Below are 56,415 nucleotides of genomic sequence, written 5' to 3'. Positions count from 1 at the left end.
CACAGCTTTAACTGTTTCTTTTTTAGTATAGTTTGTAGTCTTACCATAGGAGAACATTTTTTGCCTTCTCAGGATAGAAAAGATACTTCTTATGTTAGATTCCTGATTTTATTTTTGTATGTCATTTCATACTATGCTTAGGATTTATATTCTTAGTGGCCTTAATGAAAAAATTGTTTTGCTTTCATTTATGATTTCTATTTAGAAAATACTACATTTATTTTTAAAGCATATTTGTGTTATATTTTTCATCAATTTATTTTAAGCTCTAATTGAAACTTCTGATTTTTTCTGTGACCACTAAGACAAATATACTTGTGTATATTTAGAGTATACAACAGGATGAGTTGATAAGCCAGACAAAGAATGAGAAATACATATATCATATATATATAATATCTTAAAAAAATGATGACCAATTCATAGAAACAGAGAAAGGTGTCTTCAAGATATTGGGAAGGGAGATAAAGAGCTGGAATGATGTATGTCAAAGAGAACATATTTTCAGTTATAATAAGGTCTGAGGCTCTAAGTACAGATGAAGACAAAAATGGTATTGGGTACAAAAAGTAGCTGAGAGCAAGTTTAAGACTCCTCACTAGACACACAAAAGAAGGGTCACTACATGATGCAATAGATGTGTTAACTTGATCTTTGGGTTCATTTCACAATATATATTTACATCAAATGATCACACTGTACACCTTTGTAATTTCTTAGCCAGTGTGAGGTCAAATCCTTAGACTTCAATATCCAAATCATTTCAATATTTTTCAAACTTAATATTTTTATCCACTTTCCTAGACCTTTTTATTGAAACTTTCAAAAATATTGAAACAGCAAATAGGTATATTTAACATATACATAGTATACTGTGTGTATATATGTGTTTATATATAAATTACATGTGTATGTGTATGACATGATCACACTTTAAATATGAAAAGAAATACTTAACAGTCTCTGGGATTTACTAGTAGAAAATTAGCAAGATTATTATGCCTCTTATGTCTCTCCCTCGATTGTATCTTATTCTCTCAAAATTACCCAGTGTTTTTAATATTTTCAACTTCTTTTTTCTTTGAAGTTTTAACACATACATCAAGCCTTCAATTTCACCTATTCCAGACTACATATAAATTAATAATACTATACTGTTTCTTTTATATTTTACCTTTGCTATCAAATAGTGTGCTTATAAGGAATTATGTGGAGGAATTACGTGAACTATAGGTGCTCTGGTGGTGCGAGAACTACAGTGACCACACCCACTGGGAAAGATCCTATATTGTCCAAAAATTAACAGCAAATTAGGGAAAAAAAGCACTAAAAAAATGAGAGCCATCCTATCCAATGGAGAATAATTTTGCACACCACAGGTCTGACAAGGGGCTGATATTCTTTAAAAATAAATAATGAGCTTGAGAAGCTCATTTGTCAACTGAGAAATAATCCATAACATAACCAGTAAAGGTTTTATTTGAGAATAGGGATGAAGATCAGGTCGACAACCAAGGGCACTCCCAGGGTGTGTGTCACCAGCGGCAGGGAGTGGGAATTTTTGAAGTGTCAAATGGGGAAATGGTCTCAGCTTTGGCCACTGGTTTCGAAATCTTTTGATTAATTATTAAGTTCATTTGTCTTTATGATTGGTTGACTTTAGACAGAAGGCTGCAGTGTGGAGTCATTTGTAACAATCAGCAGGTGGCCTAATTTTTTTCATAGTTGCTGATCCAGAGAAAAGGGGGAATTGCTGTGGCAGGCTAATTCAGCAACCCACCCAGAAGTCTCTAGAGGGCAGTCAGAGACTTCATGGAGTCTGTCTGATTCACGGTAGGACCCACACATCCATATTGCAAAAAATTCCATCATGAGATATAACACACTTATCTGTTCTGTTTTTAATGATATTTTGTTTGCTTTTAGCATTTTACTATTATAGACAATGTTGTTACAATATTCCTATACATAATCTAGTAGAAGATATTCCATATATTACACCTCAGAAGAATTACTGGATGGTAGGTATGAGTGTGTTCAACTTTACTATCACTGCTAAACTTTCTCTCAAATAACTGTATCAGGAAGTCAGTATGAAAAGACTATTATTGGAAGATTCCAACTATATGACATTCTGGAAAAGGCAAACTATAGAGACAATAAAATTACCAGTGGTTACCAGGGGCTCAGGGATGACAGGGGAAGGTTTTTGTAGGGCATTGAGAATTTTCAGTATGAATCTGTAACCATGGTTATGTGTCATTACCCACTGCACAACAGCCGTAAAAACTGTTCAACACGAAGACTGAACTCTAATGCAAACTGTGGCCTTTGCTTAATGCCATTCAGTATGGGTTCAATTGTAACAACTGAACACAACACATTAAGATGTCAATAATAGAAGAAACTGGGGTTCCACTTCAAGATGGCAATATAGAAATCCTAAAACGTATTTCCTCCCATGGTTACAGAGAATCTACAGTAAAAAGAATCTATAATATAAAACAATTTCCTCTGAAAAGAAACCTCTAAATCTAGCTGAGCAACTACTATAAACTGGGGAAACAACAAAACCCCCACAAACCCATACTTAAGCAGGTATGAGTCTGAGACACACTTCCCCCATAAACCCCAACACTGGCAGTGTGACTCACAACCACCAGAATTCCAAGGTGTGGCTCAACACCCTGAGGTTCTCCCTGAGGAGCAAAGAGTTTGAGCCCCTTATTATACACCTCAACTTTTAAGACATGTACCTGAGAGGTGAGCCCCCTAAACACCTAGCTTGGACAGTCAACACTGTTTGCACTAACAAGACTCACAGGGCTACTAGTCAAAGAGAAACAATTCTCAGGAGAATCACATATGGATTTGCCCAACCCAGAGCCCAGCACAGAGGTAGCTAAAAGGGCTCCAGTCATTGTGGGACAAATTTACTTATATGAAAGAATCTGCCTAAGGGGCAGTCATCTAATTTGAAGAAAGCTAGCAACCTACTGACATACTACTCAGGAGTCGAGTCCTATGAGCCCCATCTTTGTGCTCTCCCTTTGCCCCAATCCAGTTCACTGATATCTTCTAGAAGGAGATGGACACTCCTCAGACACCTGGCTTTGGTGGCTGTCACCTAGAGGATCCTCAAGTTGTCTGGACTTGGTGGTCCATGGGTCTACCCTCCTGGGCCCCACCTGACTGGGGAGAAGTTCTCAACTGACTACACCCTACAGGGCACCACACAAAGAAACAGCTGGAGGTGCCCAGACCTGTCTGCAAAGAAGGACTGTTAGCTTCACTTCACAGCTGTGGCCTGAGGGTCAGGCTTCTAATTAAACACTCATTTAAGGGCCTACTGTAGCATTCCCATCTTAGTGCTCTCCAGTGACCATGTTCCAGACCACCAGCATCTCCTGAGTGAACTTTTTACATGCTTCTGGTGCCCTGGTTTTCATAACTGCTACCCAGGGACACTCTTTGATTATCTGGCTCTGGTGGCCAGCAGGGCCATGTTACTAGGTCACAAGGGATGGCAACATCAGAGACAGAATTCTTGGCTGCTGTTACCCCCCAGGGCATTGTACAGACAGTTTACTGAAAAACACTCCTAGTTTTTCTGAGAAAAAGGTCAATTTGCTTTTTGTAGTGCTGTAGCTCAGGGGAAGACTTCTGGTTGGGCACACATCCAGAGGCCTACAGAGGTTTTCTCATAGAAATCAGGCTGTGGACACCATATTTGCAGTCTACCTGAAGCTGCGGTGGTGCTGGTGGTGGTGGTGATCCTATTTTATTTCTGCTTATCTTGCAAGAACAGCAGGACAGGCCTATGGGAGTGAAACAGTGGAACAAAATTGCCCACTCTCATTTTAAACAAGGAGGAAACAAATTAAGTTGACAAGTAGTCCAGAAGAGTATTTGCTATCTCAAGGTAACTCTCACTACCCAGACCAAGAGGTAGCTATGGGAAATGAGACAAAAACGGCTGGCTCTTGGTTAAACATTTTACAGAACACTCATAGGAGGTGACCTGGTTATGAGTTGTCACCTCTCCCTAATGTTTTTCCTTTTTCTATGTCATCCCTTGTCTTATAAGTTCTTAACACTTTATGCAGTAACAGCTTTTATTAGATTTTTAAATAATCTATAGATTCTTTGTGGAAAAGCGTATTTTCCTTCTCATGTAAATAAAAATTTTTTTGATAGATAACAATTTTATTTTCAGGTTCAATTTCATTACCTTCAGAGTTTATATTTTAGTGACCTTAATTAGAAACCTAATTTATTTTTGCTTGTAATTTATCTTTTAAGAAAATGTTATAATTTTCCTTTTAAAGCCATTCTGTGTTACTTTTTTTCAATTTATTTCATTGTTCATTGAAATGACTCTTATTTGATTTCTTTGATTTCTCTTTTGGGGGGAATATTTAAATTATGTATTTTTAAAGTATACAACATGATAATTTTATAACCCAGAGAAAGAAAAATACTGTGTAGTATCACTTATGAGGTTATCTTTAGAAAATGTAATTTCATACAAACAAGGGCTGGGGAGTAAGCTATGGGGTGATATAGGTCAAAGGGTACAAATTTTCATCTATGAGAACAAGTTCCGAGACTAATAAACAGCATGGAGACAATGGTTAATATTCTGGTGCTATATACTTGAAAGGTGCTTAGAATTGATCTTAAGTGTTCTCACCAAACACACAAAATAAGAAGTGACTAAGTGAGATCACAGACACATTATTCATTTTAATAATTATCCCAAAATGCATATGCCTATCACATGGTCATGTGGTAAACTTTTGTTTGTAATTTCTTACCCTTCTATGAGGGCAAATCCATAGTCCTTTAAATCACTTGAATATCTTCAGAATTGAGCAATATTTTTACCAGAAATTTGTATTTTTTAATATTAAAATAGCATGCACAGAAGCACATATAACATATATACAACTGAAATATATACATAGAACATGCTGTGAATATATTATATGCATGTACTTATGTAAGTAAATGTGACAGAAGTACATATTAAAGCATAAAATTAAAAGAAATGCTCATTTAACAAGTTCTAAATACATAATATTTTTACTACCTCTTCTATTTCCTCAATTGCACCTTCCTTTCCCTCTTGAAAATATCTGGTATCTTTATTATTTTTAATATTCCTTTACGCTTTCTGGAAGTTACAACTCTTCTAAATTGATCCTTCCCTTTTGCCTGGTCTAGAACAGCAGATAGATGGGCTCACGCTGTACTTATTCTCGCAGGTTTTGTTCTTGTGCCTAATGTCCTTGTTATATTATATTCCACTGTGAGATTAAAACACCTCACTTGTTCGACTTCCTATGACTATTTAGATTCAACATTTTGTGGTTATGATGCTGTGTACTATACTGCATGCCCAGGAGAATAACTATTTGGTTGCAGACACGTGTTCATCTCTATAACCCTACTAATTCTTCTCTAAAATAGTTGTGCCAGGAGACAATCCAAAGACTACCTGTGGTATATTTCCAACTACATCACAATCTGAAAAAAAAAAGCAAGCTATGAAAACAGTGAGACCAGTGGCTACCAGGAGTGCAGGGATGGAGGGATGAAGGATTAAAGTTAGAAAAGGGAAATTTTAGGGCAGCCAACTATTCAGTTTGGTGCTGTCATAATGGATATTTGCCTCCAAATAAAAACATAAAACAGAGTAAACCCTAAAACAATCTCTGTACCTTACTTAAAAATAGATAGATACTGAACATTTTTTCATATGCCTGTTGGCCATTTGCTTTTCCTCTTTGGAGAAGTTTCTTTTTAGCTCTTCTGCCCATTTTTTGACTGGATTATTTACTTTGTTTTTGCTGAGTCTCATCAGCTCTTTGTAGATTTTTGTGATCAGTCCTTTATCATTAGTGTTGAGTGCAAAAATTTTCTCCCAGTCAGTGGGGTTTCTCTTTGTTTTGGTTACTGTCTCTTTTGCTGTGCAGAAGCTCTTTAATTTGATGTAGTCCGAGCTGTTTATCTTTGCCTTCGCTATCACTGCTTTGGCTGATGTGCCTTTAAAAATGTCATTGAGGTGTATGTCATGTAGTGTTTCAACTGTATTTCCTTATACATATATTATGGTTTCAGGTCTCATGTCTAGTTCTTTAATCCATTTTGAGTTGGTTTTTGTGCATGGTGTGAGGGAGTAGTCAAACTTCATTCTTTTGCATGTAGCAACCCAGATTTCCCAGCACTATTTATTGAACAAACTTTCTTTGCTCCATTGCATATTCTTTGCTCCTTTGTCAAAGATTAGTTGACCGTAAATCTCTGGGTTTATTTAGCAGCACTATTTACAACAGTTAAGCTATGGAAACAAACCAAATGCCCAAAAACAGATGACTGGATCAAGAAGAAGTGGTGTATATATACATAAGGGAATATTACTCAGCAATCAAAAAAGATAAACTCATGCCATTTGCAGCAACATGGATGGAGCTGGAAGGGATCATGCTCAGTGAAATAAACCAGAAAGAAAAAATACCGGATGGTCTCACTCATAGCAGGAATTTAGAAAACCTAAATAAGGGACCAGGAAAAAGACTAATTATAATAAAGAAAAAATCAAAATCAACAAGCAACTATAAACCAGAGACACACTATGGGGGGTGGGGGGTGGAGAAGCGAGTAGTATCAAAATAAGGGGGGGTGGGAATTGTATGGGAACTATAACCAAGATGAAAATGCATACATTGTGCAAAAATGAAAAATGATGTAAAAAAGATATAAAATAAAAATAAACACACACACAAAAAAAAACTATCAGCATGTTTCTGGTATTCTTGGAATAATGTGGAGTTCAAAACCCAGAGACTTTGGTAAACACAGTCAGTCCTCAAAATGATTTGTTATGGGCTTAGAATTACATTTTCCCCAGTGTAAACAGAGAAGGCAAGAAGTTTTGTGAACTGCCAAGTTCCTGTTAGCTGCCTTGGGGTTATTACCATTCCTCCAAGGGTGAACTCTCTGTTGCTCTCTATCAACAATGGTTCTTCCCTCCAGGGAACCAAAGGCAAAGAAGCAATTATTTCCTGTTTGTCTCCAATTTGAAACTGGTGGTATATTGTCCCCCAGGGTCTTCTCTGTGATTTGACAGGTCATCACCTACACCATGGCTTAGGAATCATAAACAGTGTATTTCCATATATCTCTTATTTGGTTTTGAACTATTAATCCTTCTCCCTGTTGCAATGCATCTTGCACATCCTTAGAGACCCCACCTCTTCATCATGTTCTGCATTTTCTAGAGAGAAATGGAGGGAGCTGCTCGGGTCTTGTTGCCAAAGGTATGTGATCATCACCTAAGAGGCACTGTCAGAGCAGAAGTAGAATTCATATTCTTTAGTGTGATGGATGTTGTGAGAGAGAGAGAGAGAGAGAGAGAGAGAGAGAGAGAGAGAAATGTGTGTGTGTGTGTGTGTGTGTGTTCTTGATGCCTGCATGACCCTCCTTATACCAGGGTACATAACTCCATGAGGCATACTTTATCTCAAACTGTTCCTCAATCTTTTCTGATAAGATTGCTTAGCTCTTATTCACCACCAAGGCTTGATGGGTTTTCCTCCATATTTTCTCTCAAATCTTATCTGTAATTATCTTTATCTCTGCCCACAAGATCCAGGGGTAAGAGGCTTTATTTTCTATTTGAATGACCGCAACAGCCTCCTATTAAGATTCTTACAGAACTTTTGCCTTGCTGTAATCTGTTCTATACCCAGCAGTCAGCATAGCATTTAAATTTTTCAATCTTGTCATGGTGTTTTATTTACAATAGAATGAAAACTTTCCATTATATAAGAAATGGCATTACATATTCCAACTTCTAGGTAATTTTCTATCTCCATAACTTTCCCATGCTGAACATGCTCCTGAATTTTCTCAGTCCTCAAACACCATAGCCCAGTCTTTTCCAAATAATTAACTAAAATGTTCATTTTTTTTTTCAGTCAACAGGCTCTTACTCAGGACTTAAAGAACTCTTAAGAACAGATTTCCTTTACCACCTGGGGTTCTCATAATTTAACAATGTCTTCCAAAATTGTGAATATTAATGTCCTCAATGACATGTCTAGGAATTTATCCTACATTTATACACATATATGTACATATGAATGTATGTACACAGATATATATATATATTTTTTATAAAATACTGCTAGATGTGAACAAATGCAAGAAAAGACCTAAATGTCTATCAGACAACCTTTTATTATATACTAAACTATTAACATTGTACATAATGCGTCTCAGGTAAAAACAGTAAATTAGCAATTTTTTTTTACTGTAATAGACTATCGGAATAGAATGTAGGAATTGTAGAAATAATTTCAATCAAATAAGGTTATTTGGGTCATAATGTAATCTTAAATTACCCCACAAGATGAATGAGTCCTATAGTGAGATACTATCTCAGCTGTCAAAGAGAGAGACACTTATAAAAACAATAATCTTTATGTAGTATTGGGATTCTACTTTTAGTAGGCTGACCGTTTTGTTTCTTTCCCTATTATTTTATGAATGTTCAATTGGCAAGTCTAGACTAACTGCCCTGAAGAAGGAAGAGTAAGAAATGATAGTACTCACAGTGTTAATGTTAAAATACAAAGAAAAATATCAGTTATGAATTACTGGCATAAAACCTAAGTTGAAACTGAAGTAAGAGATGCTATTTAGTCATTTTTGCTGGGAGATACTTCCAAAGAGTATATTCTTTGGTTGATGCAGAATATGTGCAGAAAAGCAAAGTATGTGTGGTATTCTAAGTACCTGAATAAGAGATCAGTTAGAATTTAGGGAGTAAGGTGGGAAATCAGAAGGAAAAAACAGAATCTTTTCTCTACTTACATGAAAATTCCTTTAGAAAGACTGATGACAGACTGAATTGTTGAAAAATGTGGAGGCATTTTCTAGAAGAGACAGCTGATGGATAGATTACGTGGTATGACACTTGACCTTTCATTTCATTGATGTAGATTCTTGTCCTTCATGCCCTTGCATTGACTATTTACATATGACAGTCCCACCAACCCTGTTATCTAGGAGATCCAGCAGCCCACTGGGTTGAGGTATTTAAGCTCTCAGTCGGTTTTCTTTTTTTTTTTTAAGATTTATTTATTTATGCATACAAGAGCTGGGTCCCTGACTTAAGCTTTGATTGCAGAGGTATCTACTTTGATGACGACTATCTAAAGCAAATACATAGGGCTAGATAAGGAACCAGTCCCCTAATCTCTTTCCTTGATGCTCCCTTGTTAAAGATCTTGAGCGATTTGTAAGACTGACCATTTGCATTGCTTGTTTTTTTCTTCCCACGCCTTATGTTCAAGTTCCAAACCCTTAATTTCAACAATAAAGTGAGTCCAAGAAGCCCCAGATCCCCACCATCAACTCAATAACAGCAGAACCCCAGATCCAAGTGCCCTTCTCTATATCATGATCTTACTATGTGGCCCCAGGGTGATTTTAATTATTGACAGTACTGTAAGTAATAAACATTGAATCTTTTCATGTTTGCTGATGGTTATTGCTGAGGGCATCATGCAATCATAACAAGAACCATAGGACTTGCCCAACTACAACACCGCTTGATAGGCTGAGACCAAAACTAAACAACTGTCTCATCTTAATCCAATACATGAAAATGTAACACTGGCCAAAGTGTATGAGAGAAATGGGGGGAACGAAGATGGGTCAATAGGCCAATTTGAGGACTTATATCAGTGTTTCTAATGACTGGCTACTGACTTAGTCTTACACTCTAATTTTCAAATCTCAGATTTCTGTCATGAACTCTTAGACAGAACTAGACTCCTTACATTTGAGTGTGATATATCACTTGATCATCATTCTGGTGTCTGTGGTTTCTCAAAAACAGACTGTACTGGTTTCTAGATGTACACACAATGTTCTGATATCAGACCATAAGTTGCCCATTCGTGTCCAAAAAGCATGAGCTCTTTAAGTTAAAATTCATGCACTGACTACTTTAAAATTGCATTCCACTACGTGGTAATCATAATTACTCTTATTCTTTCACTGTCCTCCCTTTTTCCACCTCCAGCAAAAGAGAAGATCATGAAGAGGGATAATCAGAGCAGCGCCACTGAGTTCCTTCTCCTGGGGCTCCCCATCAGGCCAGAGAAACAAGGCTTATTCTACACACTGTTCCTGGGCATGTACCTGACTACGGTGCTGGGGAATCTGCTCATCATCCTGCTCATCAGGCTGGACTCGCGCCTCCACACCCCCATGTACTTCTTCCTCAGCCACTTGGCCTTCACTGACATCTCTTTAACATCAGTCACAGCCCCAAAGATGCTTTTTAATATGCAGACACACCGTCAATCCATCTCATATGCTGGGTGTGTTTCCCAGGTATATTTCTTCTTAATGCTTGCGTGTCTGGACAGCCTTCTTCTGACCTCCATGGCCTATGACAGGTACGTGGCCATCTGCCACCCCCTCCACTACATCACCATCATGAGTCGGAGCCTGTGCTTCCTGCTAGTCATGGTGTCCTGGGTCCTCTCCTCTGCGGGTGCCCTTTCCCACACCCTCCTCCTGGCCCGTGTCTCCTTCTATGGAGACAGCATTGTCCCCCACTTCTTCTGTGACCTCGCTGCCTTACTCAAGCTGTCCAGTTCTGATATTACATTAAATGAACTGGTCATCTTCACAGAGGGAGTGGCAAGCATCGCCCTGCCATTCATGTGCATCGTGGTCTCCTATGTCCGCATCGGGGCCACCATCCTGAGGGTCCCCTCCACCAAGGGGATCTGTAAAGCCTTGTCCACGTGTGGCTCCCACCTCTCAGTGGTGTCTCTGTACTATGGGACAATCATTGCACTCTACTTTTTCCCTTCATCCAGTAACTCCAATGAGAAGAATGTCATTGTCTCTGTGTTGTACTCTCTGGTCACCCCCATGCTAAACCCTTTCATCTACAGTCTGAGAAATCGGGATATGAAAGGAGCTCTGGTAAATATACTCAATAGAGGAACACTGTCACATTGATAAACACTGTTTTCTATTCATCGAACTTTCCTCTCCGGTTTCCTGTTTCTTAGTGTATTTAGTGTCTTCTCTCGGGTCTCTATTTCAGCTTGGCATAGACTTTGTCTCTGTTTAATTTTTAATTCATTATGGAGTCATGAGGGAAGATTTTTACAAACATACCTGCCCAAATATATTTTCCTAACATTTTTTTTTTCCTTTCTCTATGCTAAGTTGACACAGCTTTCATTTTTTTTAAATATACAGCTTTTATGAAGCAAAGTATTTTTCTTTCTCAAGATAACAAAAATGTTTTCTACTAGCTTCACAATTAGTTTTTGTTTTTGAAAATGTAATATATTTACAATTTCTTTTTAAGTGACCTTAATTAGTAATTTAGCTTTACTTTTGATTATAATTTCTTTTTTCCCTGAATAGTGCTATACTTTTATTTTTAAAGCACCTTCATGTTACATTTTTCTTTACTTCATTTACCTTATTTGAAACTAGTATCTTTCTGAGATTACATATTTTTGAAAAACATAAATCTGTTTATTTAAAATGTACAACATGATGTTTGGAGTAGCCAGAGAGAGTAAAACAAATGCTAAGTGGTATCACATATGTGTAATCCTTTAAAAAAAAAAAAAAAGTCGATTTTTGTACAAACAGTAAAATGGTGGTTGCCAAGGTCTGGGGGAGGAAGAAATGGGATAATGTAGGTCAAAGGATACACACAGAGTTATAGGAGAAAGAAAGTTGTGCAAATCTAATCTCCGGCATGGAAACTACACTTAGGGAAATGGTATTGCAGGCTGAAAATTGCTGAGAGCAGGATGAAGTATTCTCACTAGACTCATAAAAGAAGGTCCCCTAAGGGAGGTGATGGGTGTGTTAATTATCTTGATCTTGGTAACCATTCCACACATCAACACATATCAACTCATAATTTTGTACACATTTGTTTGTAATTCCTTATCCACTTAGTTCACTATTTAATTCACTATTAAGTACTATTTCAAACTTGGGAATATTTTTAATCATTTTACTTAAAAAATTATTAAACTTGAAAAAATCAAAGTAGCATACAAACAAAAATGTAGTAACTATAAAGACATATGTGTTAACATAGATGTTAATTGCCTATGTGTATGTTCATATACATGTGTGATATTAATAATACTTTAAAGAATAATATTCAAAGACATTCATGTGAACAAGCTCTAAGTTAAAGGGCAAAATTAACAAAACTGTTAAATCACCGTGTTACCACATCAAGTGCATCTTCCTCTTCTCTTGAAAATACCCAGCATCTTCAATGTGTTCTGCACTCCCTTAGTTTTCTTTAAATTTTAGCATTTCTATGTTGATCCTTCCATTTTGCCTGCTCTAGAACTGCACATAAATAGAATAATACTGTATTTATTCTTCTAAGTTTTGTATTTGTTGCCTAATATTTTCCCTGAAAAAATCATCCATATTGTAGAAAATTTCATTGTGGGATTATAACAAATTTGTCTGTTCTATTTTTGAAGAGTACTATGTTTGTTTTCAGCATTTTCTATTATGAATAAAGCTACAGTCATTCTTGTACATGCATCTAGTGTGTAGATACACAAGATATTCTATAAACTACATGCCCAGAAGAATTACTGAACTGTAGGCATGTGTATGTTCAGCTTTATAATCACTGCTTCCCTCTTCTCTAAAATAGTTGTACCAAGCAGACAGTCTGAAAAGACTACATACTGTTTGATTCCAACTCTATGACTTTCCGAAAAAGTCAAACTATGGACACAGTAAAAAGTTCATTGGCTACCATTTTCTCTGTAAATAAAAACCAGCCATGTTAGTGGGGTCGGGCACACTTGGCTCGTGCTCTTGGCCAGGCAGATTTGGTCTCGGCGGGTCATTTGGGATTCCAGGTTGGCGGAACAGGCAGGACACATTTAAGAATTTATCTCCCTCTTTTCTCCCTGAGTTGTACATTTCCTCATTCCCTTTCCCTTGTAAATAAACCTTTTGTTAACCTTTAAAAAAATAAATAAAGGGCCTCCCCGGTGGCACAGCGGGTTGAGCACAGCGCTGTGAAGCTGTCTGCAGCCTCTGCAGCGCCAGTTCGATTCCCGGCTGACCAGGGAAAGTCCCACAAGGAGTGGCAGACCTCTCCTGTAGCACCCGATGCTCCCCTCAGCAGTGTATTTCAGTCATCTACCTGTTCTACTCCCCGCTCTGTCTCTGGTGAATCCTCTTACCCTCCCGCACCTCTGGCCTGTACCCCAGCTCTTGTATAAAAATAAATAAATCTTTAAAAAAAAGAATAATTAATTTTTTTTAAAAAAGAAAAAAAAGTTCAGTGGCTACCAAAGTCCAGGAATGGAGGACAGAAGGATAAAAGGTAGAGCAAAGGACATTTTAGGGCAGTGTACTGCACAGACTAAAACACACCTCAGTCTTTCTGTGTATAATATATATAAGTCTGTTTTAATTATTAAATTGTAAGCTATTGCAGGTGACACATTTTAATGAGGATTCAGAAAGGTGGTAGAGACTTGGACTAGTAAGTATAAAGATCTTCAAAGAAATGGAATCAAGTACCTGGGGATGTAGTAATGTCATTGGCTGTATCAAAGAGACACTTTTTTCTCTTACTATTTAATAAAATAAGAAATTTTGCAACAGGAATTGTATTTTTACCTTCATGCACATAGTGAAAGAGGGAGGTGTGTGAAGCTGCCCGCGGCCTCTGCAGCGCCGGTTTGATCCCCGGCTGCTCCCCGGCCACCAGAGGAGGGTCCCACATGGCGCGCAGACCTCTCCTGCCGCCCGCTGCTCCCCTCAGCAGTGTCCTTCAGTCCTTCTGCCTGCTCTGCTCCCTGCTCTGGCTCTGGTGAATTCTCTCACCCTCCCGCGTTTCTGACTGTACCCAGTGCTTGCATAAACAAAAAAAAAGAAACAAACAAATAAATAAAACATACCTCTATTAAAAAAAAACACAAAGCAGAACAAATTAATAACACTTATGATTATTTACATATGTTCACCTCAAATTATAAGTACACTATATTCATATTCTACCTTCTTGGAAGAAATGGAACTGGACATGATTGCAATAAATCTGAATTTGGTAAGGAATTGAGTGCATAGGTATAGATATCTTCAATGGCTATTCATGGCTTTTTTTTAAAAATAAATTTTATTTTTATATTCCCCATACAATTGCAACCCCCTTATTTTGACCCCAATCCCTCCCCTCCCCGCCCCCCACCCCCCCATAGAGTGTCTCTGGTTCATAGTTGCTTGTTGATTTTGATTTTCACTGTCTTATAGTTATTCATTTTCCTGGTCCCTTATTTAAGTTTTCTAGATTCCTGCTATGAGTGAGACCATCCGGTATTTTTCTTTTTCTTTCTGGCTTATTTCACCCAACATGATCCCTTCCAGCGCCATCCATGTTGCTGCAAATTGCACATTCATGGCTATTTTGATGAACTTGCACCAAGACAATGCTGACTCCATAGCTTCTGGGCAGAAGAACACAATTTAGAGAAACTATTCCTTTCTCCCAGGTCCAGGGATTGTGATGGAATACAAATTCTCTCACTCTCTTTGCTAACAGAATGTAAGTATTTGACTGTTTCTGCTTCTCTTTAAATGGCATGGGGAGGGCAGAAATAGCTTTTAGTTTATAAAATCAACCTCCACTTTGGCCTGTCATGGACTCTGAATCCCATCCTCCTCAATGACAATGGAAAAAGCAAAATGCTTTGTGAACCACCAACTTTTAGTACCAGCTATGTGATGAAAGCAGAATTCCTCCAGGGGTGAACTCTCCTCTTGCTGCTATCAACAAGCAGTTCCCCCCTCAAGGGAAGCAAGGGCAACAGAGCAATTATTTTCTGTTTGTGTCTAATTTGGAGCTGGGTGGGGATGCCCTCGAGGGTCCTCTCCAGGCATTGAAAAGCTAGAAACCACTGCTCAAGCGTGGTCACTGCTCAGGAGATATAAACAAGTATGTGTTGATTTATATCTCCTATTAGTTCTGAGCTGATAGCTCTTCTTGTGACAATGCATCTTTGAAACCCTTACAGACTTCACTTGCTTCACTGTATCTATGTCTTGTAGAGAGAAATAGAAGAACTGCCCATGTCTTAAGCTGAAGGTATGTGCTCATCACCCAAGAGGCACTATCAGAAAAAAAGAATTTACATTCGGTAGTGTGGCTGCACACGCATGCGTGTCCAGTCTATATTACTTGTATTCTAGCATGGCTGGACCATTCTCACACCAGAGTATACCAGACATTACCATGTGGAGTAATTCATCACAGTTGAACCATAAATTTTTGAGAGGATGGGGAAAATATTTTTTTTCTACCTCTAGCCTATACCCCAGCTCTTGTATGCCTAAATAAAATAAATCTTTAAAAAATAAAAAAGATTGATGATAGACTAAAACTGTTAAGGAGAAGCAATGAATTACCTTAAAGGAAGGACTTAAAGGATGGCCTTTTTACGAGGTGTTTCACTAGATCTTTCATTTATTGACACAGAGTCAAGTGAGTGCCACTGCTTTAACCAATAACATGATATTAACCAATTCTCCAAATCCAGACCACTGAGTGATCTAGAGGTTGCCTATCTCACTCCACTCATGGAAAAAACACATTATCCAAGTCAGTGTGAGATAAGTGGGAAGGTTAAGAAAAGCCAACTGACCCATTTGAGGACCTCCATTACTGTTCGTAGTAACTGGTTCTGACCTAGACTTGCTAATTACAAATTTCAGATTTCTGTCATTAACTCATGGACTCCTCTTGCTTGATCCTGACCTGATCTGATCATCATTCAACTTCTTCATGATTTCTCCAAAAAAGATTATATTAGTTTCTTGATGGACACTAATATATCAGACCATTGCTTGCCCATTAGTAGGGCAAAAAGCAGGAACTATTTGAGCTAAAATTCATGTACTGACTAGTTCAAAACTATATTCAATTATGTTATAGGCAAAATGATGTTTCATTCTTTCACATTTCCATCTCTTTTCATCTCCAGCAAAAGAGACCATGAGGAGGGATAATCAGAGCAGTGTGTCCAAGTTCCTCCTCCTGGGGCTTCCCATCTATCCAGAGAAGCAGGGCCTGTTCTTTGCTCTGTTCCTGGGCATGTACCTGACCACAGTGCTGGGGAACCTGCTCATCATCCTGCTCATCAGGCTGGACTCGCGCCTCCACACCCCCATGTACTTCTTCCTCAGCTACCTGGCCCTGACCGACATCTCTTTCTCATCAGTCACAGCCCCAAAGATGTTGTTTAATATGAAGACACAGAGCCAATCTATTGCATATGCTGGGTGTGTTTCCCAGGTATATTTCTTCTTAATGCTTGGGTGTCTGGACAGTCTACTTCTCACCTCCATGGCCTATGACAGGTACATGGCCATCTGCCACCCCCTCCACTATACCAGCATCATGAATCAGAGCCTGTGCTTCCTGCTAGTTGTAGTGTCCTGGGTCCTCTCCTCTACCAATTCCCTTTTGCACACCCTCCTCCTGGCCCGTCTCTCCTTCTGTGGAGATATCCTTATCCCCCACTTCTTCTGTGATCTCTCCACCCTACTTAAGCTGTCCTGCTCCGATACCACAGTCAATGAGTTGGTTATTCTCACTGTGGGAGTGGTGGTCATTACCGTACCATTCATGTGCATTCTGGTTTCTTATGGCTGCATTGGAGCCACCATCCTGAAGGTCCCCTCCACCAAGGGAATCTGCAAAGCCTTGTCCACCTGTGGCTCCCACCTCTCCGTGGTGTCTCTGTACTATGGACCAATTGTTGGTCTGTACTTTTTACCCTCATCCGGTAACTCCAATGAGAAGGACATGATCGTGGCAGTACTGTACACGCTGGTCACCCCCATGCTAAACCCTTTCATCTACAGTCTAAGGAATCGGGACATGAAAGGAGCTCTAGGAAAAATACTCAGCAAAGGAGTATTTTTTCCAAAATGAGCATTGTTTTCCCGTATAATGTTTTCTGGATCATCATTTCCTTTCTGAATAATTGTTTTTAAAAGAATGTTAATGTATTCATCTTTCTTTTGTCTCTGACTTAGCTTGAATGTAGCTTAGTCATTTCTGTTTAATTTTTTTCTTTGTCATAGAGAGCCTGGGGGGGGGGGTTTATAATCATAATGGCACAGTCATCTTTACTGAAGTTTTTCCTTTTTATATGGTTCCTATTGTCTTGCAGGCATTCAAATTCTTCTGTAGACACATTTTCACTGTTATTTTTTCACTGGATAGTTTACAGTCTTTTTTCATATCAAAGCATTTCCCCTTCTCAGAATAACAAAAATACTTGTTCAGGTAGGTTCACAATTTTATTTTTGTGTCTGTTTCAGTAATACACTATGAATTTACTTTTTTAAAAAGATTTATTGATACAAGAACTGGGGTACAGGTCAGAGCGTGGGAGGGTGAGAGAATTCACAAGAGCCAGAGTGGGAGCAGAACAGGCAGATGGACCGAAGACACTGCTGAGGGGAGCAGCGGGTGAGGCAGGAGAGGTCCACTGTGCCATGTGGGGTTCTCCCTGGCCGGCGGGGAATCAAACCAGTATTGCAGAGGCTGAGGACAGGTTCGCAGTGCAGTGCTCAACCACTGAGCCACTGGGAAGGCCCTGAATTTATTTTTTAAGTGACCTTAATCAGAAATCCAGATTTACTTTTGCTTGCATTTTAATTATTTGTATACTTTTATGTTTACAACATTTTCATGTTATAGCTTTCACCGGGTTATTTTAAGTTTAATCAAAAGTGTCTCTCTCAGGCCTCCCCAGTGGCGCAGCGGTTGAGCACTGGGTTGCGAAGCTGCCCACAGCCTCTGCAGCGTCGGTTCGATCCCCAGGTGCTCCCCGGCCACCGGAGGAGGGTCCCACATGGCCACAGACCTCTCCCGCCGCCTGCTGATCCCCTCAGCTGTGTACTTCGGTCCTTCTGCCTGCTCTGCTCCCTGCTCTGGCTCTGGTGAATTCTCTCACCCTCATGCACTTCTGACTGTACCAGTGCTTGTATAAATAAATAAACAAACAAATAAATAAATAAATCTTTAAAAAAAAAAAAAAGTGTCTCTCTCCAAGGTTTGCTGAGTATCCCTGAAGTGGGGACTCCCTTTCTGTGGGTGGGTGGGTTCCAGGAACCCCCCAGGCTGCCTGTCCACTATATGTGCCAGTCTCTGAACTTTGTCAAGAGGTTTATTGTCTTCCCCACATTGCTGATATTCATGTTATAATGTGGGTTCCCTCTCCCCCACGCCCCAGTAAACTCATATTATGGTTACATGCATTTGGATTGCATTACAACGAGCTTCCCTGCTTCATGAAGTTACCAATTAGAGATCCTGAACTGGAGAAAGAGGGACATACCCTGATCCCTGGCTCTGTAGACCAGCAGTCTGAAATTCTGAGTCCCATGGTGCTGTTAACAATCAGAGACAATTCTAGGCTGCCAGTATTCCCAAAGGATTGCAAAGTTTACTGAAACACAGGCTTATATCCCAAAGGAACCTTGCACATGTACAACTGACAACACAGAATAGATATATAGGAACACTGTTCATAATGACACTGTTCATAATGACAGAAAAAAAAATCACAAAAAGGTGCTATGGAAAATTGTGGTTATTTTACATAAGGAATATTATAGCCCAATTAGATGCCATATTACTGTGAACTGTAGAGATAAAATATTGAGAGAAAAAAAGCAAGACTCCAGCTATATGCCAAAATGCACTGCTGTGGCCTTTCCCCCCACACTGCTCTTCCACAGCACCCCTGTGCAAGTGTTGGGTGCCTCTGCCACCTCCTGCCCATACAGAGGGCAGCCCCACCCTGGCTTTCCTGAAGTGATAGGACTTGTCACTGGGTAAGGGCTGACAAATAGCCACTAATAAGCAGTCTTACCAGCCTTCTTCAGTTAGGTTGATATACTTCTCTGTGCTTCTCCCATGACCCACATCCCTGGAACATCAAGACTATTAGAACAAAGAGGGTAAGATCTGCTCTGTTCAATGCACTGTTCTGTCACTCAGTGCTTCATGAATCTCTCACAGAGGAGGGAACAGTCTGTTGCCTCTGTCCATAGTTCTGAAGCACTTAATGATCCCTCTCAGGATCTGATGGGACCAGGGTGATTTGGGCCTGTTTCTCAGCTCCAAAGCACCAGGCATTACTTAAGATTTCTTGAGTGGTGTTTTGTAAGGTCTCTGTTTCTTAGTTTGATTTTACTGGGCTCCAGAACAGTGTATGAGCTTCTTCTGGGGTTTACCAGTGACTTGGAACTAGGCAGAAGGAAACAACAAAGTAGTATCCACCCTCCTCTACCCCAGGAAAACATCTCCATAGGCCCAACATGGTTCTTTTTTTTTTTTTTAAAGATTCATTTTTTTATTTATTTATACAAGCACTGGGCACAGTCAGAAGCATGGGAGGGTGAGAGAATTCACCAGAGCCAGAGCGGAGAGCAGAGCAGGCAGAAGGACCGAAGTACACTGCTGAGGGGAGCAGCGGGCGGCAGGAGAGGTCTGCGCACCATGTGGGACCCTCCTCTGGTGGCCGGGGAGCAGCCGGGGATCGAACCGGCACTGCAGAGGCCGCGGGCACCTTTGCAACCCAGCGCTCAACCACTGCGCCACCGGGGAGGCCCCCAACATGGTTCTTGTCCTTTTTATATGGGCCAGTTACACAGGTGTGAGGTAGTATCTTGTGATTTTGATTTTCATTTCCCTGATAAGTGATGATTAGCATTTTTTCATAGGCCTGTTGGCTATCTCCTATTAATTAGTCAAATAATAAACCTTTCAAAGGTATGGATCTTATTTTTATTTCCACATAAGTAGGGAAAGGATGAAGTACTTGGTTTGAGAAAGACTTTGTCAACTCTTCAACAAAACGGGCTGGTCAGGTGTAACATTATAATCAGGGCAACATTATCAACCATGAACTATAACACTTAGAAACCATTTTTGGGGCCTCCCTGGTGGCGCAGCGGTTGAGCGCTGGGTTGCGAGGCTGCCCGCGGCCTCTGCGGCGCCGGTTTGATCCCCGGCTGCTCCCCGGCCACTGGAGGAGGGTCCCACATGGCGCGCAGACCTCTCCTGCCGCCCGCTGCTCCCCTCAGCAGTGTACTTCGGTCCTTCTGCCTGCTCTGCTCCCCGCTCTGGCTCTGGTGAATTCTCTCACGCTCCCGCGCTTCTGACTGTACCCAGTGCATGTATAAACAAAACAAACAAACAAATAAATAAATAAATAAATAAAACATGCCTCTATTTAAAAAAAAATTGTATAAAAAAAAAAAGAAATCATTTTTGAAGTCTAAAGATCTTAGAAGACTGCTTCACTAAAATCGAAGTTCCAGTATAGATTGGTATTAACACAGAAAAGAACAAATTATAACACTTATGAATAGTAACATATGTTCACCTCAAATAAGCTGCACATGATATTCATCTTCTAACTGGCTTGTAAGAATGGAGCTGTGTAGGATTACAATGAGTCTGGAGTTCATTGTGTAAAATGTTTTCTACAAAGCACATCTTGAATGGTTATTCACTGGTATTTTTGATAAAGTAAAGCACCAAGACAATGCTAACTTACTCCATAGCTTTTAGGTAGGAGACCAAGCTAGAAATTATATTCCATTCTCTTAGGTGTGGATGTCTCATAGTGAGATTTAAATTCTCTTACTCTTGAATGATCAATCAAAAAGACTGGAAAAAGTGTGGGGTGTTGGAAAAGGTGTGGAGAAAAAGAACATGCATTCACAAACAGTCTAGAGATTCCTTAAACAACTAAAATGGAAAACCTATATTATCCAACAGTGGTGCTAGCAACCCCATTCCTAGACATTTGTCCAAAGAATTTGAAAACACTAGTATGAAAAGATTTATGCACCTCAGTGTTCATAAGAGCATTATTCACAATAACCAGGATAGGGAATCAACCTAAATGCGCAAAAACAAACAACTGGTATAAATAAACTCGAAGTAATCCCACTTGCCTACTAAAAACAATGAAGCAGTGCCTTTGGAGACAATACGGATAGATCTTGAGGTGATTTTACTAAATGAAATAAGTCAGAAAATTACCGGATGGTTTCACTCATTTATGGAATATAAGTAACTATGAAAACAAGCCAACAAACATAATAAAAATAGCTCTTAGAATAACTATAAGAAAGAAAAAATCAAAATCAACAAACAACTATGAACCAGAGACACACTATGGGAGGGCACGGGGAAAGGAGGGATTGGGGTCCAAATAAGGGGGTTGCAATTGTATGGGGAATATAAAAATAAAATTTTTAAAAAACAAAAATAAAAATAGCTCTTAGATAAGACCTGGAAAAATATGGTGGTTGTCAGTGGGTGGTAGTGACAAAGGACAGGGGACTAACGTGATGGTGTATCAGTCCTGGAACTTTGCTCGAAGGAGAGTGAAGCATATGCACACATTGAAGTGTGAAACTATATTCCTGAAATTATATAATTAAGCAAAAGGTAAATAGTTTTATTTAGAAACTGATAAATAAATACATTTTCTCATTCTTTTTCAGAGAGTGTACGTATTTGAGTGTCTCTGCTGCTCTTGAAAAGGCATGGGCACAGAAACAGACTTTGGTCAACACAATCAACCTCCAGTTTAGTCTGTCATGGACTCAATCACATCATCCTCAATGGCAACAGAAAAGCAAAATGCATTGTGAGCCACCAAGTTTTTAGCACCTGCTTTCTGATGAAAATAGAATTCCTCACATTCACATGAGACACAGAATCTGGTTTTTGCAATGTAAATTAAAATTAAATAAAATTTCAAATTAAAAAAGAAAATAGAATTCCTCCAGGGGTGAACTCTCCTCTTGCTGCTATCAACAAGCAGTTCTCCCCTCAAGGGAAGCAAAGGCAATGAAGCAATTACTTTCTGTTTGTCTCCAATTTGGAGCTGGGCGGGGGTTTCCTCAAGGGTCCTCTCCATGATTTGTAAAGTAAGAGCCCACTGCTCACAAAATACTCATTGCTCAGGAGTTGTAAACAAGTGTGTGTTGCCACATCTCTTATTTGAACTGTCAATTCATCTCCCTTTTACAATGCATCTTTAAGACACTTGGAAACTTCACCTCTTCACTGCATTCTGTGTCTTCTAGAGAGAAATGGAAGAACCTGCCCATGCCTTGTAGCTGAAGGTATGTGCTAATCATCCAACAGGCACTGTTAGAGCAAAAGAATCTATGTTCAGTAGCATGATCAGTGTGTGTGTGCAGTGTGTGCTACTGTGCATTAACATGGTTATGCCACTCCTCACATCCTAACAGACATTAAGATAATTTATCGTGGCTGAACCTTAAAATTTTGAGACAATGTCAAAAAAAAAAAAACTCCTTGTATTCCAATATACAATTTTATCACAAATCTGTAATTATCTTCATATTTGCTGCCATGATTTAGGTGTAGGCAGGTATTATTTTACACTGAACTAGTGTAATAGCCTCTTATAAAGACTCCTGTTGACCATCTTCCTTGCTATCGTCTGTTCCATACCCAAGAGCCAACAAACAATTTCATTTTTTTGCATTCATTCACTTATACCCTTTTCATGGGTGTTCTATTTTCTGAAAATAGAATAAAATCTTTTATCACAGTAGAAAAGGCTTTATCAACTGGCTCTAGATCATTCCCCGACCTCATGCTTTTGAATTTTTTCTAGACTTCAAACATCACTGTCCTTACTAGAAAGCCAACTTCTATGCACTTTACAGATGCTTAGTATTCAGGATACATTTTAAAGAATCTGTAAGAAAAGTCTTCCTCACCACATTAACTTCTTGGAATTTAACAATATTTATCAAAATTGTGAAGATTTTATATGTGTGTGTATATATATGCATGTGTGTATATATATATGTGTGTATATCTACATCTATGTATAAATGTATCTCCTCTAACCCCATTCCCAAGAATTTATCCTATAATATATATGCTGTTGCATATATGCTAATGTGTAAAATGCATATAAACATGACATTTTTAAAGAATTAATAAAGTATTGTTGGAAATAAAAAATGCCAGAAACAACTTAAATGCCCATCTGACAACTATTAGCACTTTCATTGTGACAAATTAATTATTATTAATGTGGTAAATACTGACAACCCTGAATGTGTAATTCATTTTAGATAATCAAGTTAACAGGATTTTTAATTTAATGCACTGAAAAATGTGGCAAATGTAGAGATATCAAAAAGGGAGAACTGGCACATCATTCATCTAAGATGAATGGTGAAATTTATAGGAAAGCACTTTCTTGGATTTCAAGGTGCAAGACCTGTATATAAATCTTTATACAGTGGCTCTATATTCTGGTGAAGAGACTACAATGTTCTGTTTACATGGGCAGAACCATGAGTATGCAATATGCATACTCTTAGGAAGAGTGAAATGTAGTAGCACAGTATAAATGTTAGAAAATGACAAGTAAATATTCATTATGAAGCACTGGCATAAAACCTAGATTAGAAATTTTGAAAAGGAAGGTGTTATTTGACAACTATGATGGATAGACATTACAACAGCTTATTCCTTGGCAGATTCAGGAGAGGGCTGGAAAAACCAAAGTATTTCTTGGTCTTCCAAGAACGTGACTAAAAGTGATCTGTTTAGACTGAAAATGATGTGGTGTGAAAGAGAAGTGGATATTTCTCTACACAGTCCTTAAAAATTCCTTTAGAAAGATTTATGGTAAAAGGCGAAAGATATGCGATCTGAAGAGAAACCAGAGAAAGATTTATGGTAGACTGAAAAATGTTAAGGAGTGGGAGGAATTAAGTTAAATAGGGAGTTGATGACTTACTCAAGAGTTATTTCACTAGATCTTTAAGTTATTGATAGACTCTAGTCATTAATGCCCTTGTCTTAAAAAGTTAGCATATGATGTCCCATCAATTGTCCAAATCTGGACAGCTGGTGTCATCTAGAGCAGCCAGGGTTTGCTCTGCCTTATCTCAATTGAATCCATGGGCAAAGAACATTAACCAAAGCTTGTGTAGGAGGAATGCACAAGGTCATGAGGGTCAACAGACCAATGTGGAGTCTCTACTAGTTTTTTCTAGTAACTAGTTATGACCTATGCTTACACCTTAGCTTCCTAATCTCAGATTTCTGCCAGGAACTCTGGACTTCTCTTGTTTAATACTGATTGGATCTGCTAATTATTCTGTTGTTTCATAGTTTCACCAAAATATTGAATTGGTTTCTAAACGAACACATAATATCCTGATGTCAAGCCATCACTTGCCCATCAATGGAGCAAAAAGCATGCACTATAAAGGTTAAAATTCATGCAATGATTAGTTCAAACCATGGTACATTATGTGATCATCATAATTATTTCACGTTTCCTCTCCAGCAAAAAAGACAACCATGAAGGACAATCAGAGCAGTGTGTCTGAATTTCTCCTTCTGGGGCTCCCCATCAGGCCAGAGAAACAAGGCTTATTCTACATCCTGTTCCTGGTCATGTACCTGACCACAGTGCTGGGCAACCTGCTCATCATCCTGCTCATCAGGCTGGACTCGCGTCTCCACACCCCCATGTACTTCTTCCTCAGCCACTTGGCCCTCACCGACATCTCTCTCTCATCAGTCATAGCTCCAAAGATGCTTTTTAACATGCAGACACAGAGCCAATCCATCTCATATGCTGGGTGTGTTTCCCAGGTATATTTCTTCTTATTTTTTGCTGATATTGACAGCTTCCTTCTCACCTCCATGGCCTATGACAGGTATGTGGCCATCTGCCATCCCCTCCACTACACCACCATCATGAGTCAGAACCTGTGCTTCCTCTTGGTAATTGTGTCCTGGGTCCTGTCTGTTGCTAGTGCCCTTTTGCATACCCTTCTTCTGGCCCGTCTCTCCTTTTATGGAGACAACATTATCCCCCACTTCTTCTGTGACCTCTCTGCCTTACTCAAGCTGTCCACCTCAGACACCACAGTCAATGAGCTGGTTATTCTCACTGTGGGAGTGGTGGTCATTACTGTGCCATTCATCTGCATCCTGGTCTCTTATGGACGCATTGGAGCCACCATCCTGAAGGTGCCCTCCACCAAGGGAATCTGCAAAGCTTTGTCCACGTGTGGCTCCCACCTCTCTGTGGTGTCTCTGTACTATGGATCAATTATCAGTCTGTACTTTTTACCTTCATCCAATAACTCCAATGAGAAGGATATGATCGTGGCGGTACTGTACATACTGGTCACCCCCATGCTAAATCCTTTCATCTACAGTCTGAGGAATCGGGACATGAAAGGCGCTCTAGGAAACATACTCACTAAAGGAATATTTTCACCAAGATGAGCATTATTTTCCTTATATTGGACATAAGACCTACTTCACCCTACACATGCAACATGAGTATCACTTCTTCTCTGAATAGATGTTTCTTACTGAATTTTGTTATGGCACTCTTTTTTCTCAATTTTTCCTTTTTTAAAATTATGCTTTCGCTGTAATGTTTGTTTGCAACACTGTATATATTTTAGAAGTATAGTTTCACAACCCCACAAATGTATGTTATCACATTGAGCCCACCATCAAAGCACAAAAAATTCCCCACCATAGTACATTGGACCTGTACATCACCCCACACACACACTTGATGCTACCACATACCCACATACCCTCTCCTGCTGGTAACCAAAGTTTTGGAGTCAGATTTCAAGGGCAGTTTTTGGTTTGGTTTTGCTTGTTCCTGTGTTTTGTATTTTCAAATTCACATATGAATGAAGTCATCTGATATTTGTCTTTATCCTTCTGGCTTATTTTGCTTAGCATAATCCCCTCTGTTCCCATCCATGTCATTACAAATGGCAAGATTTGGGCCTCCCCTGGTGGAACAGGCGGTTGAGCGCAGCACTGTGAAGCTGTCCGCAGCCTCTGCAGCGCCTGTTTGATTCCAGCCAGCCGGTGAGGTTCCCACGTGGAGCGGCAGACCTCTCCTGTCTTGCCTGCTGCTCCCCTCAGCAGTGTGTTTCATCAGTCTGCCTGTTCTGTTCCCTGCTCTGTCTCTGGTGAATCCTCTCACACTCCTGCGCATGTGCCCTGTACCCCAGTTCTTGTATAAATAATTTTTTTTAAAAATGCTCTTATTAAAAAAAAGGGGAATGCTTATTACAACCCTTCTATATTGATCCTTCAATTTTGCCTGCTTTAGAACTATATGTAAATGGAATAATCTATACTCATTTCTCTAGATTTTGTTTTGTTGTCTACTGTCCTTGTGAAATTCAACCATATTGTGTAATATTTCATTGTGACACTATAAAACATTTATTTTTTTTAAAGATTTATTTATTTATTTATATAAGCACTCTGCACAGTCAGAAGCGCAGGAGGGTGAGAGAATTCACCAGAGCCAGAGCGGGGAACAGAACAGGCAGACTGACGATATACACTGCTGAGGGGGGCAGCGGGCATGGCAGGAGAGGTCTGCGCACCATGTGAGACCCTCACGGGCGGCCGGGGATAGAACCAGCGCTACAAGGGCTGTGGGGAGCTTCGCAGCCCAGTGCTCAACCACTGGGCCACCAGGGGAAGCCCTATCTGTTTTAATTTTTTACAGCTTTCGTTTTTTCAGAATTTTGCTATTATGAATGATGCTACTGTCCCATTCTTGTATTCCATCTAGTGCATATATGAAAGATAGCCCATAAAATATGTCCAGAAGAAAAATAACTAGATTGTAGGTATGTATATATTCAACTTGGCTATCTCTGTTAAACTCTTTTCTAATAATTGTACCAAGAAGCCACTCTAAAAAGGCTACATCCTGTGCTATTACAACTATATCACATTGTGGAAAAGACAACCATAGCTCAGGGTTCACAGTCTGGGCTACAGATCAAGAGACAGTATAAGATCAGTGGTAACTAGAGGTTCAGACATGAGGTGGGGGTGACTGGTGAATAGATAGAGCAAAGGGAAAGTTTAGGGCAGTGAACTATTCCATATGATGCTGTAACAGTGGCTACATGCCATTATGTATTTGTCAAGGACCAAAACAATCTGCAAAACACAAAGAGTGAACACCAGTGTAGACTATGCACTTCAGTTGATATCAATATATATTGGTTAAATCACAACAAATACACCACCTGATGCAAGATGTTAATGAAGGGAGAAGTAGGTAAGGGTGGGGGAGAAGTATATGGAAGCTTTCTGCTCAAGTTTTCTATAAACCTAAAACTGTCCAAATAAAGTGAGTTATACTGATTTAAACCTTCATCACCCAAGCATAAGGTTCCATCTGCAGCAACACTTGATATTGACAGATTAGTTTTTGCAATTCTGGTGAATAGGAAATGATACCTTACTGTGGTTTTACTTTCTACTTCCCTGATTATTTATAAGGTATAACATCTTAGTCTATGTTTACTTTAGTTTTGTGCCAGGGATGACTGGCTGCTAAATTCCATGACCTCCTTCCCAAGTATGAAGGCGATGCCATATTTCCTATTAATCTAGGTGTGGCTACGTGGCATGTCCTCCCAGGGGAGACATAACGTGTAGTTTCCAGACCAGAATTGTTAAGAGAAACATGGGTGTCTTCTGTATTGTCAGGAAGCAAATTACCTGCTCCCCTGAGAAAGACTTAAAACTGGTCTCTGAATTACCACCTAATCCAAAGCTATTTACCCACTAGAAGACGCCACCCTGCCCACCCCCCCCCCCGGGAACATTAGAACAACCATCATTATCCTTATTGATACAAAAACAGATGCAAGTAAATGATGAGTAAGTTTGAAGTTTGGGGTACTGTAACGATTTGTTCAAGAGCAGACACTCTATTTTCTACTTGGGAATGCTTTCCCTCCTAGACCCTGGCTTTGTGGTGGCACATTCCCTACAGGTCCCTTAATCTTTCTTGGTGTGTCCTAGATTTTCAATGATGTCTTTTTGGGTAGAATTGAAAAGAGTTTCATGTCAGTTCTCTCTCATATAATCAACCTGTTGTCCACAGGAAACATGTTTACTGTTACTGCCCCACTGTGAAAATAAATGAAGATATTTTTCAAACATAATATATATTCCATCTCTCTTTTTCTCTAACCCCCTGATCCATTTTGTCTTTCCTATTGCTCTCGTGAATCAGGGGATATATATCACATTGTCTACATGGTTCTGCTGAAGCTTCTCCTACAAAGCTTGAGATGATGGGGAAAGTACTCCCTCTCTGCTGGGGGAACTTGGGGACTATTCAACAGCTTTATCCAAAGGAAATCTGTATGGGACTCTCATCTCCAACTTTTCATAGTTGAGAGGCTCAAAAGTTATGAAATTATTTGGCATTTCCCATAAACATCTTTATTTTTGTGACTTACAATTCACTTTGGTGTCTGGTGTCTATCAAATCGTGGCTCCTGAGTTGAAGCTTCTAGTTTATTTACATCCTGACACACATTGTTCCTTCTGTGATTGTCAGGACATGATAAAACTTTGTGTGTCTTGATATATTTGCCTTGTTCAGTTTCAGGTTCTCAGGTAAAGCAACACCTTCTCTTAGAAGTTTTTCATATCCTGTGCCTCTGTATTCAGCTACTTCTTTTTCCTCAGGACAGTGTTCCACATAAGTTATTATTGTCCTTGTTACTTTTAATCCCTTTGGAGCTAGAAAGTCCAAATTCAAATTCCTTTCAATTAACTGCAATCTCAAGGTGATTGTCACCTTGTCAAAGATGAGTTTTCCAACATATCTTTTAGGGCTGTTGTGAAGACTAAAGTATATGATTTTAATACATAATAAGATCAGTACTGAGGCAACAAAGGTAACATTTGTTTTGCTGCTGAATTTTTGCATGTGTTTGAGAAGAAGAGAAGTATATGCTGTATTCCTGAAGGACAAAAAGGAGTATGCTAATTATTATTTAAAGAGAGTAAAAGTTAATAGGTTCTCCCTGAAAGTACTAAAAACACTCGGGTTCCAGGATGTCTAGGTGTCTGGAAGAATGACAATCCATATGATCACCAAAACAGCAAATTCCTTAGAAATGGAGATGTCAAAGGACAAATATTTTTTAACAACTTTAAAATGTGGGAAAGGTTCAGCCCTGATGGCTTCCATTTAATTATATTGCCAAAGTGACACGGCATCCTCAAAATATTTTCCAATCCCAGTAAATTATAAAAGCAATGAGCATATCGTGTTTTATTATTCCCCCCCAACAAGTGCGAGAATAATGTCAGCAAAGCTCTTGCTCTGCTGTGATAGTGTGTGAAGAAGACAAGAGGTGTCTTTTCAGTTATTTTTATTGACATATTATTGGGGAAATAAGATTATGTGGATTTTTTTTAAAAGGCAACTATCAGTTGGAAGAATATGTTTTCTTACTCAAGAGTTTTCTCAAGGCCCCTTTCATGTCTTTATTTCTCAGGCTATATATGAAGGGGTTCAACATAGGAGTGACCACGGTATACATAAATGAAGCAATTATGTTCTTCTCATTGGTGTTGTTGAATGAGGGAAGAAAATACAGACCAATAATTGCCCCATAGTAGAGAGTCACCACTGAGAGATGTGACCCACAAGTGGACAGGGCTTTATAGATGCCCTTGGCAGAGGGAAAGCGTAGGATGGTGGCTCCAATACGGCCATAAGAAATCAGGATGCATACAAATGGAACCATAATGGCTGCTAATCCTGCAGTGAAGATTGTCAGCTGGTTGATGGAGGTGTCCGTGCAGGATAATTTGAGCAGGGCAGCAAGGTCACAGAAGAAGTGCGCAATAGTCTGCTCAGCACAGAAGGACAACCGGGCTAGGAGGAGGGTATGTAAAAGAGCACAAACACTAGCAATGACCCAGGACCCAGCCACCAATGCAACACAAATGCTCTGACTCATGATGGTGGTATAGTGCAGAGGGTGACAGATGGCCACGTACCTGTCATAGGCCATTGATGTGATCAGGAAACTGTCTAAATCAGCAAATAATATGAAAAAATATGTCTGTGAAATGCACCCTGCATAAGGGATGGATTTGTGCTTAGTCTGCATGTTCACCAGCAGCTTTGGGACAGTGACAGATGAGAAAGAGATGTCTGTGAGGGCCAAGTGGCTGAGGAAGAAGTACATGGGGGTGTGGAGGCGCGAGTCCAGCCTGATGAGCAGGATGATGAGTAGGTTTCCCAGCACCGTGGTCAGGTACATGCCCAGAAACAGGGCAAAGAATGCATCCTGATGCTCTGACCAGATAGGGAGCCCCAGGAGGAGGAACTCGGACACGCTGCTCTGGTTCTCAGGGCTCATAATGGTATATTAGTTGACAGAGACTAGGGGAGAAAGGTGAAGAGGAAAAAGTAGAAAGTCTTGAGATTCAGAGAATATCTTCATTCATATTTTCATACATTTGATGCATATTTTGCTAGGTAAATGTTAAAAATATGTATGCTTATGATATACAGCCACTTTCTCTCTCCTTCTGGCCCCAGTCTCTGTGAATGATACTACTAATAGTTAATGTTTATCGAAAGTGACCTTATGTGCTGTTCCATTATCTTACATGTGGTAACTGATTCAGCAGTCTTAAATATATGAGCCAGGTGGGTACTGTTTCTATTTCTGCTTCTCAGATGGCACAGATAAGGAAGGCAATCTAACAGTCACAGAAGTAAGAAGAGAAGAAACTAAGATTTGGACCTAAACATTTTGAATCCAGAGTTTGTTCTCTGGAAGCAAAACACATTATTTGACCTCAGAAATCTCACTGTCTGTCACAATATTGTGCTTAATGATCTGTCTAATTTTGTATCCCCATGATTATTTCTGATTTGTTTAGCAGCTGCAGATGCAGAAGATTGATTCATATGCAGTCACAGATGACTGATTCATATGCAATATGAATGTATTGATCACTAAGAGATGTCCAATTAAATTCATGACAATTTCTTTATGAAACTTACATCAGATCTTGCACAAAACCAAGTTTAGCCATGATCTGAATGTCTCAAGTTATTTAGCTGCCATGTGGCATCACATTGGCTGAAGTGCAACTTAAAAGCCAAAAGTAATTTTTAGAGGAATTCTAATCATTTCAATGTCCCTAAAATAGCCCATATGAGACCTTTTTCTTCATTAATTCAAAAGAGCACCTGCACCCATATGTTTATAGCAGCACTATTTACAATAGGTAAGCTATGGAAATAACCCAAATGCCCAAAAATAGATGACTGGATCAAGATGTGGTACATGTACACAATGGAATATTACCCAACAATCAAAAAAGATAAACTCATGCCATTTGCAGCAACACAGATAGAGCTGGAAGGGATCATGCTCAGTGAAATAAGCCAGAAAGAAAGAGAGAAAGACCAGATGGTCTCACTCATAGCAGTAATTTAGGAAACCTAAATAAGGGACCAGGAAAAACACTAATTATAATAAAGTAAAAATCAAAATCAACAAGCAACTATAAACCAGAGACACACTATGAGGGGGGAGGGGAGGAAGGAGTAGGATCAAAATGGGGAGGAGGGGGTTGAGAATTGTATGGGGACTATAACCAAGATGAAAATGCATACATTGTGCAAAAATGAAAAATGTAAAAAGATACAAAAATTAAAAAATAATAATAAAAATTTTAAAAAGATCTGTTTCTTAAATCAAAATAACAGCATTCACTGTTAACATATCAAAACTAAAAAAGCTATATTGAAATAATGTATTTTATAATACATTATTATAAGCAGAGGAAAAACAGAATGTCATTAAAAAAAAAAACATGTATAATGCCACTGATAGAAGTGGCATGATAAATTCAGAGAGAAAATGAGAGAATCTTCATTTCTGAGGCAGAGCTACGGCAATTGGCTAGCCCTAAAGGAAAAATAGCATTATATCCCCACCTCACACCATTCATTTAAAAAATTATAGAAGAAAATTTTGTAGGTTATGTCTATGACCTTAAGATAGTAACACATTTTTAATTAAGATCCCTAGGAATATAACATAAATACAAAAGCTAATACTATATGATTATATTGTATTTACCTATATTAACATAAAGTTAGATTAATATGACCACCACTCCAGCAACACCTTAACAACAAAGCCACAAAAAGACAAGTCGTATAAGTAGTCAGTTAACTGCCTATAATATCTGGAACAAGGTATAAAATTAGAATAGTTATGAATGTTTCACCATTAGGTCTCCCAGAAAAAGGTGAAAGATAGTTTTCTACTTAGTGTTGGAGACAGAAGACTTACTGCACAGATTCCAATGCCTTGGACACAACCCTACCCCATGATTGTAAATGGATTATGTCTCTGGTGAATCCTCTCACCCCCCATGCCTCTGGCCTGTACCCCAGCTCTTGTATAAATAAAATAAATCTTTAAAAAATAAACACGTAAATAAATAAACAAATAAATAAATGAAACTGTTTTCCCATTGTATTAGATGCCCTAATGAAATATAACCTCAAGTAGCACAGCACTTGCAGCTTGAGAGTACACATGCACTTTAAGATGTAAATCAGAGAGTTTAAGGATGACTGAAAAATTTATGATTTCAGGGTATGTGCCTAAATGATGATATCAATAATAATAATAACAATAAATTATAATAACAATAATATGTAAGTCACGTTTTATTGTGTGAATAACAGAGGCCCACTGCTGTGATATCTACTTCATATCTTATCAGTATATCAGGACCACAAAAAGGTCATTATTCTCATTTAACCAGTTAGAAGCTAGGGCTTAAAGAGCATAAACACTTTGCCCAAAATCACACATGATGAAAGTGATGAACATATCAGATCACTAAGTCTCAGATTTAACTGATTTCAAATCCACGTTCTAACCACCAGGCTATATTGCCTCTAACAGAACATGTTTTGATGGAAAATAGATTTCTAGATATGTGCTCCTCATTAAAAACATGGGATCCATAATTCCCCAAAAGCTTTTGCATGGATACTACTGCCTCAACCCTTAATCAGATGATTGGAAGCAAATAGACTAGAACAGCAACTACTGGATTTACAAAAATAGATGCTCATAAAGTAAATTTCTCAGTCTTCCAGGACAAAAGATCAGACTCTGGCCAACGTTTTTGATAGCCTAGTAGCTTCTATCAATAAGGGATGGTGAAGGCAACTGTAGTACACATTTGTTGGAAGTAACATCACATAGCTAGTAAAATAAGTTCATGAAAATTTTATATTTGAAAGAACAAAAAAACTGTATATAGGCATGTTTACAACTACTTGCAAAAAACACATATTGTTACCATTAGTTTTAAACTTGGCAGTCTGGATGCAGACCAGATCTTCAGTAAAACAATGAAAGAACATTTACCTAAAGAAGAAAGTACAGACCCCAAGAAATTATAATTATTATGTCCTCCTAACTTACTTTAGGTGATATTGCAAAATTATATAAAGAAACTGGCATAAAATTGTAAGATATTGTAAAGAACCCTCCCACACACACACACACACACACATATGCTAAATGAAGTCTCTAAGCACTGCCCTTACCGAGCTCAGGAGTAATAAATTCAAATACTACCAGCTCCAGAAAAAGACCTAATTTTTCATTTTCTCTCCAACAGACTTCAAATTTGGACAGGGAAAGGTCATGAGCAATAACCTAAGTGGAGAACAGAGGCAACAACAGAGGTCTCCCTCTTTACCAGCCAGGATGGGAACCCAAGGGACCAATGCCACAAGTTTCTGGTGAAGGACAATTTGGGACTAATTATTGACTTTCCTTTAGCCATCCCCAATGGAGATGTGTCTTTGCCAGATTCTAAAGATAGTCAACTCCTTTGGGAATATAAATGAGGAGTCTTATTATTTACAGACTCATTTATTTATAAAGACTCTCCACTTTCATTTTTTTTAAATTTATTTATTTACGCAAACAAGAACTGGGGTGTAGGCCAGAGGTGCGGGAGGTGAAAGTATTCACCAGAATCCTCTCCAGAGACAAAGTAGGGAGCAGAACAGGCAGATCTACTGAAATACACTGCTGAGGGGAGCAGCGGAGGGTGGAGGGGACAGGAGAAGTCTGCTGTGCCATGTGGGTCAGCTCCCTGGCTGGGGGATTGAACTCAGGCCATCACAGAGGTGACAGAATGATAGCACTGAGACTTAACACCTAGGCTACCAGGAAGGCCCCAAGAATCTCCACATATATAAGCTCATTTGATTCTCTCAGTAATTCTTGAATTAGAGAGTATTTCCCCCATTTTATTGAGTTGGAGAATGACTCAGAAGAGAATGGCCAAAAGGGATTCAACCCATAAACTGCAAGCCTAAAACCTGGTTCCAGTGCACCCTGAGGTCTCTCTTATAACAGGGAGCTCTGTCTCAGATGCCACCTCTCTCCACTCATTCAATCTGGAACTTTGAGGAGAGTTGCTACGTGTCCCCAGGGAATAAAAACACTTATCAAAGAATAGCTGAATTTCTATTGCTCACAAATAGAGGTTTTTTTTCCCTTCTTACAAAAACACCTGAATACATGCAGGGATTTTTTTGACCAGTTATGACACATACTAGCTGGCACATTACTCAGGGCTTAAAATATATTCTTCTTCCTTAAGAAGCCTTCAGGAACCTGTTACATTTAGATATGTAAACACTGAAAAGAGATACAGAATTAAGTGGAGGAGATAGTATTTCATTCATTATATTTTAATCGTTCATTCTTTCATTTACTTATTCATAAAAATATTATGTACCTTTTATGTGTCATGAGTTTTGTGAGTACTGTGAGTGAAGATTTGAGAACACAGTATTTTTTTCCTCTCTCTGAAAGAGCTCCCAATATCTCCCAAGATAGACAAAATTGTGTGTCCCAAAGGTGAGTGTTAGGTGCTATGGGAGCAAGGAGGTTCAGAGTATCAAATGCAAACACAAGGATTAAGCAAGGCAAACTGGTAGGAATTTATAAAGAAGCAGAAACCCAAGAGAACCCAAACAAAGGGAGATGTGTACAGCACAGAGACAGAGCATTTGCAAGAGATAAAGACACATATGTCATAGCAGGAATTTAGAAAACCTAAATAAGGGACCAGGAAAAAGACTAATTATAATAAAGTAAAAATCAAAATCAACAAGCAACTATAAACCGGAGACACACTATGGGGCGGGGGGGGGGGGGGAGAGGGGAGGAGGGATTAGGGTCAAAATAAGGGGGTGGGGCGGGAATTGTATGGGGAATATAACCAGGATGAAAATGCATACACTGTACAAAAATGAAAAATGATGTAAAAAGTATATAAAATAAAAAAATAAATACTTCAGAAAAAGAAAAATAGACATATAAAAAGGATAATCAACAGAGGAGAGAAAGGATGATAAACTTGGCAAACTATTTTTTTAAGATTTATTTATACAAGAATCGGGGTACAGACCAGATGTGTGGGAGGGCAAGAGGATTCACCAGAGACAGAGTGGGGAAGAGAACAGGCAGACTGATGAAGTACACTGCTGAGGGGAGCAGAGGGCAAGAACAGGAGAGGTCTGCCTCACCATGTGGGACCCTCGCCGGTGGGCCGGGATCGAACTGATGCTACAGAGGCTGCAGACAGCTTCACAGCTCGGCGCTCAACCGCCTGCGCCACCCGGGGACGCCCAAACTTGGCAAACTATTATCAGAAAAATTAGAGTGGCTGAAATGTACACTTCAACAGGGGAAAAGGCTCAGAATGAGACCAGAGAAATTAACAGAAATGAGCCGCTCAGAACCTTGGAAGCCATGCTGAACAATCTACTTTATTCAGTAAAAAAGAGAGAGCCCTTACAGGATCTGAAGAGGAAAAATGACAGTGCCATATTCAAAACTATTCCTATAGATGAAGAATGAATAACAAGCCTGTGCTAGCAGTGGGAAGGTGGAATTTCAGCAGGGCAAGGATGGCTCGATGCCCATAAGCAAGGAGACAAGCTAGGAAGTCGTCACAATTGGTTAGGTAACAGATGACTGAAGTGTGTCTAAGAGACACAATAGAGTTGGAGATGATTATATGGATTTCAGCCTGCACAATCTTTCTTCTTTCTACAGCATTCTTCTTTCTTCATCTAATCTAAAGTGTCTCCATTCTGTCTCAATGTATTCCGGTCTGTCCAAAGCCACCAGACATACATATCCAAGCCTTTTCGTCTGTTTGACCTACCTACTTTCCCTACCTTGGGGTTCCCATCCCCAGTGCACCCAGTATCTGGAGTGTTTTTCCCAGAAAACCCAGTAGTAGTAGCCAAATTAGCTTATGGTCCACTTTGAGTTTGCTAAGCTGGACCAGCAAATATCCTGCTAATTTTCTTCTCTGGGCTTTGCCTGGAATGTTGTTGGACTTAAAGAGTGCTGAGCTGAGTCTCTAGAGTCCTTCCACCCCAAAGTACATGAAGTTGTGGCAGCTGTACGGGGTTGTCACAGTTAGGAACAGGTGCCTGGATGTCAGCTTTGCTCTAATCCAACTACTACCTCTTAAACCCACATATTAGAAAGGTCAAAATAAACCCTCAAAGATTATTATCTCCTTCTGAGGCATACAGAGGGTTCAGAACAGGGGAGGAAAGGGCACAAGGGAAAACAGTGATGACTGACAGGTGATATGGTGGTAGGAGAAATACAAGGATGTAACAAAACCTAAGGGGGGAACCAAACCTGAGGGGAGAAATGATTTAAGAAAATCATTTTTTTTTAGAAAAATATTATTACCTTCTATGCTGGAGGACTGTGGGTGCCATGGCGGTGGGTGTGGTGTGGTAACATACCCTGAAAAGATGTGATCCTATATTTCTGAATTATATATGGTATTATAAACCAATGTTTTCTCAATTTTTAAAAAAAGAAAAGAACTATCTCAAGTTATCAACGCTTCTTTATTTGTCCTATACATCCCATCCCTAAGAAGCACAATGCCACAATAAAAGTAATTTTCTTCAAAAGATCAGCTTGAAGGAATCTAAATCTTTTCAATTTTTCAGTCAATTTTTTCTGGATTGTGTGTGTCAACATTTTTTTCTTTGGCATCTTTTTTATGCTGCTTTTCCTACTAAATGTTTTTCATTCTTCCTGCCTTATCTTCCTTCCTTGGAAACTATTTTAAGTTCTACCTAAATCCCCAGAGGTCACGAAGTCATGTGGCTCTCTTTATTTGGACATGGTTAGCGCCAGGAATTGTCTTTTATCCTCCCTGGGGTTTATCCGGTGCCAAGGCTGGGAAGACAGAGCCTAGAACAGAGGACACTGCAGGTGCCTGGAGAGTACTTCTCCATGGGCTCATTCTCAGAGGGTTCCAACACAGATGCCTTCACAGGACACCCTTCCTGGAAGAGTCAAGGTGGGAACCTGGGCAAATGATCCAGGTTTGATGGATGTCTTCAACTGAAAATTACAAGTTATACTTCCTACTCCGTAGGGTTCTCTCCTTGGGTGGTTAAATTCTTCAACTCATAGATTTGATGCTGATAAATAGAAATGCGAGTCTGAGTTTATTTATAGCCTTTCTCTTTGATGCCCAAGAAATGCCTAGGACCTTGGAAGCTAATGTTCAGCTCCCCTAAAAAGAATTTCAAAACACATTTACCTGCCAAACACTGGATCATAAATGCAAGCAAAGTCAGTATTGGGGATGGAATGGGTTTTTTCCCAAAAAATACATGGATTTATATATCAGTATAAAGAGAAAGAAAACTGACTTGGGCATGGAGAGGAAAAGATAAATAGAGAGGGAGGGAGGGAGGGAAGGAAAGGATCAGAGAGAAACAGAGAGGAGGAAGTGGCAAACAGAGATATAGAGGAAAGAAAATGAGAACTGAGAGAGCAGGGAAGAAAATATGAGACAGGAGGAATACACAGAAGAGAGAGAAAGGGAGAAAAGCAAAAAGAGAGAAAAGTGAACCAAAAGATAAAAGCAGAGGTAGGGGGAGGCAGATTCTTGCAGATTCACTTGTTTTGGATCCTGCCTGAGAAAAGCAGATGGGACAGCCCAGAACCTGCACACACACTTCCACTTGCCACCATTCCAAAATGGCTTCAGTGTAACCCAGAATTTCAGAGGGCTTCTTCTGTTAACAATGGTTTTTGAAGTCAAATCTTCTGAAGGTTGCTGGGCCGTGGTGGATGACCTGGAATCTCACCGCAGAGCATTATGGGACAACAACATGCTGAGTCATTTTCTGCGGTCTGGTCCTAAGTGTCACAGATCTGAGATTCCTACTGTTCTTTACCAAAGAAAACCTCTCTCGCACATACCCTCATCGACAGTTTTTCTATTCCCTTATGTATCAGTATGTAAGAAACGGGTAATTTTCTATTTTCTGAAATGCAGTGTTTGCTTATGATGGATAAAGATGGTTCTCTCTGAGTCCTTAATTCTCAACTATTCTTTTTCTTTCATCCCCAACAGAGGAAAGAGTAGTTTGAGGTGGGAGAACCAGAGCAGCATGCCCGAGTTCCTCCTCCTGGGGCTCCCCATCAGACCAGAGCAACGGGGCTTGGTCTTCGCCCTGTTCCTGGGCATGTGCCTGACCATGGTGCTGGTGAACCTGCTCATCATCCTGCTCATCAGGCTGGACTCACGCCTCCACACCCCCATGTACTTCTTCCTCAGCCACTTGGCCCTCACTGACGTCTCCTTCTCAGCTGTCACTGTCCCTAAGATGCTGATGAGCATGAACATCATGAACATCCCCTATGCAGGCTGCATTTCCCAGGTGTAGTTTTTCATGTTTTTTACTGACCTGGACAGTTTCCTTATTACATCAATGGCATATGACCGCTACATGGCCATCTGTCAACCCCTGCGCTACACCACCATTATGAGTGAGGGGTTGTGTGCCTCACTAGTAGCTACATCCTGGATCCTGTCCTGGGCCAATGCCCTTTCCCATACCCTCTTCCTGAACCAGTTATCCTTTTGTGCTGACAACACCATCCCCAACTTCTTCTGTGACACTAGTGTCCTGCTCAAGCTCTCCTGCTCATACACCTTCTTAATAAGTTGTCATGTTCACAGTAGGAATGGTGGCCACCGCCCTGCCATTTGCAGGTATCATGGTCTCTTATGGCTACATTGGGGCAACAATCCTGAGGGCCTCATCAACCAAGGGGATCTACAAAGCTTTGTCCACAAGTGGCTCCCACATCACTGTGGTTTTTCTGTATTATGGGGCAATGTTTGGGCAATACTTCTTCCCCACACTGAGCAATTTCATTGACAGGGACATCATTGCAGCTCTCATGTACACAGTGGTCATGCCCATGTTGAACCCCTTTACTACAGCCTCAGGAATAGGAAAATAAAAGAGGCCCTCAGAAAACTCTTCAGTAGACCAACGTCTTCCTCACAGTGACATTCAACTTAATTTCAACTGGGACCTTATTTTAATTATCTCATGTATTTGATTTTTCCATTTGACTATATCTCAAAATGTTTGTCCCCAAACCCTAAGACAAAAGAAGGCATGTTGAATGTACTTAGTGCATTTTTGTTCACCAGAATTTCATGCTTTTATTGATAATGCTCTCATTTATAAGTAAATTTTGATTAACAAATGCTAAATTAATTCTATTACTTATGTCTGCTACTGGGGGAGACATAAATAATACAATAATATAAGTTTGGTGATTCTTTATTTGAGAACTTTTAGACATGCTAATACTTTTGGCCCTTAATCTCAGGCTTTAATACACCCTAGAATACAAAGAATTAGCTATATTAATTCTCCATACTCTCTTATGCAGACTAAAGGGTTTTCTTTTTATCTTTGAATTTATTGAATTCAAAGAATACAGACTTGTCCCATAGATGAGAGGACATACATTACTTTCTGTTCAGGGTATAAAATTTTAGAATAGCAATTCTGAGAAACTTAAGGCCTTGCAGGAGACTGAATTCTCTGGAGACCCTTCCTGGGCAAGCACTATGTGTTTGATATTACTTAGTTCCCATAAATAATCATTCACAAAAGCATGCATCATTCTGGCCCCATTTTGAATATAACCAAATTATAGTACAAACTCTCTGAATGCACCATTACAGTCCTACAACTGCCACTCCTGATTCAGCACTGACTACTCTTCATGACATTACTACATGAAAAAGAAAAACAGAAGTTCTTAAACCCTCATGCACCTAAGAAGTCTTAGAGATTTGTTAACACACTGATTTCAGGAACCAATAATCATGAATTCTGATTCTGTGGCTCTGGGATGGAGAACAACAGAGCTTGCATTCCTAACACGTCCCATGTGATGAGAATGCAGTAAATTGGTGAGCTGTTATTTGAAGAGCATTACTGTAAAGAATTGAATCTTAGAAGCTATGAGGGAGGCACCTTTATAATGTCATACATGAATTCTGGTGGTAGATAAAGTGAAACAAGTATGTTGGAGTTATTTTAGTAACAGAGAAATTAATGTTTCATCTTGGTAATTTCATATTCATTCCAACTTCAATAAATTCCCTTGTTTACTCTCTAACAGAAGAGATTGTCTCCTGAGCTATCATATTTTCTTTCCTCTTTCATAGAGAACAAACTTATCTCAGATATTATAAATCATGTTTTGTATTATCTTATCAAACTACAGAGTCAATGAAAATGAAGCCAAAGCTTTGAAAAAAATTTACATCCTACGACCACTGGTATCTTCCTTTTTCTTTTATTTTGTAAAGATTTATTTATTTATGCATATAAGACCTGGGGTGCAGGCCAGAGGTGTGGAGGCAGGAGAGGATTCACCAGAGACAGAGTGGGGAACAGTACAGGCAGACTGACTGAAATACACTGCTGAGGAGAGCAGTGGGCAAGTCAGGAGAGGTCTGTTGTGCCATGTGGGTAGCTCCCCGGCCAGGGATAGAACTCGTGCCACAGTGGCTGCGAACAGCTTCATAGGTTGCATCATAACCCCTTGCACCACCAGAGAGGCCCGGTAGCTTCCTTTTTCTATTAAGGCTTGTGAGATTTCAGTGCCACATGTAACTTCGCTGTCATTCAGTAACATTTTCATATTTTTCACTAGCAATTATTTCATATGATACCCAGAAAAGTGTATTTGCTATAAAGCATGATTTCAGAGTATCCATACCTCCACATAGGGACACTTGAGTTCTTCAGAGGACACTGAAAATTTTATATCATATGAGCTCATTAATATCCAAAAGTCTTCATTTAATGTACTATTTTTCTTGACATAAACCCTACAATAACTTCATCTTAAATCCATTATTATTATTATCATTATGTGCATCAAGCTTTTACCAGTCTTTTCATCTCCTTTCATTGCATCTGCTCTGTAAAAAAGGCAGTAAGTTCACCCAACTTTATACACAAATAAAAAGCAATTTAGTATGCACCCAGCAGTTGCAGTGACATTTAAGGCTATGGTGATGTCCCAAACTCTATGTCTGAATGTGAGGATGGATATCAAAACTTATTAAAGAGTTTTTTTGATACTTGTGTGGAATATGACAATAACAGCATTCTTTTAGTATTTATTTAAGTTCATTCCATAAAGCTTTGAGTAGAGTATGGGTAAATGCAAACAATCTAGTTATGCTGGCTGTTTTTCCATAGGGTTCAATCTGAACTTCCATTTCTCAAGTATTCTCACAGGCATTTTCAATGTTAGGTTATTCTCTTTTGAAAATGGCAAGAGTCATAGTCCCTGAGGAACTAGGACAAGGGAGCCCATGAGCATGGATGCACTGAATGATATTAAAGTACCCTTGACAAAAGAGATATCTCGAGGCATAGTATGATAGTTAACTAAGTTTCATAGTGGATCTTTGATTTTAATCAATAGGACACTGACTAAAAATCTATAAGTTAACAATATATGTATCAGTATGCTGAGAAATAGAAATGTAAATAAGGCCACAATGATTATAGAAAGGAAAACTGTAAAATGCAGGAGGAAATAAATGCCTTTTATATAAATGTAAATGGGATAAATAAAAATCATTTTATAAGGATAAAATACGAATAATGGAAGGGTGAAGTACTTTGGCTTTCTCCTTCGTTTTCATGTCTCTGTTACCAGGAATGCCATCATACAGCAGGATTAATTTTATAAGCACCAACCATAAAGGAATTTCTATTTGAAAGAGAAAATCCCTCTTCACAGCCTAAGCCATGACCTAACTAGGAGAAACAGGAATGTGCTAGGGAAGGGCCAGTAGGAGCTCTTTCCCCATCTCCTTGTGGATTCAAACTCACAGGACATTCCCCCTAAGTGCATTCTTCCTAAGGAAAGCTTTTCCTGCAAGTCTGCATGGAGAATCCTCTGCCTCAGAGCCATGAGGCCAGATCTGGTGAAGAAGGCTCTCTGGAGGTGGAGCTGGGATCTGCATCCCTAATAAGCTCCCTAGGTGCTTCTGCTGAACATCAAGGTTAAGGGACCACGCCCTAGGGCATCTGTCCTGGAGGGAATAAGAAGAAAATCAAGCAATTAAAACATGTCTAGTGCTTGTCTCTAGCCAAGAGCTTAATGGCTGTCCCCTTTGTTCCTCTCCGGGGTGGGTAGAGCAAAGTCTTCACTTCTTCATTCTTGAATCTGATGATTTGAGAGGAGCGCGCTCCAGGCTCAGGGCTTTTCTCTCTGATATCAATGAGAAGCTTAGGACTGTGGAAGTTGTAGGGTACATCTGATCTCTGGGTCTCCTATAGAAAAGCTGAGAAACTTGTCCAGACTCCTCGGAACTAGATGACTTGAGAGAACTGGACCCTTCATCAGGAGCAGGGTGGGGTGTGTGTGTGTGGGGGGGGGGGTGTGCGCGCGCACCCGTGTGTGTGTGTGTGTGTGTGTGTGTGTGTGTGTGTGTGTGTGTGTGTCCCTTACCTTCATGAGGGCTTGAACCTTGAACCCAGGAAAGATCTACTATCCAATTGCTTTTGCTTTGTTCCATCAAAGATAAGACAGCGAGTGAGCTTCTTCGAAGCCTAGACATTCTTGCATTTTACATTTAGTGAAAGCAAAGCCACCCCACATAGGGCACCTCCTAGGAGTGAGGAGTCTTACATCTGTGGCTTTGTTTAATTCTTACTGTATTTAAGGACTAATTTCCTAATTTGGGGGAGCAAAACCTTAGGCTCCAGAAATGTGACAGCTTGACAATGACATAGATCCAACAAATGGTGGAGAGGGGATTTGAATTCATTGTGCCTGACTCCAAATCATAGGTTACACCAGCAAGAGCTCTCAGCCTTGCTGTCCAGGGAATGTCAGTTGTCAGGAAGCAAAGACCGGATGTAGTGTAGTGAGAGTCTATATATGGTCTTTACATAGAGCTCATGCCAAAAAAGTAAAAATGAAAAGGTATGGCCGCATCGGACATGTTATTGAAATCTAGAATGCATAGAGTAGGTAAGTTTACAGGTTCAGAAAGGACAAATCCTCTTTACAAACATGAAAGGAAGCAGAGAGAATGGGGAAAGAGGGAGACGCTGAGACCGCGGGGTGTCCAGTGTGGCTCTACCAGGAAGGACGTGGCTGGACGCTTCTGTGTCCCTGCATCATCCTGTGTGTCTGCGACTTCTGCCTGCGCCAGGTCAAGATCCCCAATGAAGGACTTGGTGGCACCTGAAGTGCTCAGTAGCTGCCTACTGGGAGGAGCTACTCAGGGGGGAGAAATACAGGTCTCCGGAGTGGAGGGCAGGAGAATAACCATAACCTGTGCCGCCGTAGTAGTGCTCACGGATGTTCTTATTAGTGTTTACAGGATTCTCCACCCTAAGGCTCGTAGTCCTGTAGTGTGTAAGACTTACAGTGTAGAGACGAGGAGACTGAGGTTCAGACAAACTGGGTCACTTGCCCCAAACTCAGAAAACATGGAGTGACCTGGCCAGGATTTGAATCCATCTCTACTTTTAATGCTTTCCCCAGTGTCTCACATTGCTCTCAGACTTGGGGTTCTAGCCGTAGGTCCCCATCAGGAGTGCCAAAATTCTTGATTGAGCAATACAGATGGGAACCCTGATCGTTTTCTTTGGGGTGCATCCAGAACGCAGTTGTGTGGCTGCTTCTCAGTAAGTTTAAAAAGGAAGGTGTTATGGACACAAGGAAAGAAGGCTGCTCGACACACCAGTTGAGAGGCAAAGGCTTTTAAGCCCGCATTGAGCAGGGCAAGCTCTTTCGAATTGTTCTTCCAACTAGGAGCTATTATAACGAAACCCCAACTGCCTGCATTCGCTCCCCCATGCAGGCTCATACAGTCATTCAACGCTGATTTTTGGCTTAAAGGAAGACACGGTGAAGACACGGTGAGCTCACCTGCTCCTTTCCTACTTACCATGCAGGTGGTGGCGACTTAGGACTGAGAATATTTTACTGGGTAGGTACTGTTGCAGGAGGGCACACACAGATTTTACAATAAACAAAGCTTTGCTGACCAGAGCACCTGGATATATCTGGAAATCTTATGGGGCAGGTTAGCACGTAGATCAATCTGGAAGAGCCCAAGTGAGGTTGCTAAAGAGGGGGTGTGGGCACCTCATTGGCTGTTTCCAACATCTCTCAACAACAGCCCTTTCTGTCACAGACTGTGGATTGTTAGGGTGTCGGGAGAGCTTGTTGAATCAGGGGGAGATTGTAGTGTCATCTAAAAGAGATAAATGTGATTACAAGTAATTAATGTGTAACCACCAGTTAAATGTTTACAGTTTTACATTTTAGTGGTATTGCGAGGCTGAGCTCTGAGAAACTCTGAGTGCAGTCAACAGAAGTTCTTATCTCTTCAGTTTTCACACAGAATGGAAATCCATTTCTTTAGGATCCATTTCCCTTTGGGCTTGTGGTGTTGGAAGTTCCTCCCTGTACTTCACCTTTTAAGGGATTCTGAAGTCCAATTTCAAAACTTTAGTGTTACACTTGACGTATAAGTCTAGCCAGAGGATTGTTTTTAAAGTACAAAATTGAATATATATTAGCTTAATACTCTTGGCTGAAACAACGTGAAGCTTTCTTTTTGCTGACTGGACAAAGATGTCATCTGAACCTATTTCTTTTTTACATCAAGCTCTTCTCTGTTGGCAAATTCTCTCATTTTAAATGATAATATCATCCACTTTAGATGTTTGTGGGAACAGTGCAGTGCGGGCAAACATGGTCTATGCCCCAGTGGAAAAGCTCCCATGTTGACCTGCAGGTTATGGCTCAGCAACAGTTTCTACCTTCTTGCTTTTCTTTCATCCCCAGCAGACAAGAGTAGCGGCCGATGAAGAACCAGAGCAGCGTGTCCGAGTTCCTCCTCCTGGGGCTCCCCATCCGGCCAGAGCAGCGGGGTCTGTTCTTCACCCTGTTCCTGGGCATGTACCTGACCACGGTGCTGGGGAACCTGCTCATCATCCTGCTCATCAGGCTGGACTCGCGCCTCCACACCCCCATGTACTTCTTCCTCAGCCACTTGGCCTTCACTGACGTCTCCTTCTCATCCGTCACTGTCCCCAAGATGCTGATGAGCATGAACACTCAGGATCTATCCATCCCCTATGCAGGGTGTGTATCCCAGATGTACTTTTTCATATTTTTTACTGATTTGGACAGCTTCCTCCTCACCTCAATGGCATACGACCGCTACGTGGCCATCTGTCACCCCCTGCACTACACAACCATCATGAGCGAGGGGCTGTGTGCCTCACTGGTAGCTGCGTCCTGGGTCCTGTCCTGCGCCAGTGCTCTTTCCCACACCCTCCTCCTGGCCCAGCTGACCTTCTGTGATGACAACACCATCCCCCATTTCTTCTGTGACCTTGGTGCCCTGCTCAAGCTCTCCTGCTCAGATATATCCCTCAATGAGCTGGTCATCTTCACAGTGGGCGTGGCAGTCATCACCCTCCCGCTCATGTGCATCTTGGTGTCTTACGGCCGCATCGGGGCCACCATCCTGAAGGTTCCATCTACCAAGGGGATCTGCAAAGCCTTGTCCACATGTGGCTCCCACCTGGCTGTGGTGTCTCTGTACTACGGAGCAATTGTGGGGCTGTATTTCTTTCCCTCGTCCAGCACCTCCAATGACAAGGATGTCATTGTCTCTGTGATGTACACTGTGGTCACCCCATTGCTGAACCCCTTCATTTACAGCCTGAGGAACAGAGACATGAAGGGGGCCCTGGAGAAACTGTTCAACAAGGCAACAGTCTCCTCTCAATGATATTTGCTCTTCTTTAGAGCAGACAGATGTAGTCACTTCTCCCCCGATGCTACAACCCTAATCTTGAACTCAGCATGGAATAAATGCTCAGTAAATGTTTGATAACCTGAATTGAATCCTGTTATGTTCTATTTACATTGCAGTTCTTTGATATAAATTTTGAATTATGAATTGATAATATTGATTATTGCTCACCTTTTGATTGGAAAATTATATAGCTAGTAGAATTATGCCTCTCCTCTTATATCCTGGGAAATAATTAGTTCTACAGCTTTAAGTGTGATAGAACTGAAAAATGCTAAACTTTTTATATACTTAAAGTACACAGCTTGATGTTTTAATACATTGTGAAATGATCACCACAACTGAGCTAATTAATATATCCAATCCTTTCACATAGATGCTATTTCATTGTGTGTGTGTGTGTGTGTGTGTGTGTGTTGAGAAGATAATTTAAGATCCACCCTCTAGGTGAGGGAAGTTTGTGCACATGTTAAGGTGTGGAGTTGTACCCCCCAAACTACATTGTTATGTAAAAGAATGACAAATTAATAAAAAATTGCTTTAAAAAGGTATGCTCTTAGCACATATTGAGTATACAATACAGTAAACTATAGTCATCACACCCTGCATTAGACCTCAAGGACTTATTCATCTTGCATAACTAAAACCTTGCAAGGTATGCAGAGTGAAGCAGGTCGAATTCAGAAAAAAATGAAAACAGAACATGGGCAAAACCTCAAACCCGAATTCTCAACCTCATCCAATAGCCTACACTGACTTCTGTGGTCAAACTGATGTCTCTCCTCAGACCCCATGATAGTGTGAGACACATTTATATTTGAATGGGATTTAGCTTGATTGTCTCTAAATGCCCCATTGGTATTTTCATATATTCCCAAGAAGACATCCTCATTGGCAGATCCATTTATTCTCCTTCCCCACTCCCACCTGACACATTTCTAGATACACAGACACAGATTTGTAAATTGACTTAATAATTAAATACTAGCACATGGAAGAATTTTATCCACACAGGTAACAAGAACTACCAGGGATGGGAAAACTAAGCACAGTGAACCAAACTGTTATTTCAGCCTTCCTCCTCCTAGGACTCTGAGCAGCTGGAGGAGCAGCCTCTCTTATTTGGCATCTTCCTGGGAATGTAACTGGTCACCTTGATGGGGAACATACTCATCATCCTGGCCATCAGTTCTGACCCACACCTTCACATTCCCATGTACTTTTTTCTGGCCGATTATCACTAGCGTATTCTTGTTTTTCTTCTGCCTTAAACCCCAAGATGTCAGCCTACATTTATACCCAGAGTCAGACTATCTCCTATCCTGGATGCCTCACACAGATCTATTTCCTCCTTCTTTTTTTTTTTTTTCATAATATTTCGATCTATTTTTCTTTTTTTTTTTTAAATAATAAATTTTATTTTTATATTCCCCCATACAATTGCAAACGCCCCATTCTGACCCCAATCCTTCCCCTCCCGCCCCCCACCCCCCAAAAAGTGTCTCTGGTTCATAGATTTTTGTTGATTTTGATTTTCACTTTCTTATAGTTATTCATTTTCCTGGTCCCTTATTTAAGTTTTCTAGATTCCTGCTATGAGTGAGATCATCCAGTATTTTTCTTTTTCTTTTTGGCTTATTTTGCTGAGCATGATCCCTTCCAGCGCCATCCATGTTGCTGCAAATTGCATGTGTTTATCTTTTTAGAATGCTGAGTAATATTCCATGGTATATATGTACCACATCTTCTTGATCCAGTCATCTATTTTTGGGCATTTGGGTTGTTTCCAAAGCTTAGCTATTGTAAGCAGTGCGGCTATAAACATAGGGGTGCAGGTGCTCTTTGGAATTGATGTTTCTGTGTCCTTTGGGTAAATAGCTAGGAGTGGAATTGCTGGATCATATGGAAGCTCTATGTTTAGTAGGTCCAGAAATCTCCACACAGCTCTCCATAGTGGTTGGACCAGTTTGCACTCCCACCAACAGTGCAGAAGAGTTCCTTTTTCTCCACACCCTCGCCAACATTTGTTGTTGCTAGTTTTTTTAATATGTGCCATTCTCACTGGTGTGAGATGGTATCTCATGGTAGTTTTCATTTGCATTTCCCTGATGACAAGTGATGTTGAACATTTTTTCATATGTCTGTTGGCCATTTGCATTTCCTCTTCAGAGAAGTTTCTTTTTAGCTCTTCTGCCCATTTTTTGACTGGATTATTTTCTTTGTTGTTGCTGAGTCTCATCAGCTCTTTGTAGATTTTTGTGATCAGTACTTTATCATTAGTGTTGGGTGCAAAAATGTTGTCCCAGTTGGTGGGGTTTCTCTTTGTTTTTGTTATTGTCTCTTTTGCTGTGCAGAAGCTCTTTAATTTGATGTAGTCCCAGCTGTTTATCTTTGTCTTCACCATCACTGCTTTGGGTGATGTGTCTGTAAAGATGTCTTTGATGTGCAAATCCCGTAGTGTTTTGCCTATATTTGGTTCTATGTATTTTATGGTTTCAGGTCTTATGTCTAGTTCTTTAATCCATTTTGAGTTGATTTTTGTGTATGGTGTGAGGTAGTGGTCAAGCTTCATTCTTTTGCATGTAGCGACCCAGTTTTCCCAGCACCATTTATTGAACAAACTTTCTTTGCTCCAATGCATAGTCTTTGCTCCTTTGTCAAAGATTAGTTGACCATAAATCTGTGGGTTTATTTCTGGATTTTCTATTCGATTCCATTGGTCTGTATGTCTGTTCTTGTTCCAATACCATGCAGTTTTGATGATTATGGCTTTGTAGTATAGTTTGAAGTCTGGGAGTGTGATGCCTCCATTTCCTTCTTTTTTTTTCAGTAGAGCTTTGGCTATTCGGGGTTTTTGGTGATTCCATATGAATTTCATCAATAATTGTTCTATTTCTTTGAAGAATGCCATTGAGATTTTGATTGGAATAGCATTGAATCTGTATATTGCTTTTGGTAGGATGGCCATTTTAATAATGTTTATTCTTCCAATCCATGAGCAGGGGATGTCTTTCCATTTCTTTGTGTCTTCTTCTATTTCTTTTAACAGTGTTTTATAGTTTTCTTTGTATAGGTCCTTTACCTCTTTTGTTAGATTTATTCCCAAATATTTGATTTTTTTTGTTTCGATAATAAAAGGGATGGTTTTTTTGATTTCTTCTTCTTCAGATTTATTGTTTGTGTATAGGAAGGCTACTGACTTTTGCGTGTTGATTTTGTATCCTGCCACTTTACTGAATTGATTGATGAGTTGAATTAGTTTTTCTGTGGAGATTTTGGGGTTCTCTATGTATATTATCATATCATCTGCAAATAGTGATAGTTTGACTTCTTCTTTTCCTATTTGGATTCCTTGGATGTCTTTCTCTTGTCTTATTGCCCTGGCTAGGACTTCCAGTATTATATTGAAAAGCAGTGGTGAGAGTGGACATCCTTGTCTTGTTCCAGATCTTAATGGAATTACTTTCAGCTTTTCACCATTGAGAATGATACTGGCTGTTGGCTTGTCATAGATGGCCTTTATGATGTTGAGGTATGTTCCTTGTATCCCAAGAATTTCAAGGGCTTTTATCATGAATGGGTGTTGCACTTTGTCGAAAGCTTTCTCAGCATCTATTGTTATTATCATATGGTTTTTATATTTCTTTTTGTTGATGTGTTGGATAACGTTGATTGATTTTCGGATGTTAAACCATCCTTGTGCCCCTGGAATGAATCCAACTTGGTCGTGGTGAATTATCTTATGGATACATTGTTGGATTCTGATAGGTAAAATTTTATTGAGGATTTTTACATCAGTGTTCATTAGGGAGATTGGCCTATAGTTTTCCTTTTTTGTGTTGTCCTTATTCGGTTTTGGTATTAGTGTAATATTGGCTTCATAGAACGTGTTTGGTATTGTCCCTTCCTTCTCAATTTTTTGGAAGAGTTTGTGAAGGATAGGCACCAATTTGTCTCTGAATGTTTGGTAGAATTCATTTGTAAATCCATCAGGTCCTGGGCTTTTGTTTTTGGGGAGGTTTTTGATTACCATTTCAATTTCACTGCTTGTAATTGGTCTGTTTAGGTGTTCTATTTCTTCTTTATCTAGCTTTGGGTGATTGTAGAGTTGTAGGAATTTGTCCATCTCCTCTAGATTGTTGAACTTGTTTCCATATAACTGTTCATAGTAGTTACTGATTATTCTTTTGATTTCTGCTGTGTCCGTTGTGATTTCTCCTCTTTCATTGATGATCCTGTGTATTTGTGCTTTCTCCCTTTTTTCCTTTGTGAGCCTGGCTAGGGGTTTGTCTATTTTATTGATTTTTTCAAAGAACCAGCTCTTGGTTTCATTGATCTTTTGGATTGTTTTTTTAGTTTCAATTTCATTTATTTCTGCTTTGGTTTTTATTATTTCTTTTCTTCTACTGGTTTTGGGGTTTTTTTGTTGTTCTTTTTCTAGATCTTTGAGCTTCGAGATTAGGTTGTTTCTTTCAGTTCTTTCTTGTTTTTTGATGTGAGCTTCTATTGCTATATATTTTCCTCTTATCACTGCTTTTGCTGCATCCCATACATTTAGGATATTGGTGTCCTCCTTGTCATTCAATTCAAATAATTTTTCAATTTCTTCTTTGATCTCCTCGTTAGTCCAGTGGTCTTCCAGTAGTGTGGCTTTTAATCTCCATGAGGTAGGATAGTTCCTTTCCTTCTTTTTATAATTTATTTCTAGTTTGATGCCTTCGTGGTCAGAAAAGATGGTTGGTATGATTTCAATCTTGGTGTATCTGTTGATGTTTGTCTTGTGCCCCAGTATGTGATCGATCCTGGAGAATGATCCGTGTGCGCTTGAGAAAAATGTGTACTCCGTTTTTTTTGGGTTTAGTGTTCTATAGATGTCTGTTAAGCCCAAATGCTCTAGGTCCTTATTTAGAGCTTTATTTTCTTTACTTATTTTTTGTCTTGTTGATCTATCCATTGTTGATAGTGGTGTGTTGAAGTCTCCCATTATGTATGTGTTTTCTCTGATGTCTGTTTTCAGAGAGGACAACAGTTGTCTGATATATTTTGGTGCTCTTTCGTTTGGTGAGTATATGTTAATGAGTGTTATTTCTTCTTGAAGTATTGTCCCCTTAATCATAATGTAGTGACCATTGGGGTCTCTTTTTATTTTTTTGAGTTTGAAGTCTGTTTTATCTGATATAAGTATAGCTGTTCCCGCTTTCTTTTTTGGCCCATTTGCTTGTAGGATTGTTTTCCATCCTTTGACTTTGAGCCTATTTTTATCTTTTGTAGCTAAATGTGTTTCCTGGAGACAGCAAAAGGTTGGGTTTTGTTTCTTAATCCAGGCTGCAACTCTGTGTCTTTTTATTGAAGAGTTTAGTCCATTTACATTTAGAGTTAATATTGATATGTTAGCATCTGTATTTGCCATTATGTTTGTCTTTCCTTTGATTTTATTTATTTATTCTTTTAATAACTTTTTTTTTTTTTGGTCTTCTTTCGTTGTTATTCGCCCCTTGAGGTTCTGGCTTTAGGATTCCTTGTATTATTTTTTGGAGTGGGGGTTTAGTCGTAATGAAATTCCGGAGTTTCTCTTTGTCTGGGAAGGTCCATATTCTTTCTTCATGGAGGAAAGAGAGCTTTGCGGGATAGAGTATTCTTGGTTGGCATCTGTTTTCTTGGAGTCTGTTGACTATGTCCCTCCACTCTCTCCTTGCCCGTAGTGTTTCTTCAGAGAAGTCTGATGTCAGCCTGATTGGTTTTCCTTTGAATGTTATCTGTTTCTTCCCTCTTGTCAGCTTCATTATTTTTTCCTTGTCCTGGATTCTTGGGAGCTTTACTATTATGTGTCTTGCTGTGTTTTTCCTTTCGTCGTGGAAGTTTGGTGTTCTTCTTGCTTCTTGTATATCAATTTTCAGCTCCTTCTTCGCATTTGGGAAGTTCTCTTCAATTATATCCATGAATATTTTCTCTGTTCCTACATCTCTCTCCTCTCCTTCTGGAATTCCTATAACTCTTATATTTCCTTTCCTCATGGAGTCAGATAGTTCCCGAAGTCTTTCTTCATTCTTTTTCCTTCGTACTTCTCTTTCCTTTTCTGTTTTGGTTCTTTTTATTTCTGTGTCTTCAAGAGTACTTATTCGCTCTTCCATTTCACCTATTCTGCTTTCATTGCTTTTCCCAGAGTTCTTTAGTTCCTCCATTAATTCTTTGATCTCCTGCATTTCTTTTACTTCCCTCTTTAGGGACTCAATTTCCTTCTTCTGATCTATCACTTTTTTAATCATGGCAATTTTAAATTCTCTTTCTGGAAGGCTCAGAAGTTCTTCCAAGTTGCTGTCGTTGCAATCTGGGGAGTGGTTTTCTTTTTGTGGTGTGCTTCTTTCCTGAGGAGTTGTTAGGTTGCGTGTGGTTCTTCTACTCCCTACTGTCTGTTTTCTAATTTGTCGTATGAATTGGGACACTGTGTTTCTCGGACTGACTGGCATCTTGGGTGAACTTCTCCGCTCCCCTCTGGCTCTTCCAGGAGCCATCTCTGTCTTCTGGGGGAGCTTTCTGCTGGTTTTAGGCAGGTTTTACTGAAGAAATGTCCCTGTTCTAAAATGGCGAAGCGGGATGCAGTCCCTGCGCCTCCGGTTTCAGGCACACTCTTCTGCGCACCTGGTCTGCCCCGGACGTGGGTGCCTGCTCCCTCTGTGGGCTCAGACTGCTGGTCGGAAGGGGCCTGGCATGGGCTAACTTCCCGGCTGGCCTCTGGGTCCTCCAGAAGCCTTCTGCCCTTTTCAAGCAGTCTTAAGAAATTTCCTGTTCTATGGGGTGTTAGTGACTTTTTTTTCCTGGTTGCTAGGTGGCGCCAGAGATCTCTCCTATTGTCCTTGGGGGGCTGTTTTTCGCCTCCCCCCACCCTGTGGGACAGGGAACAGAGCGGGAATGGTAGGGTACACCTCAACAGCTTTGGGGTGCTGTGTCTGCCTTGTGCCCCACCGTCGTGGAGAACCCACGCCCCGATTTTTCGTGCCCCGGGTCTCAGTTCAAAGCCCTCAGTTCCAGGACGCGGGCTGTAGCCCAGTTCAGTGGTGCGGGAATGGCGCCTTTTGCACCGCTCCCGTGCCTGGGCGCCTGGTTCCTGCTTACTCAGGGAGGGACCTTCACCTCAGTGAGGACCTCCGCGTGTCTCCCCGCAAGCCTAGGTCGCAGGCGCGGGTACCTGGGCAGCCGCGATCCAGGTCTGCACTTGCTTTTCAAGCGCGCCAAGCGCGCCGCTTTTCCACGCAAGCTTACCGGCAGCCAGGGCTGTGTGCGCATCTCCCGGGGTCTTTGTTCTTCTCTAATGGCGCCCGGAGCCGTTCGCTCACCGCCGCGGCGAATCCTGCAGGGTTCACCTCAGCTCCCGTTCAAGGGGTGTGGTGGCTGCAATAGTTCCTTTCCACTCACAGTCCCGCTTGCTGCGTCGTTTGTTCTTGGTGGCCGTTTTGGTTTGTTGTTTTCCTCCTCTCTGCCGGTCGGAGAGTGCCGCCTCTGTGGGCGGGGGAGGGGAGCAGGGTTCTGCGCTTCCCTCCCTTCTGGTCCTCTTTTATGGCCACTTTCTTCTTCGGGTAGTTTGCTGGAGTCACCCGTTTATCTTCCGTGTCCCAGTTCTCACTGGGACCTGCCGCTTTTCCTCCCTATTAACTTTTTTTAATGGGAGATCTTACTCGCAGCGTCTCCTCGCCGCCATGTTGCTCCCTATTTCCTCCTTCTGTTTGGTGGCCTTGACAACTGCCTGCTGGCTGTGATGGTCTATGACTGCTACATGGCCATCTGCCAGCCCCTCCATTACACTATAGCTGCAAGTCTGTGCGCTTGTGCTGGTGGCTGACCAGTTGCCCTGCCCTGGAGCACACACTGTTGCTGACCTGCATGGCCTTCTGTGCCCACAAGGCCAGCCCCCACTTCTACTGTGGCCTTAGTGTGCTCCTGAAGCTCTCCTGCTCAGAAACCAGTGTGAACGAGCTGGTGATCATCGTCCTGGGCCTGGTGTTCCTCACCACCCACCTCACTCTGATGTCCTCTCCCATGCCCGCATCGCCTGGGTCATGCTGGTATCTCATTACCTAACGGCAGTGGAAGGTCTTTTCTATCTATGGCTCTTATCTCATGGCAGTCCTGCTCTCTGTGGGTCTGGGATGGGATGTGTATTTTCTAGTATCACATTGCGGAGATCATAAACAATGCTGAATGATTATGATACGACAATAAGACTTAAAGTAACATAGTTTGTAGTATTATCTTAACATTTTATTTCTGTGACTTGAAAACACTCCTTTCTGTTATTGTAAAGGGAGTCAATATTTCTTGTTATATTGTGTGCCTATTCTGTGCCAACATTGCATTAAGCACATGATTCATTTTCTGGGTTCCTTCATAAAATATTCCCTAAAGCACAAAACAATAAATCAAGCATGCTGAGAATTTTAGAGTAATAATCTGATAAAAAGTGGCGCAGTAGAAATTGGTGTCCTCAGCAGTCACAATGCTTAACTGGGGCTGTCTTTCTTTTTTTTTTTTTTTTTTAAGATTTATTTATTTATTTCTTTTTTTTTTAAATTAATAAATTTTATTTTTATATTCCCCATACAATTGCAATCCCCCCATTCTGACCCCAATCCCTCCCCTCCCGCCCCCCACCCCCCAAAAAGTGTCTCTGGTTCATAGTTTTTGTTGATTTTGATTTTCACTTTCTTATAGTTATTCATTTTCCTGGTCCCTTATTTAAGTTTTCTAGATCCCTGCTATGAGTGAGACCATCCGGTATTTTTCTTTTTCTTTTTGGCTTATTTCACTGAGCATGATCCCTTCCAGCGTCATCCATGTTGCTGCAAATTGCATGTGTTTATCTTTTTTGAATGCTGAGTAATATTCCATGGTATATATGTACCACATCTTCTTGATCCAGTCATCTATTTTTGGGCATTTGGGCTGTTTCCAAAGCTTAGCTATTGTAAACAGTGCTGCTATAAACATAGGGGTGCAGGTGTTCTTTGGAATTGATGTTTCTGTGTTCTTTGGGTAAATACCTAGGAGTGGAATTGCTGGATCCTGTGGAAGCTCTATGTTTAGTAGGTCCAGAAATCTCCACACAGCTCTCCATAGGGGCTGTCTTTTTAAAGTGGAATTACAAGTGATTTTTTTATCTACATATTTAAAACATGTTTTTATTTTTTTTTAAATAATAAATTTTATTTTTATATTCCCCATACAATTGCAGCCCCCCCATTCTGACCCCAATCCCTCCCCTCCCGCCCCCACCCCCCTAAAAGTGTCTCTGGTTCATAGTTTTTTTGTTGATTTTGATTTTCACTTTCTTATAGTTATTCATTTTCCTGGTCCCTTATTTAAGTTTTCTAGATTCCTGCTATGAGTGAGACCATCCGGTATTTTTCTTTTTCTTTCTGGCTTATTTCGCTGAGCATGATCCCTTCCAGCGCCATCCATGTTGCTGCAAATTGCATGTGTTTATCTTTTTTGAATGCTGAGTAATATTCCATGGTATAAAACATGTTTTTAGAACCAAGAATTAATTAAATTTGGACATTGGCATAAAACCCATTTCAATGACTAGCAAGTCACCCCAGATTGGGGGACATGGGATGGAGTGAAGGGATGAAAATACAAACATTTGTCGATGTGTTTATACACAACAGAGCTCTCTCAAGTCTCATGATCAGTTTCATCCAAGACCAAGTTTGTTTTTTTTAAAAAAGGAGGACGTGTTGGTGTCCTGTACCGAAGATCTTGTTTTTGAACGCAGAAAACGGCACCAGCATGCATTTTCTTGGGCCACCCCCCGATCCCCTTTACCCCTTTTCCTTGTGTGGAAGGAGTGGGGATCACAAGCCTAGGAAAACCAGACCAGACCACCCTGGCCTTGAATCTGGCTTTTTGGTCCTGACCACAGCAATTCACTATTGCATTCCTAGTCCTAAAGCAAAGGACTAGAAATAAGCAAGTGCTGTGTTTGTCTTTAATATTCCTCTTTTTCTGAACCAATTTCCCACTCTCTGACCCAACCCCCAGCCACCAGCCACACCACACTAGTTACTGTCTGTTCAGCCTGCCCTCTGGCCCGTGTCAACAGACCATCCTAGTAGTCCCAATAAAAACACCATTCCTGGGGCTCAGCTAATAGT

At 40.1% G+C, this 56,415-nt stretch overlaps 4 protein-coding genes and 2 pseudogenes across 6 annotated transcripts; 5 read left to right on the top strand and 1 right to left on the bottom strand.

Moving 5' to 3' along the window:
• Window positions 1-10,110: 10,110 nt before the first annotated feature.
• LOC311172788 (olfactory receptor 1J21-like) lies at window positions 10,111-11,049 on the top strand (the record flags this gene model as incomplete). Its single annotated transcript, XM_084236316.1, has 1 exon — window positions 10,111-11,049. One exon carries the CDS (start codon window positions 10,111-10,113, stop codon window positions 11,047-11,049), a length of 939 nt encoding a protein of 312 aa, XP_084092442.1.
• A 4,992-nt stretch (window positions 11,050-16,041) lies between these two features.
• LOC311173220 (olfactory receptor 1J21-like) lies at window positions 16,042-17,121 on the top strand (annotated as a pseudogene). Its single transcript has one exon. The product of its transcript is annotated as an olfactory receptor 1J21-like (transcript).
• A 7,378-nt stretch (window positions 17,122-24,499) lies between these two features.
• On the top strand, window positions 24,500-25,438 carry LOC311173233 (olfactory receptor 1J21-like; the record flags this gene model as incomplete). The annotated part of the gene is made up of 1 exon (XM_084237084.1): window positions 24,500-25,438. One exon carries the CDS (start codon window positions 24,500-24,502, stop codon window positions 25,436-25,438), a length of 939 nt encoding a protein of 312 aa, XP_084093210.1.
• Window positions 25,439-29,442: 4,004 nt separating this feature from the next.
• Window positions 29,443-30,384, bottom strand: LOC311173229 (olfactory receptor 1J1-like; the record flags this gene model as incomplete). Its single annotated transcript, XM_084237080.1, has 1 exon — window positions 29,443-30,384. The coding sequence occupies one exon, from the start codon at window positions 30,382-30,384 to the stop codon at window positions 29,443-29,445; it is 942 nt and encodes a 313-aa protein (XP_084093206.1).
• An 8,060-nt stretch (window positions 30,385-38,444) lies between these two features.
• LOC311172787 (olfactory receptor 1J2-like) lies at window positions 38,445-39,446 on the top strand (annotated as a pseudogene). Its single transcript has one exon. The product of its transcript is annotated as an olfactory receptor 1J2-like (transcript).
• A 5,861-nt stretch (window positions 39,447-45,307) lies between these two features.
• LOC311173238 (olfactory receptor 1J4-like) lies at window positions 45,308-46,243 on the top strand (the record flags this gene model as incomplete). The annotated part of the gene is made up of 1 exon (XM_084237087.1): window positions 45,308-46,243. The coding sequence occupies one exon, from the start codon at window positions 45,308-45,310 to the stop codon at window positions 46,241-46,243; it is 936 nt and encodes a 311-aa protein (XP_084093213.1).
• Between the last annotated feature and the right edge of the window lie 10,172 nt (window positions 46,244-56,415).

The sequence above is a fragment of the Talpa europaea genome (genome assembly GCF_964194135.1).
Source record: "Talpa europaea genome assembly, chromosome: 7".
Lineage (NCBI taxonomy): Eukaryota > Metazoa > Chordata > Mammalia > Eulipotyphla > Talpidae > Talpa > Talpa europaea.
The sequence above is the reverse complement of the archived record's forward strand: the minus strand, read 5'-3'. Positions and strand labels throughout refer to the sequence as shown.